This window comes from Corvus moneduloides, chromosome 15 (genome assembly GCF_009650955.1).
Source record: "Corvus moneduloides isolate bCorMon1 chromosome 15, bCorMon1.pri, whole genome shotgun sequence".
In the NCBI taxonomy this organism is placed as follows: Eukaryota; Metazoa; Chordata; class Aves; order Passeriformes; family Corvidae; genus Corvus; species Corvus moneduloides.
This window is the reverse complement of record NC_045490.1, coordinates 18,269,493-18,330,440: the sequence shown is the minus strand read 5'-3', so window position 1 is coordinate 18,330,440 and position 60,948 is coordinate 18,269,493. Positions and strand designations below refer to the sequence as shown.

Below are 60,948 nucleotides of genomic sequence, written 5' to 3'. Positions count from 1 at the left end.
TGAAAAAACACCCAGGAGTTCTGGGACTGCGGTATTGAGGGCAGGGTGCTGCTGCTGCAGGCTGTCCTTGCTCTGCCTCAGGTAACACTCACAGCACAGCTGCCTTTGGACTCTGGCTCTTGGATTTCTCCCTCCTTCTGAAGTCAGTTTCAAGCTCCAGCTTCAAAAAGCAACTGAGTGTGCTGGAGAAACACAGAATCATGGAATCACTGAGGTTGAAAAAGCCCTCCCAGACCACAGTCCAGCCTGTGCCCGATGCCCACCTTGTCCCCAGCCCAGAGCACCGAGTGCCACCTCCAGCCCTTCCTTTGGACACCTCCAGGGATGGGCACTCCAAACCTCCCTGGGCAGCCCCTGCCAAGGCCTGAGCGCCCTTTCCATGGGGAAATTCCTGCTGCTGTCTACCCTGAGCCTGCCCTGGCCCAGCCTGAGGCCGTTCCCTCTCCTCCTGTCCCTGTTCCCTGCCAGCAGAGCCCGACCCCCCCGGCTGCCCCCTCCTGTCAGGGACTTGTGCAGAGCCACAAGGTCCCCCCTGAGCCTCCTTTGCTCCAGGCTGAGCCCCTTTCCCAGCTCCCTCAGCCGCTCCTGGGGCTCCAGCCCCTTCCCAGCTCCATTCCCTGCCCTGGACACGCTCCAGTGCCTCGGTGTCCTTGTTGCAGTGAGGGGCCAGAACTGGACACAGGATTTGAGGTGGGGCCTCAGCAGGGCCAGCACAGGGGGAAACACATCCAGAAACACAAACCAAGCTGCAAAAGAGCTGCCTCCAACCTCCAGCCCTGAAGCTGGCACCGAGCTGAGAGCAAAAAGCTGGAGTTCCCTGGACTAAAGAAAACAAAGCAGGAGTCTGTACTATATTCTTAAATATGGTTTAATACTCTTCTCCATTTCTGTACATCACAACACCAAGATATCACTGCTTGGGATCTCTCTGCAGAGGCTATATAGTATGCGAAGGCCGGGATCTCCCACCCCCGTTGAGTGTGTTTGCATGTGTAAGTGTAATACATATCAGTATATATTGATATACACATCAATATATAATGCAATATATATCACTGAAGAGAACACATTGATTAAAGAAATACAAAAATTTGGCATCATTTCCAAACTTAAATAGTAAAAATAAAAACTACAAAAAGGAGCTGCATACCCTAATGTATCATGTGAAACAACAAGCAGTATATTCAAAAATGTAAATTTACATCCAATTTTTGTGGTCTTGTCATGTCACATTAGACCCATTTACAATGGCAAAATCCAGAACATACTGCTGTGAGGGCCAGGGCTGTGCTCAGCCCTGAGCAGACCCAGCCCCACCTCCCGGGAGAGATTCCAGCTTGGATGTGAGGATGGCAGCAAAGCCGCCGGCCAGGTTAGGGACCAGGGGGACAAATGGTATTGCTCACAAGGACAGGAATTTTGGACCTCAAACAACAGTGTGGCAGAAATTTGAAGAGAAGCTCCCTCTGTTCAAGTGAACCAGGACAAGAGGCAAAGGTTTGCAGCTGGAACAGGAGCTGCTCCTGAGGGAAGCACCGGGAGCGACGCTGGGAGAGCCCCCAGGGAGGGAGCAGGACCTGAGCAGGACTGGAGCTGTGCCACTGCTCCCCTCGGGGCAGGACCTGGCCTGGTGCCACTGCCCCCTGGCCTGCACGGCCCCCTGACCCCCAGAGTGTCACCAGCAGGCTGGACACGCCCCAAGGATGAGCTCCCTGGCTCTATGGATGGAACAGGCAGGACACAAAGCCTCGGCAGTCTGGGATGGCCCAGAGGTGATCCTTTACCCCTGGAAGGGCACATCCCCACAGGACAGACACTGCTCAGTGCTGGGAGCTGGGTGTTCCCAGGGGCTGTGCCAGCGCTCCACAGATCAGAATCAAATATTCCACACTCCCAGCACTAATTCAGCCTTCACTCCACTGACTCAGTATTCCTGTCAAACACCCACTTCCATTAAAGACCTGTGGGCTCAAATTCACATAATCAAGGAAACCTTACGCAGTCCTAAAGCAAAAAGAAAAACTTACTGAGGAACAAAAAGCCAAGTGTACCTTACTTCACTGAAATCTCATGTTTATTTTTGTCAAGACTGAAAAAAAAAATAAATTCCTGAAGGCTGCACTGCTCAAATCCAAATTAAGCCCAAGACTCCAGCAGCATTTTCTCATTGCAATCCATGAAGTGCATTTCCTAGTTTGTAAGAGCAGTGTTTCTGCAAATAGATTAAAGCACGTTTGGCTGGTGAGCCTCCCCAAACCATCAGAATTTTGCAAGCCACATGTAATGAACCAGCACTCAGGTCAGTGCCTCCTCAAGCTTTTGAAGAGAATTATGGCTCCAACCTCGTTCCATTTCTTCTGCAGGCTAAGCTGAGAATGCCATGTAAATGGGTCACGGCGCTGCCAAATGCAGCAATTGATTTCCCCAATCAAAGTATAAAGAGACAAACCAGTAGGATCTTACTTCTATTAATTTTGGAAGGAAGAGGTTTACAGCAGTTAATGTATCATGAAGGTTAAAAAAATCATTTCCATAAAATACAAGAGCAACCAATTTCACCATTGAGTAAAAGTAAAAACTGGGATTCTTTTTAAATTAGTCCAAAGTGGCATATAGGAACTTAGTAGTTTGCTGCTGTACTGACACTATGACAAATCAAAGTGTAGGGTTTTGCTTTCTTAAATCCAAATGCTCGTGGATCAAGTTCTGGAAATGTTCCAATTCTAAGGCAGGGATCTGTTGTGTTTTCCACCATGAGTTTGCTCCTTGGGTTGGATGCTGGAGGGGCGAGGCACGTGTTGCCGGACCCAGCTCGACTACCTAGTAGTCATCAAGGTCAAAAAATTCATCGTCTCCTCCTTGGTATTCCATGCCCTGGAAGTCCACTCGGTACCGCAAGATACCTGCCAAAGAAACAGCCTTTAGCCTCCCCAGCATTCCCACAGGCACTGAGCAGCCTCCCCAGCCCTGCACGTCCAGAGCTTCCCCGCCGTGCCCACGCTGAGGCCTGGCAGCAGGCAGGAGCTGGAGAGAGAAATGCCACGGGGAATTATTGCCCAAAGGCAGCAACACCCACCTGCCCAGCCAGGCCAGCTTCCTCCTGGAAAAGCTGAGCCTGCTCTAGGGCTGCATCTCCAAAAAGCACCAGTAGCAGGTCACTGGTCCCAGTGTCACTGCTCAGACCAAGGCCTGGCAGTTAAACCCAGGGGGCAGCTGGCACTGCAGACACTTTTACAATGGAGTAAAAGCAGGATTTAGGGGCTGTTTTCCCACCCCAAACACCAACCCAGGGTTCCGGAAATCCTGTATCCCTGGAATCATTTACTGAGGTGAAGGAGATTTTCAAGGATACTTCCTTTCCAGCCTACAGAGCATGGGAGCAAAGAGGATCCCACCATGCAAAGAGGCTGGATCTGGCTGCAAGTGAGAGACTCCTGGAATTACAAACCCTGAAAACTTAGAAATCTATTGCTCCTTATGGAGCCAAACAATCCAAGCTTGTTTCTTCCCAGCTGGTGTTCTCTGGGCCCTAGAAATTCCTGTTTACAGTGCACTCACCCCTGGTTCACGCTCATCAAAGCTGAGTGCAGCCAGTGGCACAGCTCTGTCCTGCAATCCCTGCCTGGGCAGGACAAAGCACTGCAGGTTTGGCTCTACCTGCCCAGGATTTGTAAGACTGGCACAGGAGCCACCTGCACCTCTGCCAGGTGTGGCTGATGTCAGTGAGCTCCAGAGAAGGACTGCCTTCCAGAGGCCTCACTGCTCCAGAGGCTGGACTAAAAATACTTTTCTTTGAAAAGAAGCAGAAGATCAGGGAGCAAAGTACAGGGAAGCTCTGAGAGATGAGCAACAGCTCCAAGTGCTGCAGGAACAGGGCCGAGGGTGGTCAGAGCCCCATCTCTGACAGGGCAGGGCAGGGGCTGCCACCAAACCACTGTGCAGAGACAGAGCCAGGCAGCTCAGGGCCCTCCTGAGCTCCAGCAGCTGGACAGGGGGACAAGCCCATCCCTGAGCACTGCAGAGGACACAGGGATCGAGGAGCACAGCTGGAAAGCAACAGGGCCCAACATGGGCCATCATCCTGCAGGACAGGGAATGAATCTACCCTGGTGAAGACAATTGGTTCTTGAACTGGTTCCAGGACTAACTGGAATAAGATTAATCCCACTCATGTTGGCACCAGATTATCAAACCAACCACTAAAAAAAAAACCAAACACATTTTCCTCTTGCAGTTTACCTCCAATTCCTCCAAATCCTTTCACAAATTGGGATCCTTCTTGTGATTTGTCTGTGACAATTTCCAATGTTGCTCCAAATTTCTTGTAGTTGTTTGCAAACCACTCCAGGAGGGGCATACTTTCTATGAGTTCATGTTCCTGCCCAGTCTGTGGAGACATTGGAAGGGAGAAATAAATAATAAAACTTGTTACAGTCACTGTGTGTTCAGTACTGAGAAAACCCCCCCAAAGCTGGCTCCGTGGCTTTGTCAGTCCTAGCAGGGACAGCAGCCCCCACGCTCCACAGGAACCTTCCTGGTGGAAGCGTTCTTGACTCAACTGTACCAGGCAAGGGCTGGCACAGCCACAAGGCTCCTGGTGCTACAGAATTAATCACTGACAGTGTTTTGGGCCTCTAATATGGAATTTAGTGCAGAAGCAGGAGAAAAAACTGCCTTGATTCTTCTCCAGGGTCACCTCACACTAGGCCTCAGTTTCACTGCTCATTCAGACTTGCTCTGCACCCTGCAGGGATTCCAGCCCCACTCGTCCAGCAGGCCCTGCTCTCAGGCAGGAGCACTGATCCATGCAAGCACAGAGCCAAAAGGCACCGTGTTCTAAGCAGAAGGTGAAGTGATTGTTGTGAAATAGAAATGCATCAGTGCAGGTAACACTGCAAACCCTCCATGCACAGCAGGGACTGCCAATCCCCCTCCAGGAGGGAAGGCAGCTGGAAACGGCCCCCACACAACCCATGGGGGACAGATGCCCACGCTTTTGGCAAGGGACACTTTTTTCCCAGTTTACTCTGCAAAGTAACAGAGCCCTGGTCCACGAGGGCTGTTTGACCTGCACAGGCAGGGAACTCAGGCAGCAAATGACAGTTCCACATGTCAAATACATCCCAAAGCAAACATCCCCTTGGCACCTGATCCATGTCACCATTTCTGACCTCGCAGTGGTTCTGCACAACCAAATCAGTGCCCCATGAGCAGGGAGCAATGGTTCAGGGCCTCAGCCTGCACGGTGGCTACCAAACCCCTGTAGGTGATGCTTTGGTGATGGCCAAAGACCCCACACTGCCCATTTACACAACCTTGGGATTGGCAGCAGGGAAGACTGGAGGAAAGCAGGTGTCGGATCCAGGGGTCACACAGGAGGAGCTACAGGCTACCAGCCTGAGGTGTCACTGAGGGCCAGAAGGTCCCTGTGCTCAGGTGCTTGGGACAAACTAAGCCCAGGTGTCCAGAGCTCTGCACCAACACACTGAGAACAAAGCCAGAAGCCCCAAAGCTGAAATACCTCCTTATCTGTGAAGTGGGATTTGTCCTTCTCTTGCTCTGGTGTCAAATACAGGATCTTCTCCTCTGAGAAGGGAGAAAAAAATAATAGTATTAGTTTGGATAAGGCTACAAGATGCAGTTTTAAGACAGCAGGAGACTGAGCACAGCCAGCAACAGAGGGTCTGGGCACTGCCACTGCCTTCCCTCCTCTCTGAAGCTCTGTGGGCAACCCAACAGGGCACAGCAGCAGAGAGCAGCTGCAGAGCCACCACAGAGAGGGACAGGTCCTGCTGCAGGCACAGGGGCTGTCTGTAGGCAGAGGTATTGTGTTTGTGGCCACAACGTCACCTCAGTCTCCCCTCTGGCACCACACTGACACAGCTGAAGCAGGATCCAGGCTGGCCCTGTGCCCAAGTGCCCCCTGGCACTGCAGTTCCCTCTGTGCACTGGAACCCTGCTCGTTCCAGCTTTTCCCCCACAGGGGCTGGGAAGCTGCAGGTCAGGACCTGCCTGCAGAACACTCCTGTGATCAGACCCCCTCAGGGAGCTCCTCCAGCAAACCCATCCCAGTGAGGCACCTCAGGTGTTCAACCCTGAGACCTTTCAGTGTCCCAGAGCACCACGTACCCTCCGTGCCTTGGCAGTGCAGGACGTATCTCATGATATCCAGGTTTTCATAGACTATCAGGATCTCTACTGCTCCCATTTCCAAAGCTTTTAGTGTATCTTCCACACCAAAGCAGTACTTCCCCGTGTCCTGGCTGATCTCGTCGAAGTATCGTCCTGCAGGGCACAGAGAGCCTGCCATGAGCACTCAGCACAGCACCCACACTTCAAACAAGCTTCATCTGAATGCAAGCAACTGGGAGAAGCAGCTGCCACCAGAAGGCCTGGAGCTAAGGTGTTCTCTGATGGAGGGACAGAGAAAGTCCAAGAAGTCTGGTGGGGAAAAAGACACCAACCAAACCCCCCCCACCAGCACCTGAGGTGTCCAGGTGACAAAAAGAACCTCACACTCTCAGCCAGGATGGCAGGGCTGGGGCAGCACCAGGGCTCTGCCAGGAGGGTAAGAGCAAGACCAGCACACTCAGTGCCACACGCCTGGCTCGGGAGGAGGCTGCAGGGCATCACGTACCTATTAGTTTTTTCTCTTGGATGAATTTCACATTGGAGAGGACCTCAGTTGACAACTCAATTGCTTGATTGAAGCCATTTTCTCCTCCATATGAAATGTCAACTAGTTTGAGCACTTTGGATTGCAACCGCTGAACGAGAGAAGGAGGAGACATGAAAACATAAATCCACTCCAGAGCAGGGCTGTCAGACTCCTCACCCTGCCATGGGGTCACTGCACTCATTACTGCACTTCACCTGAGGCAGAGGGACCTCTGAATGCACTGTATTGAACCACAGATTAGCTTTACTGGAGTTTAATTGCAGTAAAGCTTCTGCTTTAGATTTGGGAACACAAAGAATGGGAACACCAGTTCCAAACCAGGGAGGACAGATTTCTTATTAGCCCTGTTTTAAGAAAAGGAGTTCTCCGCTCCTTGCAGGAGGTATTAGGAAAGGGAGACCTCTTTGGACACATCACATTTTTAATCAAATCTCTTGGGACACCAGAGTCACATTCCTCTTGAGGAGCATCTTGTATCAGAGCTCCTGCTACAATCACCACGTCACCACTGACACTTAAACACTTGGGTATGCTCAGGAAAGGCCACTCACCTGATCAAACATGTCAGATTGACTTAATTCAGTTTTGAAGTCAGCTGATCCAGCTAGGACGAGCCCAGCCACGTTGACCTTGTCCCCGGAGATGAAGAGCTGCACGGCTGTCTCGGCCACCTTCCGCACGTAGTTGTGCCGCTTCTCCATGCGCAGGCGGGCGAAGCGCAGGGCAGACTGACCTCCTCTGCCTGCAGGGGGGATGGGGCAGCCATGGGGAACCCACTGCATCCCAGGAGCATCCTTAGGACACAGCTGGCCCGGAATAACCAAAGCCAAGAGCAGCTGCAGCCTCCTGAATTACGTTTGCCACGAGCCCAGGCAGGAGCTCTCATGGAACACTCAGGGAATAAAGAGGGTTCATTTCCACCAGATTTTTCTCCACAGAGGAAAATGTTTCTTTTCTTGCTATAAAGACTCACAACTCTGCAGAAATTGAACATCTGAGCACATTCTCTCTCCTGCACCTTCATTAGAAGCTATCTCTTTGTACACTGCCTCAAACACTGCTGACGCAGCGCGGCCCAGCAGTCTCTGCTGCACAACCTCACTGGGGGCAGTTTTTATTTCATTTTGTCCCATCCACTCTACAAAGGACAGTAGGCCAGGAGTAACCAGCAGACAATTTGCTGAACTCATCAGTGGCTGGCTACAACACAGCACCACAGAGTGGAACTCGAATTTTCCTTGCTCCATTAGGCCCTGTGCTTCCTGCGGAGAGCAGCTCGCTCCTCCTCGCTGTGGTGTGCACACACCACCAGCACACCAAACCTGAACGACTCCGTTGAGTGGGATTACTACTTGTGCTACTAATATTTAGTTAGAACTGTCCCAAAACCAAATAAATGGTCAAATGCAGCAAGAAATAAGAAGTGCCACTTCTAAGATCAACTGCATATTACTGTGATTCATTAATTCTGACAGAAGGCTCAGACTGGAGGCTTTGCTGTCAGATTCCAAGGGAGCACAGACTTGAGCAGAGCTAAACCCCCACAGGCCAAGTTCCCCACTTCCACCCTCACATCCCACCCCAGGACAGGCTGCTGCACTCAGCAGAGACAGGCTAGTGTGTTACCATGCTTCTTTGGAAGATCCACAGTGAATTTGTGCAGCACTTCTCGCGTGTTTCCTTGGAGAGTTCCGAAGAGTGCCCCACTCCCATCTATTACAATAAAGCCAAACTTGCTGTCGTCGGAGAGCAGCGCCGTGAGGGCCTGGAACAGAGAGTGAGGCTGTCAGGGTGGGGCATGGCTCACACAGGGCACCAGAGACAGCACAGCTCCAGCAGTCTCAGCTCACAGCTATTGTTTTATAAATGAACTAGAGGAAAAGCAGCACACTCAGGAGTTGTAACTATTCCAGATCACTACAGAATCCCAGAGTTGTTTGGGTGGGAAAGGACCCTAAAGCTCATCCCATTCCACTCCCTGGCTATGGGCAGGGACACCTTCCACCATCCCAGGGTGCTCCAAGCCCCAATGTCCAACCTGGCCTTGGACACTGCCAGGGATCCAGGGGCAGTCACAGCTGCTCTGGGCACCCTGTGCCAGGGCCTGCCCACCCTCCCAGGGAACAATTTCTTCCCTACATAATCCCATCCCACACGACGCTGTCAAGAGCACAAAGGAAACCCAAGTTTAATTCTGATCACGACTTCCCAGCTTTGCCAGTTCCCCACCTGAGGTCATGGGCAGGTGTGACAGCAAAACCCCAGAGAAGGGCTCTGGAGAGTGTGAAGTGAAATGGATCCCACCTCTCTGAGGTGGCCTCTCCGCTCTGGCTGGCACAGCTGGAGGATGATTCTGGCATTCCAGCCAGGAAAGGAGAACTAGCTCAGTTCACTGTCAGTTCAGTTTTGCACTCCAAAGCACTGACACAGCCTCCCTACCACAACCACTGGTCTGCTGCACCCGCTGACTTCAAGTCCCACAGGCAGAATGATGAAATAAATCTACAGTGCCTGTGGCAAATTCAGCCTTACAGAGCACAAGTAGCAACAGCAATAATTGTTCTGTGCATAACTGGCTGTGGAGAAGATAGCCAGAACATTTGCTGCAAAATGAAGTTATCCTTCAATTTTCCTCCCTTTAGAGAAGGCATACAGTCATTTAAGCTGACCAACCAAAGCACTGAGCAGTATCAAGGCTTTTGAGTTGATTTTGCCCAAGCTCCTGCCCAGCCCTGGGGCATCCACAAGCACCCAAACTCGACACTCCTTTCTCGAGGCAATCTCTCAGCTGCTGTTCCCCCAAGGGCTGTCTGAGTGGGCAGAGACATCCAGCACACACACACACTCCTGCTCGCTTACACATGCCCAAAAAAGCAATAGCCAGAATCCTTTCTGGCTGGCAAAACCACATCAGTAGGATGGGGAACTTGTCAAAACTCCAGATTGCTTGAAGTCACCAGTTTAACACTGAAAGTGATGGTGCTGGGTTACTGCACGGGACCTTGAGCTGCCTGCAGGGCTGTCAGCCTGATTACTGGGCTGAACTGAAAGGATAAAACCCATCAGTCATCCTCTTCCAAAATCCACACAACCCAGGCTGCAGCTCTCAAGCTTAGAAGAAACAGAGGCTAAGGTTTAATGGAATCTCCTGGCCAAAATAAATATTCTGTATTAATTCCTCAGCAGTGGGATGAATGAGAGGAGGAAGTGGCATATTACACTGCAATCTATTTAACTGGGACAGAGCCAAGCTAAACGTGTGACTGGAATGAATGCTCCAGCCAAGGTATCAAAATAAGTCACTGTAAATCCAACCCCTCAGACACACATCAGGGCTCACAGCCCCCTGGGGGAGTTACTTCAGTTTCACACAGGCCATAAAATATCTACAGGAAATCTTATCACATGCTCCTGCCAGGCAGCAGATGACTACAGCTCTGACACTCCCAATTCCCTTTATTTTAATACAGCACCAATGATCAGTGATTCCCTCAGTGCCCCTGATCAGCTCTGTCAGCGCCTGCACTGTGTGACCTGTCCAGCACCAAGATGGGACTATTGCCTTTCTTCTGTTCCTTCAGCCTGCACTGAGCTTCCTCTCTGCAGCTTTAGCCCAAAGGTGAAGATCACCTCCCTCTCTTGCTCCTTCACACCCCCTCACTTTCCCAGGAAACCTGTGGGTGCCCCAAGCAGCTGCCCTGGCTGTCAGCTCAGCTCTACAGCCAGAGAGAGGGACAAAGCCAGAGCCCAGTGCTCACAGCCCCCAGCAGGCTGCTACAGCTCCAGCTGACCCTGCACTGCAGGCAATCCCAAGCGAAATAACCCCACACTCCACAGACAGGGGAGTGCACAGAGCCCGTGGAGGGAGGTGCTGGCAGTGATCCCATCAGCAGGAGCAGCAATTCCCACAGACTCCACTCAGGTCACTGCCACTCTCACTGAGCAGTGCCACACAGCAGCACCAGTGGCTGTGCAGCTGCTCCTGGAACGGCCTGCTGGGCACTTCTGTGTTGAATCAGTGCCCCGAGGCAGCAGCTGCTGAGGAGACCCAACGAATCCATCTCTTGGCAGGACAGGAGGAAACTCAGCACCCTCCCACTGCCCACAGCAGCAGGGACAAACACGTCCTGGGCTTGGCATCCTGGCTCTCTACTGAATTCTCTTATTTGCCTCTTGCTTTCACTCATCTACGGACACATGGACCCAGCAGAACTCCAGACCTGTGCCTGTGCACAGGTTTTTATTCCTGGGAGGTCAAGGACGTGTTGGGATTTCATCCTTTGGGGAGAGACAGAGTAGTAGGGATGGACCTCACCTGTGCAACAAGCACACCTGTCCCTGCTGCACTCCTGCCCTCTGGAAGCCACTCATGGATCACATCTCCACAGACCCCAGCAGACAAGCAGAGCTACATCACTGGAGGGCCTGTCAAGCCCACGTCACACAGGTTGACAACAGGCAATTAAGTCTCAGGCCACACATTTATCATGGGGAACATCACAGACGTGAGGGGCACTGCAAACATTGAGACCTCTGCACCTGCCAGAGCCAAAACAGACTCAGAGGCAACACACCGGCTGCTATAATCCACATTTCTCTAAATATGCCTCAAACCATTCATTTAACTTAATTAGATGTTGGATAAAAATAATCCCACTTCCCCCCAGACAGATTAGGCACACGCCAGTTCTCCATCCAGGCTCTCAGTTAACACATCTGATAGCCAAGACTGGCAACACTGATAGTATCTTGGCAGTATTTTAAAGCCTGGCTTGGAATACGATCTATGGGCCTCTGTGGTTAGGAACACCCTTCCTCCAGCTACAGAGAGGAGCTCCTGTCTGTGGGTCACACAAACTCAGCTGTGGGAGGAGCTGGGCAGCCTCTCAGCTCCTTCCAGCAGGCATCCCCCATCTCTGGCCAGTCCCAAGCCATCCAGTGGCCTCCCCAGGGCATGTTCCTGCTGCTCTCCAGGCTCAAGCACACCAAGGTTGTGCCCAGACCTTGGTTCCTACAAATAGGTGAGTCCTTACCTCCGTGTGGAATTTGTTGTCACACAAATACAACGACGTATTGATTGGTTTGAAAGGTTCAAAGTCAATGTTGACTTTCTTCTCTTTTCCTTCTTCTGTCACAATTGTTCCACAGTAAACAACCAGACCATTTGGAGGTACTACAAACGACACAATGCAGGTTTAGATCACTAAGGAACGTAGCAAGCTGTACCCATCAAAAACTGACTACCAGCCCTTGAGACTCATAGCAGAGTTGAAATTCAAGTTCCCAAACTTTTAATTTTCCCTTTTCCCCACCTTATTCCCTCTACAGTGGAAAACAAACTCATTTAGTGCACCTGCAGCAGACATGCACCTGCCTGTTAAACCCATGAGCTTGCAAGCTCACAGCACCCAGAGAAAGGCTGAGCAGCCCCTGAGGCTTTGCTGGTCCCACACAGGGATTTACAGAGTGACCATCCCAGGGAAGGCCAGGGGCTGGTGCAAAGGCAGTAACAATGAACTCTCCCAGGGCTCATCTGACATGGCCTGGGTTTGCTCCCCCCCAAAATGATGGCAGCTGCTCATGCCATGCATAAGGCACACAGAAGTTTCTGCTTGATAGAAAATCACTGCTTTAGTGCAAATGAACTACTGCAGAATATGCAGCTCTTAAATCTGGCCACGTCTAGCAGAGTCAGCACGAAGAACAGAATCATGAGCCCACTCATTAAAGACCACCTTACTCTTCTAGTCCCAAAGTCCACCCCTGAAGTAGCCATCCAAGGGCAACATACCTGGAATATCAGTGCAAAACAGCAGCACAGGCCAACAGATTTGATTAGCAGAAAACTGCATAGTGCAGGAACTTAAGGCTGCTTCCAAGAAAGGGAAGTGTGCCAGCATCCATACAAGCTAGAAGTTACCTTTGTTATAGAGTTTCAGTCTTTGCTGTACAGATGTAATGGCTCCCAGTACTGAAAGGCGATTCACTCTTGACTTTATGTTGGAGGCAGTGCCAAACTCGTCCGCTAACATTTTTGCCACTCGCGAGATCTGGTCTTTGGGGGGAATGATCAACGAGATCATGCTGGTACCATTGCTGGGGAGGGAAAAAAGGGATGTGAGCAGGCAGCAGAGCAACAAGCACCCTCACACCATGTTCCCTGTACACAGTTCTCTCCTCCCTCCCCCAAAGATGTTTCTTCACTGCTGCTGGTGTAATTCCCCTTCTGCCGGACAATTATGGGAGAGAAAAGACAAGAAAACAAAACAGGCTCTCTTCAGTGATCAGCCTCTACCAAGCAAGTCCTCCAGAAGCTGCTAGTTTACTCTGGGATACTGCTCTGGGAAGAAAGAACACATGTACAGACCAAGGGCTGCGAGCAGAAGGAATGGAAGCAGCTCCCAGCAGAGATTATTTAAAACAATGCAGCCACATACTTTAAGGACATCTTAAAGTCCACTCCATTTGTTCTCAGACAGCTGGAGCACTGAGCAGCCCAAGTGCTGCCTTAACATGTTGTTTTCCTCAGATTAATACAGAAAACTGAACTGGAAGGATCCCTTTGTCACAGTGAGTCTTTTCTGCTTTCCTACTATCACTTTTCTCCCCAGAGCAGCTCATCAGCTCTGGCAGCTGCTTTAACTGAACTGTGCTAAGCACACACTGCTGTTTCACCAGCACCAACCCCAGGCACAGAGTCAGGAGATAAGACCCCACAAATCACAGAACAGGCGTAAATTAAAAGAAAATAAGTTTGATATTCGTTTTTCCTAGGGCTTTGGGGTGAGTCCTGCAGAAATCTTAATCCCTAAAGCCGCCTTGTGGTTCAAATCCATCCAAAGCCAAAAGGAAAATTGGGGAAGTTCCCATTTGCCTTCCAGCAGGTACCTCCCATTTGCCATTAAAGCATCCCAGATGTCTGAAGTGCTGCCTCTGCACTGTCTCAGATTTAACCCAGACCTCACACTTCCCATTAGAGTAACGGCATAAAAATCAAATCCCTCATCGTATCCTCCAGCCCTCTCAAGGGCAAACCAGCTAAGCTCTGTGAAAAAGCCTCTTCTCAGGATTCTGAGTCAGAGAGCCAGCAAAGTGCTTTTCAGACACCAAACCCCAGGGTTTTGCTCTCTTACATTTCCTACGGGAGGAAGAGCCGAACCCAGCTCCTGCTTGCTGCTGTTCCAGGCTGTCACGCACCAGCGTCCTGCTCAAGTGTTTGGGCTGCAGAGGCAGCAGGGAAGTGCTTTAAAAAGCACCACTTCATTAGCCTCCTTACAAAAGTTGTGCAGCCCTCTCCCAAAGATCCTCAATCCAGGCCAAGTTGAAGCAGAGGCTGGTAGGTCAAATAAGTCCCTGACCTTAAAGACAACTAATTGGTTTTAATATCCGAGCTCCCCATCCACACCAGTCGAGAAAGTCACAAAGCGGCTCTCGCCTGCGTTACTCCCAGGAGGAGCTCTGAGCCACGCTGACAGCTCTCAGGCTTCCAGGTCACCCCAGCCAAGAATACTCCATATCCCACTCAATTAAAGCAGTTAGCTACCCCAGTGAATGGCACCAGCCTTAGGGGAGAGATAATGGCTATCATTCCCAGCAGGCTCCTTTGAGGAAGAGGCTGATCAGAATGAAAGCAGCTCTTCCCCACTTTTCTGAAAGCAGCACTCCTGAATTATCCCACCCTCTGAAAGAAGAAAGTCCTAAGACTTCCCAGAGATTAGAAAGCTCTGCCCATCACACCTAACTTCCTGCATCACCTAAGGGCATCCCAGTGTGGCACGTGGGAGGGGGACTGTTATGCCCCTTGGGCACTCCATGGCTCTCCTGCTAAGAGGAGATTTCATACAGTTTTTCCTGAATTGAGGACAGAGGGAGAAGAGCAGGGAGCGAGTCCTGTCACAAGCTGCCTGGAAGAAGAGGCTGATCCCCCCCACCTACAAACTCCTTATAGGAATTTGCAGAGAGAAAGAAGGTCCCCCCAAGCCTCCTTTTCTCCAAGCTGAGCCCCCCCAGCTGCTCCTCACAGGACTGACTGTCCAGACACCTCACCAGCTTTGTGCATAGCAAGGAGGAAGGCTAGGCGTGCACTACCAAGAACAATTCTTCAGTGCAAAGTCATTTGTAAAGCTCCATTCAGTTTTCAAATGCAAGTCACCCCTCAGATGCCAGCCCTGGCCTTGTGCTGTGTTCCACTGCCCCACAAACACCGGTGCCAGCACTGAGCACCCACTGGATCCTACTGGGACCACTGGAACTGGGGATTATTTATCCTACACACAGCACCTTGCCCACCAGGCAGGGTCACAGCACTGCTCCTTCGGAACACCCCACCCCAGGGAACACAGTGGACTTCACAAGCCCTGGTGATATATTACTGCAAACAAATGAAAAGGGTCTCTCAGAGGAAGCACTCCTGCTCATTTAAATCTCCAACTGGTTCAACACAGCACACCGCTGTGCCTGGGCAAATCCTTCAGCGAATTCCAGGCTGGATTTGTATCCAAAAGCACCTTGCCCTACCAACATCAAGTGCACCCCTTGGCTTTGGCATGCTGCACCACTGTTCACACAGCCAAAGCTATTTCAGGCTCTAACCAATTCCTGCAGAATCCAGCAAAATAGCTGGCATGCAGCTTGCCAGGGGAGCACCTCATGGCATCCAGGCTGCTGGAGGCCTCAAGCACAAGGAGGAAGCCAGCATGTCACCATGTCCCCAGGTACCCAGCACCCCAAGGGGTCACTAAACCACCAGACAAGCAAAGACTGAGACCAGCAAGACATCAGCTGAAGCAGATGGGCACCAGCACTCAGGGTGGCTGCAGAACTCCCTCACACACTGCCAACACCTTGTTATCCGACCAGGGAAGAGCAGCTTTCTGCTCTCAAAGCAAGCTTGTACCTGTATGTGACCCTAATGCAGCACGGCAGGGTCTAAAAAACCCTGTGGTGCATCTGCTAAATTCACCCCAAGGAGACAAAATGCAGCGAAGAGTTTCTAAGAAAGATGCTGTTCAAAAACACTCAGAAAAAATAGGTTACTCTGCAGAGCAAGACAATTTCCAGGTCTCCTCTGGGTCTTTGCAGCCTCAACAAGATAAAAGGTATTTCTGCAAATCCCACTGTCCCCTCTGGAGCTGAGGGTTCCAGAGTACACGTACCTGGGAATGAGGTAAGGAATTTCCCCATAACCATCCTAAGGCCTCCCAAAAGGGGGCACAACCAAGTGCTCTACCCAGACCAGGGGCGCTGCTCACACTGGCAGCTCGGGGTCAAACATGCCAGGAGCTAGGTCTTCCCTGAATCACTCACAGCACTCCGGAAGGATCCAGACTACACCCCGATTTCACAGCACTGCTATGGTTTCCCCCCAGCTCAGCACACCCAAGTTCCACCAGAGCAGCTGGGAGCTGATGCTGTCAGACTGAGCTGAGCCAGGGGCTTGCAGCAGCTCCAGCCAGCTGCTGTCCCTGTTCTGGCCAAAGAGCTGCCAGTGCCACCCGAGGGCAGGATGCTCCGAGATGTTTGCTCTGGAGGGGAGCAGCACCCTGGCCCATGGCAGCAGCACAACGAGTGCCACTGCTCAGGGGACAGGGGCAGAGGAAACAATCAGGAGCACGACAAGCACCAGCCCACACACCACAAAGAACCAAGGGGGCAGTTCAGTGGCAGCTTGGAAAGGCAGAAGGCCTGCCCTGCCTGCACTGTGGGTACTGCCAGCCCTGCGAGGAACGGACTCTTAGCTCAGATTTATCACCCCCTGCCATGAGCAGCATTAGCTATCTCTAGGAGAGAAGATGAGGATCAAGGCTCCAGCTTTCCCACACCACAGCAGGTGGGCTCTGGCTTTCTCCTACAGCCTGCCAGAGGGCTGTTTGACGGAAGAGGGGAAGCAAAAATAAGCACATTTCACTCTCTGGAGACAGCAAGTTCTTCAGAAAATCAAGGTTTGTGGATCGGACAGCCTTTCTATTATTAAAATTCCAATGTTACCACAGTTGGAATTTCAGACAACTGTGCCATGAAACAGCTTTCACAGACACAGAGAGACCTCAGAGCAACTGCTGACAAGTGATCACAGCGAGTGGGCAGCGCTGAATCACCACTAACCCAGTCCCAAAAAGCTGGAGGGGACAGCCGTGCCACTCTTCCTGCAAGCAGCTGCTGTGGCACCCAAGCAGCTCCTGTCCCTGCAAGGAAAGGAGGGATCACCCAACAGCCCCTCCCTGTGCCGTGTGTGCAGACCAGGACAACCGCTGGGTCCCCTGCAGGAGCAGGGATGGCCCAGAGGACGCTGGCACCAGCTGGATCCCCGTTCCCAGCCCACGCCACGCTCGGTACCAGGAGCGGGGCCCTCTGTGGACGTGCTCTGTGCTCCAGCACGAGGGAGGCACCAGAGCAGGAGCTGAGTGCACAAAGCAGGCACTGCACCCATCTGGGATGGCTGCCACGTGCACCCCCCTGGCTGCTTTCCATGACAGCTGCCAGAGGAGCCTCCTGCTCTGGGTGACCATCTCCACCTGCAGGCCTTTGTCACCACGTTTCTACTCTCCTGCCACCAGAAGGAACAGCTGAGCAGATCTTCAGACCTTCAGCTTTCAGCTGGTACTACAAAGTGATGTAGGGGTTTTCCAAAAGGCTCCTACCACCTTACACAGCATTGTGCCACTGAAATGGGTCCTGCACTGCCCCACCCCACACACCAAACCAGCAGCACCGACCACAGCTCCCCTCCACCTGGCAGACAACCACCAGCACTGCGAGGAGGAGCAGCCAGTCAACCTGTCTCCTGCAATTTGGGCTATGTGCTGGCACGGGAGAGCACTAATTTCACAGACTGCTATATAAATAGCAGCGACTGGCCTGCCCTGTGGTATCAGAGGAGACCTGACAAACAGCAGCTGAGCCGTAGCTGTTCCACAGTGAAACATTTCACACTAACAGCACACTGTGGAATGTGGGATACAGAGGCAAGGGAGGGCAGTCATGCCCTAGGACACAAAATGGGCTTATTCTCACAGGGCAGAGCTTCATGAGCATCCTGCTCTCCCCAGGAACCAAGGGCAGCATGAGGCCTGTGTGTGACTGCCAGAGACTGGAAGGAGCACAGAGCAAACAGCTCCCACACAATCTGATCCCAGCCACATTCCACAGCTGGGAAACTTTCTATGAAACAACTGTTGCCACACACTGCTCCGAGCCATGTTACCTTCCCAAGGTAACCTCTGCTGGTCTCCTCCATCCAGGAGGCAGGATTACTGGGCAGGCACAACATATTCCAAGGAGCCCAAGCTGCCCGGACAGCCAAGGCTACCCAAGTTGTATGATGGCTAAATGAGTTCCCTGCACAGCCAGCTGCAGGACAGATGCCAGCAATATCTGTGTAACCCAAGGCAGAACTCCATCAGGCACACCCACAGAGCTGCTTCTGAACCCACATCCACAGCGCTGCAGGCACGTGGTACTTCAGTGAAGGACTAAGTTCAGGGCACAGTCCACAAAATCAGTGATGTGAGTAAAGAATATCTGAGGGGTATTGATGCTGCATCTGAGCAGAGATGTTGAATGCAGTGCTATAGAAAGGGAGTGTCCTTTGGTACAGGCGAGTACAAAATTGCTGGTTTGGGTTCCCTTGCAACAGCCAGGCCATCAGACACTCCCCACTCATCCCCACCCTGCGTGCAAGAGCACTGACCTTGCCAGAGGGAGCTTCTACACACGCTCCTGCAACTTATGAATTATGGCTGTGAAGCAAACAGGTCACAGCTGTGCCCTTTAAAGACTTAATGTCTTTTAATAAGACAAAGCCTTCATCAAACAGAAAGTGGCTCAAGTCCACTCGAGATGCCAAATCCAGCGAGGCAACAGCAGATGCAAGAGCTGCACAACTTTTCCTGGAAAACCTGCTAGGAAAGAGCAGGGAATCTCAAGAGTCCAAGATTCCTCAGTGCTTCAGAGGCCACATCACCTGGAAGCTAAAGACTGCATTGCCTCTGAGAGTATCAGCTGAATGCTCTGCAATAAACCCAGCCAACACACCTCAACCTGACTGCTGCTTGGAGGCAACAATGTCTTGTGATGCCTCCACCAGAAACAGATGAACTCCCCCTCCTGCTCAGCCCATGGGCTCCCAGCACAGCTCGAGCAGGACACGAGTACTGCACCCCTGACAGAGCACGCAGCCCTGGGGAGCTGAGTGGGACCCGCCACAGCTCCTCTGAGGTTTCACGTGGAGCTGAGCCAAAAGCCAGGCAGAGCTTTGTACAGCACTATTTCAGCAAGAACCTCACAATCCCCCACAGGCATCCTGCATTTCACCCCAGCATGCAGCAGAACTCTGGATCAGCTCCTAAAAGGCAACATTAACACACACCATTCCTCAAAGGCTCCCACATCATCCAAAGAAGGGTATGAAATATGGAAGGGACCAGTTCCCAAGCACAAGTAAGGCAGAGATCACCTCTCTGATCCACTGACACCTCAGAAGCAGAGAAAAAGGACAAGATGGGGGCAGGGTGGTTACGAGGAGAGGATTTGCAGATTTAGGAGACCAAGCAATTCATTCTTCAGGAATCCTTTTCAGCATAAGCATTAATCGAAGCAATTGAGGCCCCCTCTCCCCTGAATTGAAGAAACACCCCTGGACAAAGGAAAACCACTCAACTGCACAGCGTGAGACCGTGCAGCTATTCCACCATGGCTCACACAATGCCAGGCTCTACTGCTGTAGTCCTGCTCCAAAGCCCAAGACAGGAATCTTGTCCATCATTCTCCTGTAAAGCTGGCAGACTCGATAGAAAAAGCACTTCATGTAACCAGAACCAGCTTGAGGGCAGACACTCAAGACGGTCCTGGAAAGGCATCCTGCCCTCCTACCCTCACCCACTGACCTTCTCAGAGAGGAAAGGCCTCCAGATGCCAACCAAGCTCTGAGTGCCAGCCAGGGAGAGAAGCACCCAGCCAGAACCCACCCTGGAAAACACAAGTGACCCTCATTTCTTCAGTGCACCCCTGGCTCCAGCAGCCAGGGAGAGCTTCCCACAGGGAGGCAGCAAATGGCTGCTTCAGCAAAGGAGCAGAGGCAAGCCTGGCTGGAGCCTCAGCAGGGTCAGGCGAGGCAGTGCTTCCCGCTGAGCAGCCGCCGGCCGCCTGCCAGGAGCTGCCTCCTGAGCTCAGCTTCCCTCACTCCCAGGACACAAAGGAGGTGAGACAAGAATCAGGTCACGGACTTCTACTCCTCCACACAGCACAGTTTGGCAGCTCTCGTGCGTCTGAGGGCTGCAGAGGTAGCAGGTGACAGTGAGCCCGTGGCCCCTGGGCCACCACGCACCACCTGCCCAGAGGGACACGTCAGCAGCTCCATCCCCCCAAACTGGGGCCAGCTCCATCCCCCCAAACTGGGGCCAGCTCTGATACTGCTGCTCAGGCCACCACCAGCACCCACATCCCGAATGAGACGTGCAGCTCCAGGAGCAGATCCCAACTTCATCCCAAGCACTGAATCAGCACAAGCGGATCCTGCGCACCCCACGGGGAAGGTGAATCAATGCCTCTCCAAAATCCTTGGATCAAAGGCAACACACCACAAAACATAATTGCATAGGCATGTTTTGAATAGGCCCTATTGGCTGCATCTGACCTCATGCAGAAAGCCCGGATGCCCAATTACTGGGAAGTGGAACAGACATTTCTGCACTTCAGACATTTGTGACTCACTGGGAGGCTCAGTTTTGCCACAGCTCCCCTGCCCTCCCTCCTCCTTCTCCAATTATTAATGCTCCAAGTTTAAAAGACTTGTTGCATTATGCTAATGGGCCATTTGGGTACAAGATGTACACTGAGGGACTGAAACAAATCCAGATTTGCTTATTAAAATGCTAATGCCCCAGAGCTACATGGGAATAGGTGGCTAACAGTGGGGAAAAGAAATCCAGTTGCCACAAAGCCAAAAAAGTCTGTCCTCTTTTGAGGTGCTCATTCCCATCTCCTACCACGTCATTCCTCAGGGGCTCATTCATTAGCTCCATGTGAATGATGATCTGTGCATGAATCACACTGCTCACTAATGATTCACACGGTTGTAGAAGAGGTACCAGGCTGCCGAACAGCCATGGGCTGTCAGACACTCGCTGCAGTTCTGATCTGGAGCCACTCTTCCAGCTCAGGTCCTCCTCAGCCACTTGCTCGTGAGCACTCTCCAAACAGCACTTCCTAACTGTTGCTGTAATTCAAAAGGAACAGGTACAGCAGGCAGGTGAGAGCCCAGGAAGTGTTTTACAACAATTAGACTGAGGCAACCAGCAGGATGTCAACAACCCTTTCGACATCTCCCTGGCTCCAGCTGTCCTCCCACGTGGCACAGCTTTCTCAGACCACCCACTCTCAGCACCACCAAAACACAAGAGACACTGCCTTTGTCCTGAGAGGTCTGATCAGCCCTGCTGACATGAAATCCACATTTGGCTTCTACTCCAGCACTGAGGACACTGGCAGCCTGAAGAGACCCAGCAGTCAGAGCAGGGAAATGGTGTGGAAGCAGCTGCTGTACATCCCACGTGGTTTCCTGCCATGGTGCCCTCAGCTCTCCCTTCTGCCCTGGACTATTTCTATTCCAGCCTCTCTGCAAACACCTCCTCCTTCTCCTCACACCACCAGAAGCAAAAGGCAGTATTAACATCATAGCCTCTACCTCTCACAGAAACATGGCCTCCTTTGGGAGCTCCCCCTGCCACAGGCAGCATGAGAAAGCACGACTCAGAGGAAGCAATCTGCCTTGGGTAAGAACTGAAACCACAACCTCTTCCCTAAACACTCCATACGAGTGGCAGATCACCAAGTCAAAGCAGAAAACTCACTGTCAGTAAAGCTCAATCTCTGCAGACCCCCCTCCTCCAGCCCCTGTCCCACACCCATGTCTCACATTTCCCACTGTGTGACAGACAGCCCAGCCCAATTCCAGCTGGAGCAGGACTTTTCTATAAGAGAGGTCCACTGCAGACACCAGCTTGCAGGAGAGACCCTCAAGGCCATCCCACAAGTGGCACTAGCACAACATATCAGCCCTGCATCCTAAACACCACAGCATGAGCTGGAAAGCCAAGGACCACCTTGGCATGGCTCTGCCCCTCCCAGATGGACCAGCTCATCCAGGCCTGGGGCAAGGCCTCCATCCTACCCCCCATCCTAAGGTGAAAGCTGCAGAAATAGCTCCTGTATCAACAGTTAAACTGACCCACAGCTCAGATCCGAGGCACAGCCACAATGACAAACAGATCCTGATAAAGAAGGCAGGGAAAGAGATCTGCTGCCAGCTGGGGAGCAGGGGAGGGAGCCTCTGGACCCACACATCTCTAGCAGTGCAGCCAGACACCAGTCACAGTGCTCACAGACCTCACTGAATGCTCCTCTGGGGGTATGACACCCCTCAAGCCAAGAGAGCTGCTCTGGTACCTGCCTGGGCATGGCGGTGGTGTCACACTCACTGAAGCAAGAGCACACCCTAAATCTGCTGTGCTGTGTCCTGTATGGAGCAGGAGAATCCACACTGGAGTTAACACATCTATGCTATTGTCCCACAGTCATCCCAGCACAATTCCACCTTCAGCACCACCAGCAGAACAATCCATCCACAGGAGAGTGCTGCAGGAGCTCTGCCTAATTCAGGTAGGAAATACAGCTCCCTGAGGCAGCAGCAGAGAACCCCAGCACCATGGTTTCCAGGACTTTGCTCACAAGAAATTGGGAACAAGGCAAACTCGTACAGGACACACCTGTCACTGCCCCCAGTCATCCCCGACCGCCCCCAGCAGTGGTGCTGCACAGCTCTCCCCACTGTGGTACCAACTCACAGCAAGGTGGGCTCTCAGGCCACGTCTGCAAAGGCCCACCACCCTCACAGCGGAACAGGCCAAGACTACCTCACTCCCCAGAACCACCAGGCTGTCCAAACACATCTCAGCCCTGCCAGCTGCCTGGTCCCAGAGCAGCACCATCCCAGAGCAAGGTGTGGAGAAGAGCAGCCTCCTGCTTCTGTTCCACGAGGCTGGGAAACAGCAGCAGCTTGTGGCTAATTCCAAGGCTGGGCTTTTCCATCAGGACCAGCAAGACTCTGGACAGACTGCAAGAGAACCCATCTGCAAATGATGCTTTCTGCAACACAAGCTGGGCAAATCTTTTCTGTAAGCAACAGGTGAGCTTGCCCGCCCTCAAGCAGAACTGTTTCATTTTCCAGGAACTCAAGCAGAACTGTGTCTCTCTTTGCAGGAATTCCCATGTATTTCCAGGCCTCCATCCTTCCTGGTGACTTTATTTCTCTCACTTTTTGTTTCTCCCATATATTAGATGTAAGTCTCAACATGGCAGAATCCAAACCCAGGCAGGAACTGCATCACTTTGCTTTCCCAAGGCTCTGGAGACACCAAGACTTCCCCTTCTCTTGCCATTTCTCCCTCGTCCAACTTTGAAACATTTCTTCCAGTTACAACCAGAATAAGTTACTCGTTCAGACTTCGTTTCTGCACTGGCCCTGTTTGACCCACCTTCCAGAGCACATAATTTGGAAAAATGTTCTTCCACACATCAGCCTCAGTTGTGTTTGCAGGCAGTGCCTTCAGAGACACCTCGATCTTCACCTCCTCTTTTCCTGTTCCAGTAAAATAACCAAAAAGGGCTACAGCTCCCAACAGAGCAAGCTCAGGGCAGGGGAGATGTCTCAAGAGAGCAGGCTCCTGAAGTTTTCCCATCGTAAGGGAGCTCCACATCCTGCACCAGCTGCACTCTCACCTGGGGTCTGGAAGCCCACCTGGCCACGGAGGTGGCAGTGCTATTTCCAAGCAGAGGTGTTTGCAGAAGAAAGTGTTTCTAAGAGCTGGAGAAGTTTCCAAATATGATTCGGATGTAGCATCTCAGGTCTGCTTGTTGTTGCTGGTACTTGATTTTGCCAAGCATTTACAGCTTAGATTAGCAGAAAACTCTGCCCGTAGCCCAGCTAACTATTCAGAACTGCAGAGACCAAAGGAACAAAGAGAGATTGTCAGTTTAGCACTGACACTGGAAAACTGCATGAAGCAACAGCAGAAAAGCCCCGAGAGAGAGAGAGGATAAAGGAAAAACAGAGTGGCTAATGCTGCTTCTACTTGGGCTGCTGCAGCCTCCATGGAGAAAGACACAGCTGCAGCTTCTGGGGGGCCCAGTGTTTCCCCAAATCTGTCCTACGAAACTGAACTGTGGACTGAAAGCAGAATGAATCCCTCAGTAGGAGGGAAGCAGAGATGTCTGATGAAAGTCTGAGCACTCCAAGCTCTCAGAGATGAATGGCAAGGTTAAACTTCTGACAAGGCCACAGCTGGCTCATGAGCAGCCTTTTACTCCCATCTTCTTCTGGCCACAAAGGTTAATTGCCTGCAGTGCTGAACTGAGCCCCTCTGCTCCTCCTCACACCCTGTGCAGGGCCCAGCTACCGCCCTTCACCAAATCAGAAACACCAACTCAGCCACCCTGCACAGGATCACACAGTTTGCAACTCAACTTTGGAAGAGGTGGGAGGAGGTAACTTCTTGTTTAGGAAGTAAGACACAGATAACAGCTCCTTCTAGTCCCTGTCAGCAGAGACAGGTATTGAGGCGGGGTCAGGAAACTAAAAATTATTTTCCATTATTTTGAATTGACAGACTCTTTCTACAGAGATCAGTGACAAAGCCAGCTTTCCCTAGCAGGGCTGGGAAAATAACGCAGGGCATTCCTGCTAGGATGTTACCTCCAAGTTTGAGAGGCAGACCTACCCCTGCTGGCCTCCAACTGATCAGCTTCTGGGAAAGCTGAAGTTTTCATCTTTCCCCTGGGTGCTCTGACCAAGCACTGCCCCTTTCCTCATCAATCCATAAAAGCACTTCCTTGCTCTCCTGCCCACTTGACTTTTGTTAACAGCCTGCAGACTCCAAGGAGATTTTACCAGAAGAGCTGGATAAGAGCAGAGGTGCCCCAACCACCACATGCCAAGGGAATGTCTGACTCCAGCTTCCTCCATTTCCCGTCCCTTTGATCCCCTGCAAGAACAGCCGGCACATGAAACTGGGACACTGCTGCTGGGTCACTAATGGAGCACATGAGTAAGGGAAGGTGGAGACGCCAGCGAGGCCCTGGCCCTCCACATCACCCTGTTTGAAGGCTTTGCCCCCTAACCCACCCCAGAACAGGTCTTCCTACTCCACAGGAAGAGGAAGCAACTCTCCCAAAGGCCGGAAAAGCCTGTTCCACTGCCTCACACCTCCTGTGCCGGGGAGCCTGAGCCTTCTGGGGGCTGAAGCTGCAGCACCTCTTCTCCTCACTGGTCCCAAACCAGGATAATTTTGGCTAGAACTCACTGGCAGACACAGAACCAGCATCACCTTGCTGAGAGCAGACTTGCTGGCACCAGCATCACCTTCCTCGGGTGCTGGTTTAGTAGCTGGCACAGATTAAATTAAGGGACAGCAGCATCACCACATCCAGGAGATGTGCTGGGTCCAGGGGGCACAGCAAAACCCCCTACATGGATCCAACTGTGCCTGTGGCATCTATGATGCACAGCAGAGCTGTTCCAGGGAACCCTGAAGGGGATGACAGGGGGGCCACCTGGGCTGTGGCCCCAGGAAGCCGATACCAAAAGAGACACCTGCCCTTCAGCCTCCCCTCTCTCAGGAGCTCTCCAATACCTGCTGGAACCTTCTCTGCAACACTCATCTATCCCAAACAACACGAGAGCTGACACTGGACTGGGCACACTTCAAATCAGGGAGAGAGAAAACTCCAACTCTACATTTCCAAAGCCCACAGGGGCTCCCTCAGTGCTCTTGAACAAAGCTATGTCACAAGCTCCAGTGGATGCCTGGAGCTTCCCAAGCCCTTTCAACTTCCTGGGACCCCTGTGAGCACAACCCGTGCTGCCCACACCACACACAGGCACAGCCCAGTGATCAGCTGGGGTAGCCAAAGTCCACTGTGCTGCAGGGAAGGGCAGCCCAGGCTCTCCACTCCCTTCTCCCACCTGCTATCCCCACACAGCTGCATCATAAATCAGAGTAAAATATATTTAGGAAGACCTGTGGCTTGGGTTCCCCTCCTGCCTGGGTTAGCTTCCAGCTAAACGAATCCACGAGCTGACTCTACACACAGAAGAAGCAGCAGCATTAAGGACATGGCAAGACAGCAGCTCAGCCTCTGCCAGCTGGCCCCAAGCTTTTGGGGGGCCACAGAACAATGCCAGTGGTGCCCCAGCTACAGAACACCTGTTCCGGTGAGCCTGTGGAAACTGGAGCCGCAAGGGTGGCTAAGGAGTGACCCTTCATTTTTATTTTATCAGGTTGTCTACCAACACAGACCTTCTTTGCTATTCTACAGCCCCAGAACCTTGAGGTCTCACAATTCCTCAGGCCCAAGAGGGTTCCCAACCGATGGAACCAGCCACTGCCAAGCTGCCCTCTCAAACAGGCACCTCTGGCATGGGGCAGGCTGCAGGAACAGACATTCCAGTGGGGGGAAAAAAAATTAAAGTGCAAGGATTAAAGCTGGATTAGAGACTTTAAACTTTCCAGTGTCCAAACTTTGGAAGAGCTTGCTTTCAGGGAAATGGAGCTGAGCACCTTCGCTGGGAGGGGAAGGGGTGAGAAAGTTCAAACAGCCGTCAGTAAGAGAAGCTCCGAATAAGTGCTGCCTCAGCCCCTGCCTCCCTGCCCTCACCCCGCCGCCTTCCCCAGCCCAGCCGCTCCCTCGGGAGAAGCCCAAGGCTGCACGGGGGACAGAGGAGCGTCTCCTCCGGCAGGAATCCGCCTTTCTCCGGTGCCAGCTGGCACGGAGCGACCGGACGGGCCGGGAGCGGGGCCGGGGACACGCACCTGTGCCACCCCCGCCGGGGCCGGGGGGAACCGCCCCGTGCGGGGCCGGGCGCGGGAGCAGCTGCGGGGCCGCGCCGGGGCCGGCGGAGCCCGGGGCAGCCACGGCCCTTTTCCCTTTTCCCGTGCGGGAAGCGCGGTCACGCTTCCTCTCCGCGCCCCGCACGGCCCGGCCCGCCCTCCCCGCCGACCCCCGGGCCCGAGCGGCCGCCGAGCCCCGCGCGGCCGCACAAAAAGGGCCCCGGAGCCGGGCCGGGGCTGCGCCTCCCGTCCCCCCGCGCCGGGCGGGCCCGGGCAGCGCCCCGGCCGCGGCCCCGCTCCAGCCGGGACACCCGGCGCTCCGGGGCGGCGGTCCCGCGGGCCCGGCGCTCACCCGCGGGCCGCCTCCAGGCTCTTGATGAGCTTCTTGATCTTCCAGATCTCCACGTTGCGGTCGGCAGCGCTGGGATCGTCCGCCATCTTCTCCTCGTCCTCCTGCTGCTGCTGCTGCTGCTGCTCCCGCGGCTGCAGGCGCTGCGGCGGCGCGGGGCGGGCGGGCGGCGCGGTGCGGGCCGCTGGGGCCGGCTGTGTCCCGGGCGGTGCCGGTGCCGCTCGGGCCCCGCCGCTCGCTGCCCGCTCCCCCCGGCGCGCGGCGCTGACGTCGCACGCGGTGCTCGCGCTCCCCCGCGCCGCGCACCATGTGTTGCAATCGCCTCACATGGGGCCCTGACGTCACTTCCGGGGGGAGCCGGCAGCGGGGCGCCGCGCCATTGGCCACCGCCCCTCCCCGCGCGCGCGCGCGCAAGGCATTGTGGGGCGCGTAGTCCGGGGACCGCCCGGCGGGGCGGGGCGGGAGCGCGCGCGCGCGCGCGGGTCTCGCGAGAGCTGCGCGGAACGGCCCGCGCGCGCTTAAAGGGCCCGTGAGGGGCGGCGGGGCCGGGGTGGGGCCGGCAGCGAGGGGATGGGCGGGAGCGGGCCCTGCTCCGTCCCACAGCACAGAACTGTGCCCACACAGCTCCGGAATGGCCCGGGGAGGGACACTGCACAGCCTCTCTGCAAAATGTGTTCAGGGCTGGGCAATGCCCAGGGCAGCAGTTCTGCCTCCTGGGCGGGGGAATTGCTGCGCTCAGGCCCTGCCCGGTGCCCCGTCCCTCCTGTGCCCCGTCCCTGTGGCTGCCACTGCCCCAGGCCAGGCCCTCTGCCCACATTCTGGCAAGGGCAGTCCCTTGCGGCCTGTGAACATCAACATTTGGAGAAGGCCAAGAGGGGCAGAAAGCACAGGACAAGGAAATGGGGAGACATGGAATGTTTTTTTTGAGCCACAGGGTTCTCTCCATTTCTCCTTTCCCTGAAGTGTCACCTTCCCGCTGTCCCTGCCGGGGTGTCCGAGGGCAGGAGCCACACGTGGTGCCCACAAGGATCTGGGCCAGCGCTGCCTCGGAGGCACCAGTGGAGTGGGGAATGTCCAGGGAAGGGCAGCCAGGCTGGCCAGAGGCTCGGGAGAGCTGGCAGCAGTGCCCAGAGAGCCCGGGGAGGAGGCAGGTGCCCCACAGACAAACAATGAGCTCCCAGTCCCCTGGCACGGCCAGGGCACCCTCCTGCAACCGCGATGGGAAGCGCCGCAGCCATGAGCGACGGTGCCCTCCTGCTCTCTGCACTTGCCCTGCTGCTGGCCACCGTGGCTGTCTGGTGGGCCACTGGCCCCCGGGCACCGCGGCGGCGGCAGGCCGGGACTCGGAAGCTGCGACAGCGCCCCGGGGCCCAGGCCAGGGGCCCACGGAGGAGCCGAGCAGCCCCTGCGGCTCCCAGGGCCTCCAGGCCTCGGCCGAGCCCTCGGAAGCGTCCGGATGGTCCCGCCAGCCCCCCGAGCGTCCCCTGCAGCTGCGGCCCCTGCGTCAGCGTGGCCAAGGAGCTGCAGGAGCTGATGCTGCTGCTCTGGGCTCCGCGTGGGACACCGGCACCGCTGTACGCCGGGATGTGGCGCGCGCTGCGGGCACGGCTGGAGCAGCTGGGGAAGCGAGGCCACCTGCCCTGCTGTGCCTCGTCCCGCTGCTCCAGGCGCCTCCGGCCCCGCAAGAGGCTGCTCCCACCCACAATGGCCATCCCTGGGAGAGCCTCCGGCCCGCCGAGCACATTCCGTCGGAGACCGACCATCCCTCCGAGAAGCTCGGGCCGTCAGAGATCCGCCAGCATCCCGGGAGCCTCCACTGCCTCTGACGGCCCCCAACCCTGCAAGAACCTTCCTGTGTCCGACCGCCTCCCTCCCTCTCAGAAGCTCCCTCCCTCTCAGAAGCTCCCCGTCGCCGAGACCCCGCGTCCCTCTGAGCTCCTCCCGACGGCCTGCGTTCCTGCCGAGATCCGCCAGCCCTTGAAGATCCTCCCGCTTCGAAGACCCTTCGTTCTCCGCCAGCTCCTGCCTCCCTCCCAGAGCATCGCTCCTGGAAGCCTCGATCCCTCCCAGAAGCTCAGGAAGCCCTGCCGGCCTGCGGACACTGAGGAAGCCCTGCACAGCTCTCCCTGCTCCCTTGGAGATCATCCGCAACATCCCGTGGAGATCGACACCACCGGCGCATCCCAGAGCATTGACACGGCCAGGGAAAGCCGGCAAGCAGAAATGGGAGCCCAGCTGCAGCCACAGAAGCACTCCCAGGAGCAGGTGGCAGAGCCACAAGTGTCCTGCAGCCACCAGTGTCCACCCCAGGGCTCCCAGGACGCTGCGGCTGAGCCAGCTGGGAACAGCCCGGCCCCGGTGGCAGAGGCGGCCCCCAGGAGACCGTGGAGGTTCACCGGTCTGCAGGAGGCTGCCCCGAGACGGCCACCGCGCCCCAGCCCGGTGTTCCCGGTGTACGGAGAGCCCTTCTGGGTTTAGGGTTCAATAAATTAGGATTCCCCCAAAGAGCCGGCTGAGTCTTCCTGCTGCTCTGGATTTCACTGGGACAGGGCCCCTTTCTTCCCAGGAACTGGCTCAATGCTGCGTTTGGATTCAGGCTGGGAATGCTGTGCAGTACCGAACTACCCCATTGGATTTAAAGTCCTATTTCTCCTCTGGGGCTGAGCAGGTTTCAGTTCCACCCCTCACAGGTATTTTTTCCAAGTGCACCTGGCCCCACAGCCCTTTCTAATCCTGCGGGGAGCAGTAGGACAGTGGATCACACGGGGTTTAGGAGCTGGGCTGCTGCGATGGAGGTGCCTGTGCTCGATGTGCCGGGGCAGTGCACCAGAGGGGCCGGAGAACAACGCACCCCGCGCCTCCCTGGCAGTGCCGCCCTCCCGGTCCCATCCCAGGGCTCTGCTCCGAGGGGCCCCGCTGATGTTCCGCCTCCCCCCGCAGCTCCCACGCTGCCGGGGCGGGTCCTGCTCCCGCCGCTGCTGCCGGTTCTCCCACAGCATTCCCGGCTGGCTGACGCGGGAGCGGCTCAGCGCTGCGGAAGCAGGGGGGAGCAGAACAGCTGAACTCCAGAGAACGTTCTCCTCGTGTCTCTTCGGAGCGGAGTTTTGGAAAGGAGCCGTCCCACAGCACGGGACCGCCCTTCTTGGGAAAGACTCCATCTCTCCGTGCTGCTGTGCGGCGCTGGAAGCACTTCCGAGGCAGCCGTGCCCCCGGCGGCACAGGCAGCACAGCAGCTCCCGTCCCCACCCCGCACCTGCGGCTGTGCCGAGCTGGGGAAGAGGCTCGCGGGAGAGGGAAAGGAGCCGCTGCCAGCACGGGGATATTCGCGTGCCCGGCTCACTCTCGGCCTCCCCTCGCATCAGTCAGGCAGCAGCTGTGAGCTGCGATCTGCTCAGCCCTGTTTGTGGCACTGACCCGTTTTCAGCTGACAGAGCCCAGGCTGTGCCCGGCCCTGAGCCGCTCCCAGCACAGGGGACACCAAGGGACGCAGGCAGGAACACAGCACAGACATCACTCAGTGCCTTTTTCCCGGAGTTCTGCAGAACTGTTCTTAATTACTGCCAGACACAGACCAGTAATTTATTGCAGAGCTGCAGCACTGCTGGAGCTACGGCCTTCCTAGGGTATTGGCCTACATGGAAAATGGACCCCGAACAGCCTTTGCCCAGTGCTGGCACTGCCTTCCCAGCGGTGGGAGGGCAGCAGCCACTGCCTCGGGACAGGAGTCACTCCTCCCACCTCTGCCTTCCTGGCGGGTTTTCACAGCAAGATACCGTTCTCAGCATGCCACGCATCACCTGATTTCACTGTTCCTTCCCGAGCTCAATAACTCAGCTTATAAAGGAGGAGCTAAGAATAGCACATTAATAAATAAAGAACATCTATGAAAAATGTATTTAAACTGTGACAGGGACAATAATTCATTGAAGAAGTAAAGGCCAAGCCTGATCAATTATTTGGAACCCTGGAGGCTCTACGAGCCCAGCAGACAGGAAATGGCATGGGAGCATCCCCCTGGCCTGGGCTGGCCCTGCTGCAGGAACAGCTGCCACAGAGGATGGCTCATAAAGTTTCACTTAAGGACATTTCCCTCCAGCACCTGAAATAATCACTCGCTCTGCCAGTGCATTCCTTCTCTTTTTCTGTACTTTTATCCAGGGGCTGGCTTTGGCAGGAGCAGCAGCAGAAGGGAATTCAGGACAGAAGTCACCTGCGATTGAGCTTTGCAAAGATCGTTCTCAGGAGAGGCACAGCCACTGCTGCTGCCAGCGGCTGGCCCAGGCCCAGAGCAAAGCACAGAGGCTGCACACCAACACCACACCCAGCTGGATGGCACAGACAGCTCCTGGCAGCAGCAGGTGCCACGGACACACACAGCCTTAGCCAAATGCTCCTCAGAACTTCCAGGGAAGCACCTGGCCACGTGGTCCAGGGACACCTCAGCCTGCCATTACCTGCCTGTGACAAACAGATCTGCCACTTAACACAATGGCCTGGACGCACCCACTGTCACTTTGTGTCACTTGTACACCCCTGGGACATCTGTGCTCACACACTCAGCCAGGTACCAGTCCCACAGGCAGCACTGTGTCCCCCATCCAGGCTGGAACCAGCACCCCTGCTGAAAGCAAAGCACTGAATGCTGGGTTAAACTCCTCAGTTACCTGCAGAGTAAGGAGCACAACACTCCAAACTGCTGTGAAGAGCCAGGGCACTGCCCCTTCCTCCCCCAGGGGCTGCACCAGGCCCCTTCCGCACCAGGCCAGGTTTCCAGCTCCCTCTCCCTTCAGGTAGCTTCTCACTACTCTCTCAAGGTCTTAAATCTTGGTTCCTTCCAGTCTGTAGCTTAACAGAGCTCACAGAATCAGCACTTGTTGCTTTCCCCAACACCTTCTCTTATTCAGGAAACTGTCTTGAGTGCCAGAACAAAACCCATCCTTTCCTCCCTCCTAAATACTTGAGCTGGCAGGACAAAGCAGCTGCAAACCCAGTTTTCTTTCCAGTTGATGAGACACACAGTAAGACACGGGGAAAAAGGAGACACAGCTACATTCATGCACCGCCCTGGAAGGCTGGGCTGCTGGAAGCCACAGGGGGCAAGTGCTGCTCAAGCCCACAGCCCGTTTTGCAAGGCTAAGCCCAAGCACAAAGCGCTAGAGGGTGAAGTCCCACTGCTACTGCAGTCACAGGACTTGAGGCACCTTGTGAGAGCAGCAGTGACACTCTCAGAAGAGCCCAACCTCAACCTTTGTGCCTGTGAATGAAGCACACGTTCCAGAAAGCTACAGCTGCCTGACCGTTCCCTCTGCAGCTCTCACAGGCAGTGAAGTGCTCGTGTTCTCCAGCAAAGGCCAGGATACCAGGAACTCCATGTTGGACACTTTTCTGCTTTTATTTTAAAAAAATCCAGAATGGATCCAGTAACAGTTTTATTATCAATGAAATTTTTTTACCATAAGCAGAGAACAGACACAGGATGGAGCAGAAGGCTCAGACAAGCAAAGTATTGAAGTTCCACACTGCCTCTTCTGTAAGAAATAATGTTACAGCTGAGTCTGCTGTACCTTTCCTTCAGAACAAGGGTACCAGCCTAGCTCAGGGCTAAATGGTCTCTAGCAACATCACCAGCCTTGCCCCTGCTGCTCACAGGCCTCCACCTGCTCCCAGGTACTCAGATCCACCAGGACAGGCCATGCAGGCCTTACTGTCCGCCCCATTCCAGCACAGCTTCCATCTCCACCCTCCAATTTAGTGACATGGTTTCCAAGCTTGGATCTCGGATTTACTACACCATTGTGTCAAGTATTAAATGATCAGCCAGTCCCCAGGTGCTCAGGGGAACACGCTGGGGCCAAACTCGTAACTTTGTCTGGCATGAATTAACTTTCAGCAAGTGACAATTTATCTAGCAGACACATCACTAAGTTTATACATTAAAGAATTTTATATATAGAATACTGCAAAAACACAGTAAGTCTGAATTCTGCCCCTTGCTGCTCAGGAAGGTCCCTTCTCTCCTAAGCATCAAGAAAATCAACCTCTTCATCATTCTCCAGTCAAGGCAAGACAGAAACTCCTTATTGCTTCTCTTCCTTCTGATCTCCTGGACTTCCAGAACCCTCTCGCTCCGAGGCCATCTGTGAACAAATGGGTTTATTACTTGTGGTAACAGCAAACTGCTTCTCCTGGACGTTTTTCCCTGGCTGGCTGCTCCCCAGTCAGCTCCAGCCTGCAGAACCCTCCTTCAGTGCAATGCGCAGTGTCCACGGGAGAAGGGAAATCTTCATCTCTGCCTGAGCTCTGAGAGGGAGGAACAATCTTCCCATTATTCCCTTTCCCAGGGGATGGCACAGGCAGCACCGAAGGTTTGTTTGGCATCAGGAAAGCAGCTTTCCCCAGGAAAGAGAGCTCAGCACCAGCAAGGTCACCTGGGCAGTGTACCACTGCCAGCCTGGGAGACCTCCCTGCACAGGTAAACACACCCTGGCCAGGTTCCATTGGCTGGGAGGGCCTTTCACTGGAAGGAGGTGGAGAAGAAAATCCCAATGGTCTTCTACTGTGGCTTCAGGTGGACTGAACAGGATTCACATTTTACAATCACCCTTAAGTAGGTTCAGGAGTTACTTTACTCCTTCAGGCACTTCATGCACTGAGGGGAAAGCCCTCTCCGTGTTCTTCTGGATGCTCATTAGGAGCTTCTCCTTTACCATGGAATGCTGCACAGTAACAGAACACCCAGCCTGGAGGCATAGCCAGATTTCAGGCCTCCACCTCTCCCTGACCTTCCACAGCTGCCCCTTCAGCCAGTGTCACTCAGAGGCAGCTGCACAGAGGCTCAGCACCACCTCCCAGCCTGGCTCTTACCCAGGTTCAGTGTCCTGACTCCCCCTTCCCCATCCAAGGGCCCTGGAAGTGCACTGACCATGGACCTACCTTCTTGTATGCCATTTCAAAGAGTTTCAGGGAAGCCTGCTGCAGGCTGGTTGCTGCCTGCCTGATGTTCTCTCCTGTTTCACTGTCTTTACGAGCCAGAAGTTCTCTCATTTTAGCAATTTCTTCCTTCAATTTGTTGCACTGCAAAAAAAGACACAAAACCCCAAGGTGAGATGCTGCACTTGGTTCACTGACAATCTCCATCCTGTCACTCCACCACCTACTGGCCACAGCAAAACTACCTTTTCATGCCAGAAGCCATGAAGTTAAGCCTCAAAGTGAGCCTGCAGGGCCTAGGACTGTGCCCAGTTCCCAGTGGGCATCTGTCCACTCCACTAACAGTGTCCCAGTTGGCATTAACGGGGCCTGTGTGCTGTCTGGGCAGAGGCGCCAAGGACAGAGCCCTGCAGGGCCTGACAGCTGGCCAACGCCGTGCTCTGTGCCTGGCACAGCTCACCTGGCACAGCCATGCCAGGGGCAGGGAAGGGAGCAGCAAGCTGGTTTTCATGGATATTTAAGGCCTGTCAGGGAGCCAGCGAGCAGGGCTGCTCCTGCCCTGTTAATCCCTGTGCTGCCCATGGGAGCAGGAGCTTGGAGCAGACCAAGAGAGCGGGCTCATCCCAGCCTGGAGCCATCTGTCAGTCCCTCACACAGGCTGGCACTGCCTCCTCTCCTGGCAGGCTGCTGGAGAGACAGCAGGGCCCCACCTCCCCAGGGAAGCCATAGGGAACAGTCCCTGCAGGGAACAGGGATTTTGGCTCCATACTCCTGTGAGAGAAAACTCCAGTGATCATAATTCCAAACAGAGCCAGCCAGTATCAAGGAATCACAGAATAGTTTGGGTGGGAAGGAACCTTAGAGATCATCTCATTCCACCCCCTGCCATGGCCACTCAACCAAGTTCCAAGCCCCATCCATCCTGGCCATGGACACTTCCAGGGATGGGGCAACCACAGCTTCTCTGAGGCCTCGCAGGGGAGAATTTCTTCCCAATATCCTGCCTAACCCTGCCCTCTGTCAGTTTAAAACCACTGCCCCTCGTCCTGTCCCCATCTGCTGGCAGAGAAACAGCCTTTAACTGACCAGAGGCTGCTACCAACAAACCATAATCGTGTTCCCTCAGACACCTCAGAGACCCCAGGAGCCCTCTTATTCTGCTTCCCAAAGTTGTTAAATTGGTAATTGGGCACACGCTCTTCTAAACTTGGCTTTTGAAATTCACAATACACTGCCTCAGAGTGGTGTGAAAAGCACTCCTGGATATTAAATATCCACTTCATTTCAAAGACAAAAACTGGAGTTAAGTGGACACTGACTTCTGTTGCCCCCAAGTTCTTGGGTGCTGTGCATGCACTGCCAGGAGAGCACAGCAGCTCTGCCCCTGTCCCTGTGCTGACATGGACAGGCACTGTCCACAATCTCCAGCCTTGAGCAAACCCTCCTCTGAGGAGCCAGCCACAGCACAGCCCTTATCACAACACTGCAAGGCCATGCAAAGGACACAGCTCTTGCAGAAACCTCTCATCAGCAGCTTCCCAGCCGCTCAGATCCTCAGTGACACCAACCCTGCACTTTGAAATGGGTTATTTGCCATCACCCAAACCCTGCTCCTCTAAAGATGTCTGTCCATCCTCCCCTCTGCCACACCCACCCCTCCCATCGAGGGCCACATCCAGAGGTGCAGGGCTGTGCCACCTTCACCCAGCATGGAAACACAGCCAGAGCTGGTGCCACTGGCCAGAGCCAGCTGGGAGTTACATGGGATGTGAGCAATGATTTCATAAGGGATTTAGCTTTAGCACTCCAGGATCAGGAACCACCCACCTCATCTGCTGGCAGCTGATCCTTGAACTCTTCCATCTTGGACTCCGTGTCGTGGATGATGCCCTCGGCCATGTTCACGGCCTCCACACGTTCCTGGGGAAGACAGCTCATGAGGGCTGCTGCCACTGGTGACACAAGTGGTGACATTCCATGCCCCAAACTGCCAAGCTCCGCTCAAGTTCCCACCCAGGGTCCTTCTCCATGGCAGCAGGGCAAGAAGAAACGCAAGCGAACCATTTCTAGGGGCACTGTGGCCCCACAGGGCCCTGAGAGCAGTCAGTGCCAGCCTGCCCTCACGAGTGGTCACACTCACATGCACTCCCCTGAACTGCAAGTGACCAATGCAGCACCACTGCTGGCACATGGGCAAGGACAGAGACCTTGGGGACAGCGCAGCACACTCAGCGCCTTGGGAAAGCACCAGAGCTTTTGGAGAGTATCCTTAAGCTTCTTCAGCACCAGGGGCACTAGAGACAACTCAAATGCTGGGTGGAACTCATGTTCCCTTACTACAAAAACTCCCATTTATGCATTCCTGATACTTTCATGGCAGTAAAACCAGGATCAGAAACGTCTAATGAGGCAATTTTGAAAATTACAGTTACACAAGTCAAGTCAAAAGAAGTGTTAGGTAAAATAACCTCATCACCTTCCTCTGAGAGTTCACTGGACAGGGGTGAGTTCCACTTCAGGACTACAACAGAGAGGAACTTGTCCAGCAATTTAAGATACAAAGTAAGGCAGCAGGACAGTTTCCAGTGCAGCCTCTTTAAATGCCAGCCCTCCCCTACGCTCCATGGAAACGATGAGGTTATTGAAACAGTGGGACTTTCAGAGCAAGGTCTTTGAAGGTTCTCCAGATAACCTACAAATGCCCATCAGCCACTGCTTTGTGGCTTTAGAGGTTTTGAGGCAAGGCAGTGCTGCTTCCCGAGAATTTATTCCACGCCTTCTCCCCCCTTCAGTCCTCTTCTGATCCCGTCCCTACTGGGGGCAAGATGTACAGCACGGCCTGGACACCTGAGAAGGCTCCTACAGACTGAAGGACACAAAGTGGATCAATTCTATGGGCCAGTTTCAGCAATCACTAAACACATGCTGCTGCCACATCCCAGAGTCAGCCTGTGCTGTGTCTGCTTAAAAATCAATGCTCTATATTTAGTTGCGTAAGTCATTAGTACTACCCTCATTAAACCAATTAGTTCCAACCATTAATCCTGTGTGTATCACAGGTTCAGTCGCTCCCCCATGGCAAGTGTCAGTCTTGGGAAGATTTCCATCACCTCCTCCTGGCCTCACCTGCACCGAGGGCCAGCACTGCTCACATGGACACAGCATTCCAGGTGCCACACTGAGACCTGGCCCACTGTGGCAAGCAACTTCCCACTTATGAAGGAAGAGGCTGAGGTGCTGCTTTGTCTGGCAGGTTCTATAAATTAAGCTTTAAGCTCAGAAAGAGTAGCTTAACTAAAACACTGCTCCATTTAACCCGAGCACAGCTGTGAGCACCCAGGCTGGCTGCAAATGCACAGCTGAGGGGGACAGTGGAGAGCAGCGATGACAAAAACCCTCAGCAGAGCTGCAAAGCTGTTTGCCATGAGCAGCATGGCATGGGTTTGCTCCCTGCTGCCTCCGTGTTCCAGGAATTCCTCAGGGAGCAGTAAAGTGCAGTCACACAGGGCAAGGTACCCAACCCCAAGACCCAAATGCCTCTGCAAACACTTTCCTGCAACCCTGGAGTGTCAACTGAACGTAGGGAAAGGAGCAGATGCTTGGGTAAGAGCTCAGAGAGAGAGCCCAGAGCCCCCCAGGGGTGGGCACAGCTGAAAGCACAGAATGGTGAAAGCAGCAGGTCCTCTGCACCCTGGAAGACCCCAGAACCCCCTGTTACCTTTCTCCGCCTGTCCTCCTCCGCATATTTCTCTGCATTCTTCACCATGTTCTCAATTTCATCTTTGCTGAGGCCGCCAGAGGACTGGATAACAACTGCAGCAGAGAAGAACATGAATAAAGGATCTGCTCTCACCTTTGAGAGGAGGATTGTTCCCCAACCTAACAGCAGCAGCCTCGCTCAGAGACTCTGCACCTGGGGAGGCCCCGTGGGCAGGACAAAGACAGCCACTCTTCAAAGAGCCACTGATGCTGCTGGCAAGGTAAAAGCCTCATCTCTTGGATCTACAACTCCCCAGCTCTGCTAGACACTTCCTGCCTGCTGGTCTGCAAGTCACTTTGGCCAGTCTTCAGTTAATCCTCCTGGAAAGGGAGGGTGCACCAAAGTCTTCAAACCAAAGGAGCATCCCAGATTAAAACCACAGAACTAAAAAAAAAAAATCAGAACTAAAATCCCTCAAACAAACAAACCCTCCAGCAAAAACCCAACCAACAAAAAAATGCAAGGAGAAGGAATGGTTTCACCAAAGATTCCTTTCCCTGTTGGAAAGCAGCCCAGGCTGGTGGCAGGGTAAGACAACATTCCCCACCCCGCTCCTCACATTGCCCTTAATAAGGAAATGGAGCACGATTCTATGGGCCGGCTCTTACACGTCCCCTTCTTGGTCTTTTTCCCTCTATTAGTGTCAAAAAACATAGTCTAGACTTGGGCTTTACTGCAAGAATTAGTGTAATTTCACTGCAATAGGAGCATCACAATGCCCATAAAAGTGCATGCTACCAGCACCATTTAAAGGAAGTTTTCTGTGGAATATCTGTCAGTGGTACAAAACCCTGAACAAAGATCCACGGAGAGGTGTCCTTTGGATACCGATGTGGGATGAGCAATTCAGCTTTGTAATTAGGACCACATTTACATAGAGGTAGGCAGCTAAAAGTAATTCTGGTTGCCTGTTACCAGGAGCCTTTTACTCAGCAGTAGAAGGCTGCCACACATCCAAGATCTCCAAGGAAATCAAAGTAACAAGCAGGGTGGGTTTGGTACCAAACTGCTGCCAAAAAGCCCAGCAGTGTGATGAGAAGCAGCACACACCTTCCAGATGTGCATAGTTAGTACTTCTGCTAACTGGAGCATTTCACTGCTCAAGGGTTCTCTCCAAGAAACAGCTGAAGGGCAGTACAGAGGCTTCCAGTTTTAAGGGAGAAGAGAGATCTATTTTCTATCAGGGGAACCTGTAAATGCTTCAAATTAATCTCCTGAACCCACCACAGAGCTTTAGAAACCATCGACTGTGTCATTAATTACCCCAGCACACAGGGCCCAACATTGCACTGCACCACAGAGCAGAACACACTGACAGCTTGAAGTCCCTGAGCCTCCTGCCAGCTGGAGACACTTCCAGCCTAAGTGGATGGAAATGAACAAGGTGGTTACAGGGAAAACCTGCTGCTTCAAAATATCCCAATCTCCAGACCTTTATAATGGAGTAATTACAAACAAACAGGGTCCTGGCACAGGGCTGGTCTGCTCAGCTGTACTTGGCACACCCTGGAGTCAGAGATCATCCTGATTTGACTCCTCCCTTAAAAGCTGGCACCTTCATGCAGCCAGGCTCACTAACAGCAATCCCTGTGTGCTCCCAAAGGAACAGCTCTCTCAGCAGCACAGCTCAAGGACAACTCATACAAGGTGCTGCATTCCCAAACCTCCATTTCTGTCCCTTCAGAGTTAACACAGGGCACATGTGACTACCCCAAACACCTCAGTGACACATGACACCCCTGTGAAGCAGCAGGAGCACAGCCCACCAACACCAGTGACCCTCAGTAAGCCAACCTGTGTGCCCAGCATCTGGGCACTGGGACACAGCTGATCCATGCAGGAAACCCTGCACTCTGCTCAAATGTTGCTGCAATTATTCCAGATGGCAAGACCAAGGCAGGACTGTCACACAGGGCAAAACCACTTGGCATGTGGTGAAACTGTGCCACTGAGGGCTGCCTTGACTTGGCATAGGCAGGTGTTCATCTCTGCCTAACATGCAAGGAGAGCATCCACTGGCAGCAGCCTCTGTCAGGAGGTTACTGGGGAAGGCAGAGGCTGTGAGCTTACAGAAGCTTTACTACCTTAGGACACACCCACAGCTCAGCTCTCACCTCTCCCTTTGCCCACCTCATCAGCCTTTCCAGGGCAGACAGGCTCAGATGACTTCAGCTACATCTGTGCTGCATTGGCAATAGACTGAAGAGTAAGGGCTACCCAAGCATCGAGCCCCAGGCTCCATCCCCACCCCCGACTGTGGGATGCCATCCAGGCAGCACTGCACTCCCCCAGTCACTCAGTGTCACCCCAGCGCTCCCTGCTCCCCTCCCTGTCCCGCCCAGAGCACTCACTCTGCTGCTCCCGCCCGGTGCCCTTGTCCTTGGCTGACACGTGCACGATGCCGTTGGCGTCGATGTCGAAGGTGACCTCGATCTGGGGCACTCCCCGTGGCGCTGGAGGGATCCCGACCTGAGGAACGACAGGGACAGAGCTCAGGGGACGAGGGCTGGGCACATCACCCTGGGGATGTGCTACTGAATGCACCACTAACCAACCCTCGGAGCTGAGTCCTCTAAGTACCTGGTGGCACCATGTGTGCATTGGTATCCTGACAGATTTAATGTGATACAGGTTTCTGCCCTGGACAAGTGCACAGAAACAACAAGAGAGAACCCCCAGGCCTGGTTCCAAGGTGGTACAAGTTCTGTTTTATTGCTACACAAGCCCCTCTTCCATAGCTGTGGCAGGATGCTCTGTTTCCTCAGCTCTGGACACAGACTTCACTGGCCACCTCTGAGGAACCATTTTAAGACACTGAGAGGCAGCACAGCTTCCTCCAAACGTACAAAAGAAAGGCGAAGCCCTTCCTTTCTGCAGGGCTCTTCCTAAGAAGTTCAGACAAACTTGAACAGTTTAACAGTGCCAATCTTTGCCAGCACTGACCAAACCCATTCTGCTCAGGGAGCTGGTTGGGCAGCCCCCCTCTGCTCCCAGCAATCCTGGAGCACAGCTGTTCCCCAGGGAGCAGGGCTTGGTGCTCAGTTCACAAAGTCTCCACAGAATTCTTCAGAATGATGTGTTGACAGTTTAACATCACAGCACACACCCTGCAATCCCAACCAGGCCACAAACACCCTGGGATACCACAGCTCACACTGGCTCCACTCCCAGGGGGTCACTGGGCTTCGAGTTCCCCTGGGGACTGCAGGTGTCCTGGAGCCTGCTCCATGTCCCATCTTTGCTACACCAGAGGAAAGCCCAGCATTCAGGTTATCTGCTGGCACTGGTACTGCCCAGGGCTTTTTACACCCAGAGAGTCCTTCTTGGTGACCAGGCCCTAAAGCTGCAGCAGCCCCAGTGCCACATGAGACTGCTCAGAAACTCTGAGCTCCATCTTCAATGCCAGTTGGTCCCCTGCCACAGAAAGGTGGCCCCAGGGCCAGGCTGTGCCTCTGGAGGCTGCTTTTGTACTAAAAACAGGGTCAAATGTCTTCTGTAAGATGACACTGCCTCAACACTGCCTTCAGGGAGCAACTGAAATGGAGAAGGCCCTGAATGTCTCCAAGAAGGTCAAGTCTAAGGTCATGAATAGAGAAGGCAACGCACCAATGTGAACTGGCCAAGCAGTTTGTTGTCACTGGCCATCTCTCTCTCTCCCTGGCACACTTTGATCTCCACTTGTGTTTGCCCATCAGCAGCTGTAGAAAATACCTATGGAAAAGGAACAGGAAGTTACTGTACAGCTAACTGGAACACACAAACGTCTGCAGTCACAAGCTGACTGAACAAGGAATAAAAGGAAGCTACTTAGAAGGGAAAATCATGAAACGCTTGCTGTTCTCATGTTCCTCTGACAAAACTCCAAGGCATCAAGGCTAGCAAGAGCCAAGCTCACCGTAATCTTGTCCTGTAGGCACCCAGGGACACAAAACCTGCCCCTCCATGGCAGCAGCAGGTTCCAGGGTAGCCACACAGCCCGAGAACATCTCCCCCTGAAGCAGCAGGCTCCAGCCCACGCCCCAGGCAGCTCAGGTGTTATCAGAGAGAGCACACAGCAGCAGGCCCAGACAAGGCCAAGGGAAGGAAAGGATCACACCCAAGTTACCAGGACATTACAATGCAGAGAAAAGATAACCCCTTCCGAGGCACAGAGCCAAGCAAGGCGCTCTCCCACGGGCGTGGTGCTCAGAACCCGGAAGGTCTCCACACAATTCTTCTTCAGAATGATGTGTTGACAGTTGGCATCACAGCACGCACACTGCAACAACCCTGACCGGGCCACGAACAGCCTGGGATATCTTGGCACCCATTAACTCAGCTGCCCTCCCCTCCTAGGCACACCAATAATCAGAGATACTCAGTGGCTGACATCAAACCTGATTTCTCCACCGCTTCTCTTGCCATCTACTTGGGATGCTTTGGGTGGCCTTTCCTGAGCTGTCTGAGAGTACCAGCAAAGTCCCACCCATCCAGAGTCAGCTCTTACCTGGCTCTTCTTGGTGGGGATGGTGGTATTCCTGTTGATGAGCTTTGTGAAGACACCTCCCAGGGTCTCAATGCCCAGGGAGAGGGGGGTTACATCCAGCAGCAGCACATCTGTCACATCACCAGCTAACACCCCACCCTGGATAGCTGCTCCAATAGCCACGGCCTCGTCAGGGTTGACTGCTTTGCTCGGAGCACGGCCAAACAATTCCTGCACAGTCTGCTGCACCTGAACGGAGACACAGCACAGCTCATCCGTGGGGGAACCACCATGGCCAGAGCTGCCATGGAAGCCTGTGGCATGAAGGAAACCCTGAGCCTCAGCTCTGTGCCTCTCCCTCCGTGCCCATCCTCCTGCACAGCACTGAATGCCCTCACTCCAGCCCAGACAGCCCCTTCTGCAGAGGCTCTGTCTGCCAGCTGCAAGGCAGCCTCCACCAGTGCCTCCACACGGCCCAGCCACACTCAGAGGGGATCATTCCAGGCTTATCTAGGAGTCAAGGACTGCTCCCTGGGAACGGTGCAAGCCAACACAGAGCAGGACACAGCTGCCAAGGACAGCACAGATGTGGAGGCAGAGCACAGGGAAGGTAAAAAATCCAGCAGCACAGTTCATGGTGATTGTATGCAGTAAAGGAAACAAAAAGGGAGTTGTATGTAGAACAGTACTTTCCAACTCTTTATTTCGTGGGCTGTTCCAGCAGAGGTGTGCTGCGTCAGCACTCTGAGCTCTGCTGTCAGCTCTGCTCGGCCCATTCCCAAGGACTGTGCTTATGATCCCAACAGATTTCCTGCCAAAGCACCCAGACAGGAATGCACCGAGGGTCTGCCCCAGAGCACAGCTCAGAACTGCCCTCCTCTGCCCTACAAGGGAAGGCTGTGGGCTCCTCTCTGAGTACAGGTATTGGGCACCCCAGCACAGGTGAGTGAGATGTGCCTGGAAAATTGCTGGAAGCAAACAGCCAACTGTGCACCACAGCCAGGAGACACCTGCCCAGGGTGCTCACTAGAGAAGAGGACTCTATGTGTGAGCACGTAATTAAACCCAAGTCTTGCCCTCTGGAGGTGTACTTTACAGTACAAAACAATACTTGTAACCACCCACGGGCCATCTCCTGCAGTGCTGGCCATGGGAGTGCTCCAGAGAAGCCACATTCCCTCCTAGTGGGGGGAAGAGAACAGAACAAGGTGCCCCAAGAGCAGGTTTGGGCTGTGTCCAACACACTGGCACATTTCAGAGGCAGAGCTGTAACTCAGGAAAGCATTCTGCCAGCTCAGAGCCACACATGCTGGGGGTTATGAGGGGGAGAAGGAAAAATAAAAATCAGTATTTAAGTCCTGTCTTCCACCCCTATAGGATACATAATGTTTCAGGAAAAGGCTCTGTGTTTGTCAACACTTTATATGTAGGTAATCACACCATTTTTCCTTCATCCAGCTGGAACATCAAGGACTTTGGGAATGTATAGCAGAGTTACTTCACTTGAGCTTTGGCCAGAGCAGGAGCTTCTGTTTATCTTGCTGCTCCTGCTCCCCTGCCTGGGTGACCTTCTGCTCACACCAGTATCACCTCCAGCCAGCAGGCTCATCGATACAGGAAGGAAAAACCCTCCCACCAAACCCCAAATCAACCCCAAGCAGGAGCATGTACACACCTCCTGTCATAGAGAGGACCTGCAAATACCAAAGCAACAAACAGTCCAAACCTGACTGATCCCTCTGGAGTGAGATTTTGGTGCTCTCTGTAGGAAAGGACAGGCTGTAGCCCTGGAGAGAGCAGTGTACATTCATGTTCAGCTCTGGGATGGGGAGCAGCAGCAGGCATGGCTGGAACAGGAGCAGTACATCACCTGCAGACAGCACCTTATCGGCAGGACTGTGCATGTCAGCACAGAAGGCTTTAAAGCTACCTGCTCCTGCTTATCTCCACAGAATGCAAGGGCCAGGCTTCAGATAAGGAGTGTCTGGAAGAGCCAGGTAAACAGGCCTGCCAACAGCAGCCTCCAACAGGTAGCTCTGAATACAGAACACCTCTGAATACACACAACCAGCAGGTATCAGAGTGCTTCTGCTCGTGCAGGTTCTTCACAGCTCTACGTGCTGGAAATCCCTCAAAAGGCACAGATCACTGAGAAATGGCTGTCATTGAAGTGTACCTTTACCACACACTGAGTCCACAACAAGAGGAAATGCCCTGTACTTCTCAACAATGCTGCTCATGTCCAGTGCACACCAGAATGTCAGGCTGCAGCTGGACTTTCAGCTCCCAGCATCTCCCACTTGACTCCATAAAGTGCAACTCTGCACCAGCTCCCAGCTGAGCTAAGTAAATGGAATGAGAGGCCCTGGGCAGTGCTCCCATGGGATCCTCAGCGCTGAGGCTGCTCTGAGCACTCCCAGCTCTTCTGTTCTGATCCCTGAGACAGCAAGCACGGGGAAGCTGTGCCAGCCCTGCCTGGAACAGGCACTGAGCTCATACCTTTGGCATTCTGGTCATGCCACCGACGAGGATGACTTCCCCAATGTCACTCTTGCTGACTTCAGCATCCTGCATGGCTTTCTGGCAGGGGGCAACTGTCCTCTTGATCAGGTCAGCCACGATGCCCTCGAACTGCGCCCGACTCAGCTTCATGTTCAAGTGCTTTGGTCCGGAGGCGTCCATGGTCAGGTAGGGCAGGTTGATGTCAGTCTGTGGCACGGAAACAGGCTCACAATGAAAACCAGGAATGGGCTTTACATCAACTTAGAGGTTCTGCTTGGCCTGTACTGAAGCATCTGCATGGCTGTTCACCCTCCAGCCCAGTTTAAGTGGCAGCAGGCACACTTTTATGTTTGACATTTCAGAGAAAAGACAATTATTTTGTTCCACACCTCATGGGTACAACTGTTAAACCCGAATTTTAATACTTTGTTATTTCAAGGTCTTTCATTGTTGAGAAAAACAATTTGTCATAGCGAGGAGGTAAGAGCAGAAACACTGGAAGTGACAATCTTAACCTTCTTCCTTCAGCACAACCCAGAAGAAAGCCCATCCTCAAGAGTTCCAAAGATTCTGCCAACTAACATTCCATACCAGGTAAACTCCTTTGAAGGGAATAACTAATGGCTGTTTTCTAGATGCCAACAAGTCACGTTCAACAGCCAGTCTGCTGCCATTTAACACAAAGTTAATTAAAGCATTAATTAAAACATTCTTATGGCTGTTTGTCACATGCTGGATTTTTAAAGCAGATCTTACAACTGAAATCATCTGATTTGAGTGCTGAGTCATTCAGACATCAAGAGACACTACAATCCAAAGCAATTAAAACATTAGTGCTTTAAGATCTAGAGATTACGTTTACACATGAATTAAAGCCATGCTGCTGACTAGAGGTGTGCACTCACTTTATAAACAGCATGGTCAAAAGTATTAGGGGAAAATGGGGCCAAAAGCAAGTTGTTTTCCCTTCACTGCTAAAGAGTTACGGAATTCAGTCTTTCCTGGTATGAGCAAACTGCATTTGCCAGCTCTTGAGCTCATAAAACAGAGCTTGCTATGTCTCTGGCAGAACTGTGCAGCCATTGTGACTGCCCTCAACTCCGTGCTATGAGCTCCCCACTGGCCAGCAAAGACCACCATCAGATAAAATTAAAGATGCTTATTCAGAACCTAGAACTTGGCAGAGTCCCCATTTCAATTACTATATAATTGACCTTAATTTCACTTAGCCAGGACTATTACACTCCCAACTTGCTGCCTCTCCAGTTCCTTATTCAGTAATGAATAAAAGACAAGCTTGACTGCATTAATATACAAAGCTGATGGAAAAAAGGAAGGAGGGTGTCTGTTGCCCATCGTCCAGACAACTCATCTATAGGCAAGTAAGTCAAGATTCTTTATAGGCATTACTACACAAATTAGCTGTTTCAGTGCAATGAGTAGCACCAAGGTTTTGGAACTGCTTGCACAGAGCTGTAAGTGGTTCCAGCAATCCAGCAGCACTGGCTGCAGCTGAATTCCCTGATGCCCATCACACTTCTGAAGTACAGAACAGGTTGGGAACAAGGTCACATTCCCTGCAAGATCAGAAGATGTGGTACCAGAAAAAGGGAAAAATGCAGCACCCAACAACTCAGCTTCCACCAGCTCCCTGTGCTCTGAAAGCCCACCCTGCTGAGTGATTTGCTGTGCCACTGATGCCATTGGGTCACAGAAGAAAAAACAATGTCAAGAGCTTTGTAAACAAACCCGGTGCAGAACTCAGTGTCTCCCAGGGTTGTACTGGATGCTTTGGATCCAGGCACGTACCTGCACAGATGACGAAAGCTCACACTTGGCTTTCTCTGATGCTTCTCTCACCCTCTGAAGGGCCATGTTGTCTTTAGTCAGGTCCACACCCGTCTGAGTGACAAAAACAGGGTTAACAGACTCTCAGCACCTGCTCAGGAGTCACTTCACCTTCTCAGAACTCTTGAGTGTAAAGCTATTTCTAGAGCAGACTGCTACGTGCACTGCGCTGCTCTCTCCCTGCTGGCAGAGGTGGGGAGCATTTCCAATCTGCCAGGCTCTCTGTTCTGCAAGTGATCATGCAGTGAGTTACAGAGTAAAGCCTGGAAAGGCTGCTGCACCACAGAATGAAAAGACAGCACTGAATTAGCAAAGGAGTTGGAATTACGTTGCAGTTTCCTCGCAGCAACCCTTGTTTGCACCTGTCCTGTCACATTCAATTGGACCACAGGTGTTTGCTTTTAAAAGTAAGCAGACTGCGTATAGGATAGTCCTGCTACACGAGAGAGAAAAAAGGCAGAAGTTCTGCTATTCTATGTCTTCCAGGAGAGGGATGGTCCACCTCAAGAAAACAAGTGTAAGATGTAGAAGCCAGGCTAAAGAGTGTCTGCCTAATCCTCTTAAATTCCAACTGTGCCAGAGGTGACAGATCAAGTCCTAATAATTTAAGAGAATTCCCATTCTTCTACAGAAGTGAGGTTGAAAAGCAGTGTAACATACGACTGTGTTCTCAAAAGACACCTTACCTCTCTCTTGAACTCCTTCACAATATACTGTAGCAAAGCCTGGTCAAAATCTTCTCCACCCAAGAAAGTGTCACCATTGGTGGACTTCACCTCAAAGACTCCCTTCTGGATTTCCAACACAGAGATATCAAAAGTGCCACCACCCAGGTCATAGACTGCAATACTGCAGGGAGAGAGGCAGGACAACATTACTTTCAAGGCAAAGCTGAGTGACTCAGAACTCCCTCTCCTCAAGAGATGACGTGCAGAACTCATGCTGCTGCCCACAAAAGTTAAAAGCCTCTCTAAAGACAGCAGTGAACAATCTCAAAGTGTCCATACCCCCTGAGCACCCAGAGTCCATGTGGGAGTCCCTGGAAGATGTGCTGCACAAAGCCTACCCCTGCCCATTATTTCAGAGAGGGCAGTTCCTGACTCTTCAAAACCACTCTCACATCCAATGACAAGAGCAGGGACACCAAAACTATTACGGTTTTTTTCAAAATGTGAGGCTTTCCCAGCATTATCATCTACCTCAGACATACAGAATGTCTAACAAAAAGCCTGTACTTCTGTAAGCACCTCTGACAGTGACAGAGGGCTGAATGCAGGCAGGGAAGCTGCAAGCCACTGACAGCTGGCACACCTCAGCACAGCTCCCATGCTGCCCATCAGCACCTCTGGTGACAGCCTGTCACCCAGCTGTCCTTAGCCACACCCACCACTGCCACCAGAGTGAAAGGTAATTAAATTGACACTCGGGTTTGATAATTAAGTTGTAGGTGCAAGTTATGAACTCTGTCTCTCCCAAGGTTGGTTGGCACAGAACAGAGGTGACATTACAGAGCTCTCACTCACAGCTCTGAGTCCACCTTGGCAGAACTCCAAGCAGTGCTCTAAAGCCCAGTAAGCAGAAGAGGCAAATCCCAGCAGGTTTATCTCAGAGGGTTGGTGTTACGCACAGGCACTTACACTTTGTCTTCAGACTTGTCCAGCCCATAGGCAAGTGCAGCTGCTGTTGGTTCATTAATCACCCTCAGGACATTCAAGCCAGCGATCTGCCCAGCGTCTTTGGTAGCCTGAGGAGGAAAGAGGAGAATGCTGACTGCCGAGAGAAACTGAATGCAATTTATAAGCCCCAAAATCTCCCAGCTTGATGAGTACCTGTCTCTGAGAATCGTTGAAGTAAGCAGGGACTGTGATCACGGCATTCTTTGCTGCATGTCCCAGGTAATTTTCTGGAAGAAAAAGGAGACAAAACAGAAAGTTATTCTTGTATGAACACCAAGTTCATTCACAGAATCACAGAATGGTGGGAAGGGACCATAAAGCTCATCCCATTCCACTCCCTGGCCATGGGCAGGGACACCTTCCACTGTCCCAGGTGGCTCCAAGGCACATCCAGCCTGGCCTTGGACACTGCCAGGGATCCAGGGGCAGCCACAGCTGCTCTGGGCACCCTGTGCAGGGCCTGCCCACCCTCACAGGGAGAACTTCCTCCTACTGTCTAATCTAAACCTACTCTTTTAGTATGAATCCATTCCCCCTGTCCTGCCCTTTCACGCTTTTGTAAATAGTCTCTCTCCATTAGTACTTAGTTTGAAATTATTTTTCTGAACTAACAGAAGTCAGGCTTCTGGGGAAGATGCAGAGGGAGCAGTGCAGAATTCCAGTCCTTCCACAAAACATGGAACAGTCTGTATACTTCTGACAGCACAGCAATGCACCTCTGCAATCCCATCAGTGACTGGATGCCACTAGTGTGAATTTATCTGAGAACTTGTCTTTTTAGAGTGTGAGACTGAAGCTGTTCTCCATTTTTTTGCATGTGATGCACTTAGAAGTTGCTCATTTTCATCCCATTTATAGAACCTGCTGTTGCTAACACTTACACAGTACAAATAATGTACACATACCAACTTTATCAGTGTTTGAGACAGCAAGTTAGAAGATGATGTATTACACCCTATTTTCAGGTCTCAAAAAAAGGGAAGTCATCAAATGCACATTGCGAGCTGCTAAAAAATACAAATGTGCACGATGCAGTGAGGATGCACAGACAGGACTCATGCCTATGCACCAGCACAGAGCTTACACACTGCACTGCTCTCTGCTGCTTGCAAAACCATGGCTGAAGTCAGGCAGCACTCAGGCCAAAAGCCAACACGCCTGCAGGAAGCAGATCCGTGCTTAAGACACAGAACATCACCCTCAAAGTAAGTCAGACCTATCATCTCTAGATGCTCTCACACCACATACTTCTATTTTACTACTGGGTGGAGCTTTAGCAAGTGCATAGGACCTAATACAGAAAACACAGTAACCTTTGGATGAAGCTTCAGTCCTGCCCTCCTCACACTCACTGGACACACGGTATTTAACGAATGAGGCTGCAGAAGGCACTACTGACTGCTCCCCCTCTGTACTACACTCCCAGAAACCACTTTAGGAATTGAGAAAGAGAAGAACATTTCTCCAGGCCAATGGGTATTTTCCCCTAGTGAAGATTTAAAGTCACCACTGGCTAATTAGCTATTAGAGCCCAACAATGGGGTCCTTTGAACACTCCCTCTCTCCCTAAGTGCCACACATCCAGCAGCTGAGTAGGAACAAAGCCACTCCAAGCCTGGCTGCCTCAGCCTGTGCAGCCAGGGAGGCACAAGGACTGCAGCTTCCTAGGAAACAGAGCTCCCCCTTCTGAGTGAGTGTGAATTCAGTTAAAATCAGAATCAATTCAATCAGCAACCAATTCTGGTACGAGTACCTTTTAAGTAAAGCACTGATATTTTGCCAAAGATCCAAGACTGAGGCAGGCACTGATCTTCCTTGAGGCTTCCTAGGAGCCCGCCCTGTTCCCTTCCCCCATCCACAGCCCTGCTCCACACGAGGGTTTGGTACCAGGAAGCACCTTTATGGCTGCAGCACTTCCATGTACAAAGCACAGACACAGCAAAGAGCAGCTGTACCAACCTGCAGTTTCCTTCATCTTCATGAGGACAAAGGCACCGATCTGGCTGGGAGAATAGAGCTTCCCATGAGCCTCCACCCAGGCGTCCCCGTTGGAGGCACGGACGATCTTAAATGGAACGTTCTTACTGAAAACCACAAGAATTCCACTCAGTTTCTGCAGCAGCACAAACCCCTTACAATCATCAGTATCAGCAGATGAACATGTGTAAATTCTAAACAAAGAGCACTCAACTTGCCAGCAGCAGCCCCAGATCCAGAGTCCCAGAAGTACCAACTACAGAACCTGCTGTTGCCAGCACTTACACAATACAAATCCTGTATGCATACCAACTCTGTGTTTGAGACAAGTCAAAAAAATATGTATTACACCCTATTTAAGGTCTCAAAAAAAGAGAATTAAGTCATCAAATGCACATGCAGATGCATGGACAGGACTCATGCCTATGCACCAGCCGTGCAGAGAGCTTACACGCTGCATTGCTCTCTGCTGCTTTAATCAGATACATCATTTAATCACAAGCCTGAGGTATGATCACACAGCTTTGTTTGCAAACACCTCTAAGAATTAGAGAAGTCTGCACTGCAAGCACCAGCAAGCCTTTTTACTTCTTCTCTGAAAGCCTTAATGTGATAGCAATGAATGCAGCTGAACACAGCCTGGCCCTCAGACAGAAGCACTGCAGCCTTGAGAGCTGAGGGCAGAACAACTTCTCCCAGAGCAGAGTGGTGTTTTCAAACCGAGCAGGTTGTGCCAGCCCCATGGTGTTTGCTGCCCTGGGGCTGGCAGTGGCACCGTCCCCTCACTCACATGTCCTTCTTCACTTCCGAGTCGTCGAAGCGGCGCCCGATGAGGCGCTTGGTGGCGTAGAAGGTGTTGTGGGGGTTGGTGACCGCCTGGCGCTTGGCTGGCATCCCCACCAGGCGCTCGCCCTCGGCCGTGAACGCCACCACTGACGGCGTGGTCCGGGCACCCTCCGAGTTCTCCAGCACCTGGGGGACAAATGGAAGTGTGACATCAACACAGCCACCTTGGGGACACCACTGGGGACACCCCACTTGGAACACTCCTGCTTTACTCACTTTCGCTTGCTTCCCTTCCATGACGGCCACGCAGGAGTTGGTGGTACCCAGGTCAATCCCAATAACGGCACCTTTAATTGCTTCTGAGCTGGAGAGCACATCAGGGAAAGGTAAAATCACCATTGAAGGAAAATAATTACATAGCAAAAAAATGTTCAGTCCTGAAGACAGAACAAAGTAATTTTTCACTCAATGTTGAAGTAAATCCGTGCTGTATCCTGACCTAAGGTGTTTTCTGATTCTTACCCTGCAATTTAAGCTTGTGCCTCTGTTCTGAACCAGATAACTTACAGGTAAATCCCTGCTTGTTAAAATAAACATATATTATTCTTCCCCAGGATATCTTTACTGCATACATATACTTAAGTTTTCTCAACAACCCTTATGATTTTGATATAAAATAGAGTTATAACTAACTCTGTCCCTACAGACAGGACTTATTTTGGGTTACTTTTGATCACAGAATCCCAGAATGGTTTGCGTTGGAAGGGACCTTAAAGCCCATCCAGTCCTGCCCTTGCCATGGGGAAGGGACACCTTCCACTATCCCAGGTTGCTCCAGGCCCCATCTAACCCAGCCTTGAATACTTCCAGGGGCGGAGCAGCCACAGCTTCTCTGCATAACCATGGTGTTCAGACTTGTTTGAAAACATTCACCTGGAGTTAAAACACTAATAAACTATACTTATTTATTTATCATTGCTTAGCATGGGGAGAAGAATCCACAACGATACATCACCTGGCCTATGCAGGGTGCTCTGGGCCAGAGCCAAAGCAAACCACCTTTCTGGTCCTCAGGAGCAACAAGTGAATCTAATCCTCAAAAATGGGAGTGGTTCTCACACAAGACAAATCTGAACCTCCTCTCCAGGAAGAGTGTATTACCCCTTCTGAGGCTCAGAGAATCTCTGAACCACAGCTTTGCTTAGAAACAAAGCCACATTCTGGGATGGAGAAGGCATTCTGCAGGCAGAGCAGGACTGTGTTTATCACCAGGAATGTCACCCAAGCTGCCAGGGGCTCTAACTCCAGTTCCAATAACAAAGCAGTAATCTTGGAACCAGACAGGTTCTGTACCAGACAGACCCAGCTTTCCTAACACAAACAGATGTCCCAGTCCATGGCCTGAATCAGCACCAGCCACAAACATCTGAGTAAGTCACACAACCAACTGCTCCCTTCTCCCATTATCCTGCAACAAGGAAAATTAGTGATTCAAATGCACGTTTATCTGCAGCGGAATGGATGCAGGCACCACTCATTCCATGTCAGTGTAAAACAGTTTGTTCCATCAATGTCGGGATTACTTTTTGTTTGGTTGGCTTTAATCAAACAAATCTCAGCAATCCACATTTTGTGGGCACTGCTGGTGGTGCGAGCAGCAGGGAAGAGCAATTGTCAGAGCTCCCCTGAAGAGAAACAAGAGATAAAGAAACAGCCTTAGAAAAAGTACATGCAGAGTTTTATTCAGTTTTATTCTGCTGGTTTGGCTTTGTTGCTCAATCCCTGGCTCCAATAATCAGTTGTGGTATCAGAAGAAGAGTAAATGTAAACACCAAACAGCCGAACATGACCACCCCAAGGAACACTTACGCATATCTCCTGCTGGATGCTGCTCTGAGAACGTTTTGGCTGAGGCCATTCCAAAATGTCTGTAAAACAGAAACAATCTAATCAGAACTTAGTTTAAAACATCGAGAGGTCTTCAAACCAAGACTTTCAGAGGCAGACAACGTGTGAAGTCACACTGTCCTACCACAGTGTTTCCTCTTTAAAAACTTAACATTTAACTGCAAACTAATGAAGAATTTCAGAAAGATTCAGACTGACACAGCCGCCCCTCCCCCAATTACTACACTAATTAATCTGCCATAACCCAGATTTCTACGACCAGAACCAAAGTATTTCCCTCATACAGAATAATCTATGAGCATGTTACCAGGCAAAAGAGATTTCAATAAATCAACACTAACCCTTCAGCGTTCCATGAGCAGAAGCAGATAAACATTAACCCCATTTCTCAGAGCTTTGTGCCTGGTCAGCAACAAATGCCCTATTGCATCCCCTGAGGAACCCGCAGCTGAGGTTTTGCTGCACAACTCCAGCTACGCGCCTGGCCCCCCTCTGCACCGCCAAAGCAGCATCCTGGAGAGCTCCGCAAGCGTGATGCCTTTTTCTGATTAAGAACGACCTTCTAAGAAGATACCTTAATGGGAACGGGACCGAAACACGAGTATTTTGTTGATATTTAACGACGTAAGGCCCAGGCACAGTGCATGGGTGGCTCGGGATGCGAGGGGCCGGTCTGAGCAGAGCCAGCAGGGCCAGCACAGCGCTGGGGGGGGGGGATTTGCGGTCCCCGCCTGTCCCAAAATCGCCTCGACGTGCCCTCCCCAGCCCGATCCCCGCCGTCACCGTCACACGGACGGTGAGGAATCGAGCAACCTTACCACAAATCTCCTTAGCAGAACACAGGCCCGAGCACGTCAAACAGCCTCCTCTACACCCCTAAGGACCGCTCCGCCCCGCACCCACATCAACCTTCTCCTAACAAAATCCGAGCACTGAGGGGCCGCGGCTGGGCCGGGCGCGGCCCGGGGTAAGCCGGGACTCGCCCGCTGGCAGCGCCTCTCGCAGTGTGCTCCCCCGTCTCTCTGCCCCGGAACCCTCCAAGCCTCAGAGCCCCGCAGTGTCCCCCAGGCCGCCCCCCGCTCCCCTCACGGTCCCCGCTCCCCTCACGGCCCGGACCTGCGCGGGGCGCGCGGGCGGCGCGGGGCTGGCGCGCGGCAGCAGCAGGGGCAGGCGCGCGGCGGCGCGGCTCGCGCTCAGCATGGCGGCGGCGGCGGCGGACGGGGCGCGCGGGGCCGCGGCTCTTCTGGAAACCTCCACCCACGTGGGCCGCGGGGGGGCGAGACGCGCCGCAGGACCCCCGCCGCGGACTGTCCCGAGCACGGCCTGATCCCGCCGCTCGCTTTCGGCGTGCCGCACGGACACCGGCACCGACAGGAAGCTGCGCGCTGCCCTCCCGACACTGATACGGAGCTCGCTGCGCCGGCAGACGCGCGCCAGGGCGACACACGAGTGCCGAAGCGGCGCGGCGCACACCGGCGGAGCCAAGGACAGCCCGGGTCCTGCGGCGGCCGCGCACTCAAGGTCGGACAGGATAAAGCGCAGGGCGATTGCCGCGGCCTTGCGTCAGGCGGCGTGCTGCGCATGCGCAGCGCGAGCGGGGCGCCGCATGCGCCAAGAGCCCCGCGGCCGTCCCGCCTGTGGCCGCGCATGCGCCGTGCGGCGGCTGGAAAGGCGGAGCCGCCCGGGCACCGGGGCTGAGGGAGGGGCGGGCCCGGGCCCGGGCACCGGGGCTGAGCTGCCAAACACACTGTGGAGAATAAAGGAAACAGACAAAACCAGCTCCTAAACCCTGGGTGATCCACTGTCCTACTGCTCCCAGCAGGATTAGAAAGGGCTGTGGGGCCAGGTGCACTTGGAAAAAATACCTGTGAGGGGTGGAACTGAAACCTGCTCAGCCCCAGAGGAGAAATAGGACTTTAAATCCAATGGGGTAGTTCGGTACTGCACAGCATTCCCAGCCTGAATCCAAACGCAGCACTGAGCCAGTTCCTGGGAAGAAAGGGGCCCTGTCCCAGTCAAATCCAGAGCAGCAGGAAGACTCAGCCGGCTCTTTGGGGGAATCCTAATTTATTGAACCCTAAACCCAGAAGGGCTCTCCGTACACCGGGAACACCGGGCTGGGGCGCGGTGGCCGTCTCGGGGCAGCCTCCTGCAGACCGGTGAACCTCCACGGTCTCCTGGGGGCCGCCTCTGCCACCGGGGCCGGGCTGTTCCCAGCTGGCTCAGCCGCAGCGTCCTGGGAGCCCTGGGGTGGACACTGGTGGCTGCAGGACACTTGTGGCTCTGCCACCTGCTCCTGGGAGTGCTTCTGTGGCTGCAGCTGGGCTCCCATTTCTGCTTGCCGGCTTTCCCTGGCCGTGTCAATGCTCTGGGATGCGCCGGTGGTGTCGATCTCCACGGGATGTTGCGGATGATCTCCAAGGGAGCAGGGAGAGCTGTGCAGGGCTTCCTCAGTGTCCGCAGGCCGGCAGGGCTTCCTGAGCTTCTGGGAGGGATCGAGGCTTCCAGGAGCGATGCTCTGGGAGGGAGGCAGGAGCTGGCGGAGAACGAAGGGTCTTCGAAGCGGGAGGATCTTCAAGGGCTGGCGGATCTCGGCAGGAACGCAGGCCGTCGGGAGGAGCTCAGAGGGACGCGGGGTCTCGGCGACGGGGAGCTTCTGAGAGGGAGGGAGCTTCTGAGAGGGAGGGAGGCGGTCGGACACAGGAAGGTTCTTGCAGGGTTGGGGGCCGTCAGAGGCAGTGGAGGCTCCCGGGATGCTGGCGGATCTCTGACGGCCCGAGCTTCTCGGAGGGATGGTCGGTCTCCGACGGAATGTGCTCGGCGGGCCGGAGGCTCTCCCAGGGATGGCCATTGTGGGTGGGAGCAGCCTCTTGCGGGGCCGGAGGCGCCTGGAGCAGCGGGACGAGGCACAGCAGGGCAGGTGGCCTCGCTTCCCCAGCTGCTCCAGCCGTGCCCGCAGCGCGCGCCACATCCCGGCGTACAGCGGTGCCGGTGTCCCACGCGGAGCCCAGAGCAGCAGCATCAGCTCCTGCAGCTCCTTGGCCACGCTGACGCAGGGGCCGCAGCTGCAGGGGACGCTCGGGGGGCTGGCGGGACCATCCGGACGCTTCCGAGGGCTCGGCCGAGGCCTGGAGGCCCTGGGAGCCGCAGGGGCTGCTCGGCTCCTCCGTGGGCCCCTGGCCTGGGCCCCGGGGCGCTGTCGCAGCTTCCGAGTCCCGGCCTGCCGCCGCCGCGGTGCCCGGGGGCCAGTGGCCCACCAGACAGCCACGGTGGCCAGCAGCAGGGCAAGTGCAGAGAGCAGGAGGGCACCGTCGCTCATGGCTGCGGCGCTTCCCATCGCGTCTGCACTGGCAGCGGTGGGGCTGGCCCGGCTTATATGGATGGCACGGTGATGTCACAGTGCCGGGGCCAGGACACCTGTGCCATCACAGCCCGGCCTCAGGCCAGCGCTCAGCCCCTTTGTGCCATCACCGCCCCGCCCGCCTCGGGGGCAGCAGGAGCGGCTCGGCTCAGCCCTGCGGGTGCTCATGGCCAGGAAAAGCCTGGAAGTGAAAATGGGGGCCCAGCCCGCGGCAGTGAAGCGTTCCCAGGAGCAAGGGGCACACCAGGAACAGGCCTGGTGCCACCGGTGTCCGCCCCAGGGCTCCCAGGATGCTGTGGCAGCGCCAGCTGGGCCCGAGAAGATGCTGTGGACACAAAGGGAGCTGCAGTTCCCTCATGTCCAGGGAGCTCTCTGCCCCGGCTGCCAGCTCCAAGCACCTCCAGCAGCAGGAGAAGCCCCAGCCCCGGGGCATGGCTGGGGTACACGGGGAGCTCTGCTCCCCACCCTGAGCCACGGCTGGCTGGCGATGGCCGGGGTGAGCCCCCTGCCCGTCTGGGGCCCAGAGAGGGCTCAGGAGGGTGCCCTGGCCGTGCCACGGGACTGGGAGCTCATTGTTTGTCTGTGGGGCACCTGCCTCCTCCCCGAGCTCTCTGGGCACTGCTGCCAGCTCTCCTGCCCCTGTGCCCAGCCCTGGGGCACCTCTGGAGTGCCGTGTCCAGCTCTGGATCCTCAGCACAGCAGGGACATGGAGCTCACACTGTCCTGACACATCGGGCACAGGCACCTCCATCGCAGCAGCTCAGCTCCTAAACCCCGTGTGATCCACTGTCCTACTGCTCCCAGCAGGATTAGAAAGGGCTGTGGTCCAGGTGCGCTTGGAAAAAATACCTGTGAGGGGTGGAACTGAAACCTGCTCAGCCCCAGAGGAGAAATAGGACTTTAAATCCAATGGGGTAGTTCGGTACTGCACAGCATTCCCAGCCTGAATCCAAACGCAGCATTGAGCCAGTTCCTGGGAAGAAAGGGGCCCTGTCCCAGTCAAATCCAGAGCAGCAGGAAGACTCAGCCGGCTCTTTGGGGGAATCCTAATTTATTGAACCCTAAACCCAGAAGGGCTCTCCGTACACCGGGAACACCGGGCTGGGGCGCGGTGGCCGTCTCGGGGCAGCCTCCTGCAGACCGGTGAACCTCCACGGTCTCCTGGGGGCCGCCTCTGCCACCGGGGCCGGGCTGTTCCCAGCTGGCTCAGCCGCAGCGTCCTGGGAGCCCTGGGGTGGACACTGGTGGCTGCAGGACACTTGTGGCTCTGCCACCTGCTCCTGGGAGTGCTTCTGTGGCTGCAGCTGGGCTCCCATTTCTGCTTGCCGGCTTTCCCTGGCCGTGTCAATGCTCTGGGATGCGCCGGTGGTGTCGATCTCCACGGGATGTTGCGGATGATCTCCAAGGGAGCAGGGAGAGCTGTGCAGGGCTTCCTCAGTGTCCGCAGGCCGGCAGGGCTTCCTGAGCTTCTGGGAGGGATCGAGGCTTCCAGGAGCGATGCTCTGGGAGGGAGGCAGGAGCTGGCGGAGAACGAAGGGTCTTCGAAGCGGGAGGATCTTCAAGGGCTGGCGGATCTCGGCGGGAACGCAGGCCGTCGGGAGGAGCTCAGAGGGACGCGGGGTCTCGGCGACGGGGAGCTTCTGAGAGGGAGGGAGCTTCTGAGAGGGAGGGAGGCGGTCGGACACAGGAAGGTTCTTGCAGGGTTGGGGGCCGTCAGAGGCAGTGGAGGCTCCCGGGATGCTGGCGGATCTCTGACGGCCCGAGCTTCTCGGAGGGATGGTCGGTCTCCGACGGAATGTGCTCGGCGGGCCGGAGGCTCTCCCAGGGATGGCCATTGTGGGTGGGAGCAGCCTCTTGCGGGGCCGGAGGCGCCTGGAGCAGCGGGACGAGGCACAGCAGGGCAGGTGGCCTCGCTTCCCCAGCTGCTCCAGCCGTGCCCGCAGCGCGCACCACATCCCGGCGTACAGCGGTGCCGGTGTCCCACGCGGAGCCCAGAGCAGCAGCAGCAGCTCCTGCAGCTCCTTGGCCACGCTGACGCAGGGGCCGCAGCTGCAGGGGACGCTCGGGGGGCTGGCGGGACCATCCGGACGCTTCCGAGGGCTCGGCCGAGGCCTGGAGGCCCTGGGAGCCGCAGGGGCTGCTCGGCTCCTCCGTGGGCCCCTGGCCTGGGCCCCGGGGCGCTGTCGCAGCTTCCGAGTCCCGGCCTGCCGCCGCCGCGGTGCCCAGGGGCCAGTGGCCCACCAGACAGCCACGGTGGCCAGCAGCAGGGCAAGTGCAGAGAGCAGGAGGGCACCGTCGCTCATGGCTGCGGCGCTTCCCATCGCGTCTGCACTGGCAGCGGTGGGGCTGGCCCGGCTTATATGGATGGCACGGTGATGTCACAGTGCCGGGGCCAGGACACCTGTGCCATCACAGCCCGGCCTCAGGCCAGCGCTCAGCCCCTTTGTGCCATCACCGCCCCGCCCGCCTCGGGGGCAGCAGGAGCGGCTCGGCTCAGCCCTGCGGGTGCTCATGGCCAGGAAAAGCCTGGAAGTGAAAATGGGGGCCCAGCCCGCGGCAGTGAAGCGTTCCCAGGAGCAAGGGGCACACCAGGAACAGGCCTGGTGCCACCGGTGTCCGCCCCAGGGCTCCCAGGATGCTGTGGCAGCGCCAGCTGGGCCCGAGAAGATGCTGTGGACACAAAGGGAGCTGCAGTTCCCCCATGTCCAGGGAGCTCTCTGCCCCGGCTGCCAGCTCCAAGCACCTCCAGCAGCAGGAGAAGCCCCAGCCCCGGGGCATGGCTGGGGTACACGGGGAGCTCTGCTCCCCACCCTGAGCCACGGCTGGCTGGCGATGGCCGGGGTGAGCCCCCTGCCCGTCTGGGGCCCAGAGAGGGCTCAGGAGGGTGCCCTGGCCGTGCCACGGGACTGGGAGCTCATTGTTTGTCTGTGGGGCACCTGCCTCCTCCCCGAGCTCTCTGGGCACTGCTGCCAGCTCTCCTGCCCCTGTGCCCAGCCCTGGGGCACCTCTGGAGTGCCGTGTCCAGCTCTGGATCCTCAGCACAGCAGGGACATGGAGCTCACACTGTCCTGACACATCGGGCACAGGCACCTCCATCGCAGCAGCTCAGCTCCTAAACCCCGTGTGATCCACTGTCCTACTGCTCCCAGCAGGATTAGAAAGGGCTGTGGTCCAGGTGCGCTTGGAAAAAATACCTGTGAGGGGTGGAACTGAAACCTGCTCAGCCCCAGAGGAGAAATAGGACTTTAAATCCAATGGGGTAGTTCGGTACTGCACAGCATTCCCAGCCTGAATCCAAACGCAGCACTGAGCCAGTTCCTGGGAAGAAAGGGGCCCTGTCCCAGTCAAATCCAGAGCAGCAGGAAGACTCAGCCGGCTCTTTGGGGGAATCCTAATTTATTGAACCCTAAACCCAGAAGGGCTCTCCGTACACCGGGAACACCGGGCTGGGGTGCGGTGGCCGTCTCGGGGCAGCCTCCTGCAGACCGGTGAACCTCCACGGTCTCCTGGGGGGCCGCCTCTGCCACCGGGGCCGGGCTGTTCCCAGCTGGCTCAGCCGCAGCGTCCTGGGAGCCCTGGGGTGGACACTGGTGGCTGCAGGACACTTGTGGCTCTGCCACCTGCTCCTGGGAGTGCTTCTGTGGCTGCAGCTGGGCTCCCATTTCTGCTTGCCGGCTTTCCCTGGCCGTGTCAATGCTCTGGGATGCGCCGGTGGTGTCGATCTCCACGGGATGTTGCGGATGATCTCCAAGGGAGCAGGGAGAGCTGTGCAGGGCTTCCTCAGTGTCCGCAGGCCGGCAGGGCTTCCTGAGCTTCTGGGAGGGATCGAGGCTTCCAGGAGCGATGCTCTGGGAGGGAGGCAGGAGCTGGCGGAGAACGAAGGGTCTTCGAAGCGGGAGGATCTTCAAGGGCTGGCGGATCTCGGCAGGAACGCAGGCCGTCGGGAGGAGCTCAGAGGGACGCGGGGTCTCGGCGACGGGGAGCTTCTGAGAGGGAGGGAGCTTCTGAGAGGGAGGGAGGCGGTCGGACACAGGAAGGTTCTTGCAGGGTTGGGGGCCGTCAGAGGCAGTGGAGGCTCCCGGGATGCTGGCGGATCTCTGACGGCCCGAGCTTCTCGGAGGGATGGTCGGTCTCCGACGGAATGTGCTCGGCGGGCCGGAGGCTCTCCCAGGGATGGCCATTGTGGGTGGGAGCAGCCTCTTGCGGGGCCGGAGGCGCCTGGAGCAGCGGGACGAGGCACAGCAGGGCAGGTGGCCTCGCTTCCCCAGCTGCTCCAGCCGTGCCCGCAGTGCGCGCCACATCCCGGCGTACAGCGGTGCCGGTGTCCCACGCGGAGCCCAGAGCAGCAGCATCAGCTCCTGCAGCTCCTTGGCCACGCTGACGCTGGGGCCGCAGCTGCAGGGGACGCTCGGGGGGCTGGCGGGACCATCCGGACGCTTCCGAGGGCTCGGCCGAGGCCTGGAGGCCCTGGGAGCCGCAGGGGCTGCTCGGCTCCTCCGTGGGCCCCTGGCCTGGGCCCCGGGGCGCTGTCGCAGCTTCCGAGTCCCGGCCTGCCGCCGCCGCGGTGCCCGGGGGCCAGTGGCCCACCAGACAGCCACGGTGGCCAGCAGCAGGGCAAGTGCAGAGAGCAGGAGGGCACCGTCGCTCATGGCTGCGGCGCTTCCCATCGCGTCTGCACTGGCAGCGGTGGGGCTGGCCCGGCTTATATGGATGGCACGGTGATGTCACAGTGCCGGGGCCAGGACACCTGTGCCATCACAGCCCGGCCTCAGGCCAGCGCTCAGCCCCTTTGTGCCATCACCGCCCCGCCCGCCTCGGGGGCAG

At 54.5% G+C, this 60,948-nt stretch overlaps 2 protein-coding genes and 2 non-coding genes across 5 annotated transcripts; all 4 read right to left on the bottom strand.

The window, feature by feature from the left end:
• Positions 1–850: 850 nt before the first annotated feature.
• Positions 851–27,216, bottom strand: ETF1 (eukaryotic translation termination factor 1). Of its 2 annotated transcripts, none has more exons than XM_032124992.1 (10): positions 26,915–27,216; positions 12,600–12,775; positions 11,713–11,852; positions 8,306–8,444; positions 7,231–7,421; positions 6,638–6,767; positions 6,130–6,285; positions 5,522–5,586; positions 4,240–4,387; positions 851–2,903 (listed from the first exon to the last, which is right to left on the bottom strand). In XM_032124992.1, exons 1-10 carry the CDS (start codon positions 26,998–27,000, stop codon positions 2,821–2,823), a joined length of 1,314 nt encoding a protein of 437 aa, XP_031980883.1. In that variant the 5' UTR covers positions 27,001–27,216; the 3' UTR covers positions 851–2,820. The 2 variants fall into 2 exon arrangements, with proteins under 2 accessions (XP_031980883.1, XP_031980884.1); XM_032124993.1 differs by lacking the exon at positions 26,915–27,216 and adding an exon at positions 23,456–23,622.
• A 5,062-nt stretch (positions 27,217–32,278) lies between these two features.
• Positions 32,279–53,978, bottom strand: HSPA9 (heat shock protein family A (Hsp70) member 9). The gene is made up of 17 exons (XM_032124965.1): positions 53,880–53,978; positions 52,725–52,783; positions 51,132–51,219; positions 50,860–51,041; positions 50,052–50,176; positions 48,246–48,319; positions 48,054–48,160; positions 47,103–47,265; positions 46,378–46,470; positions 44,566–44,775; positions 42,088–42,315; positions 41,208–41,312; positions 39,953–40,070; positions 37,560–37,654; positions 35,669–35,761; positions 33,845–33,985; positions 32,279–33,048 (listed from the first exon to the last, which is right to left on the bottom strand). Exons 1-17 carry the CDS (start codon positions 53,961–53,963, stop codon positions 32,989–32,991), a joined length of 2,025 nt encoding a protein of 674 aa, XP_031980856.1. The 5' UTR covers positions 53,964–53,978; the 3' UTR covers positions 32,279–32,988.
• On the bottom strand, positions 40,635–40,703 carry LOC116451740. Its single transcript, XR_004243320.1, has one exon. It is a non-coding gene; the product is annotated as a small nucleolar RNA SNORD63 (small nucleolar RNA).
• LOC116451741 lies at positions 41,782–41,854 on the bottom strand. The gene has a single exon (XR_004243321.1). It is a non-coding gene; the product is annotated as a small nucleolar RNA SNORD63 (small nucleolar RNA).
• Positions 53,979–60,948: the final 6,970 nt, after the last annotated feature.

What these genes read in the sequence shown, in the direction of transcription:
- ETF1 (XM_032124992.1), bottom strand. Translation starts at nt 27,000, where the DNA reads ATGGCGGACGATCCCAGCGCTGCCGACCGCAACGTGGAGATCTGGAAG. An exon ending in AGCCTGGAGGCGGCCCGCGG is followed by an intron (nt 12,776 to 26,914) that starts GTGAGCGCCGGG and finishes TTCCCTCCCCAG; the next exon opens with CAATGGTACCAGCATGATCT. An exon ending in AGGATTTGGAGGAATTGGAG is followed by an intron (nt 2,904 to 4,239) that starts GTAAACTGCAAG and finishes TTTCTTTGGCAG; the next exon opens with GTATCTTGCGGTACCGAGTG.
- HSPA9 (XM_032124965.1), bottom strand. Translation starts at nt 53,963, where the DNA reads ATGCTGAGCGCGAGCCGCGCCGCCGCGCGCCTGCCCCTGCTGCTGCCG. An exon ending in AGGAGGACAGGCGGAGAAAG is followed by an intron (nt 35,762 to 37,559) that starts GTAACAGGGGGT and finishes TGTCTTCCCCAG; the next exon opens with GAACGTGTGGAGGCCGTGAA. An exon ending in ATCAGCTGCCAGCAGATGAG is followed by an intron (nt 33,986 to 35,668) that starts GTGGGTGGTTCC and finishes CTTTTTTTGCAG; the next exon opens with TGCAACAAATTGAAGGAAGA.